This window comes from Octopus sinensis, linkage group LG14 (assembly GCF_006345805.1).
Source record: "Octopus sinensis linkage group LG14, ASM634580v1, whole genome shotgun sequence".
In the NCBI taxonomy this organism is placed as follows: domain Eukaryota; kingdom Metazoa; phylum Mollusca; class Cephalopoda; order Octopoda; family Octopodidae; genus Octopus; species Octopus sinensis.
In genome coordinates this window covers 15730071-15802159 of record NC_043010.1, presented here as the reverse complement: position 1 = coordinate 15802159, position 72089 = coordinate 15730071, and the positions used below count along the sequence as shown (strand labels likewise).

Below are 72089 nucleotides of genomic sequence, written 5' to 3'. Positions count from 1 at the left end.
CATCAACAGCTCCCTTTATGTTATAATGTGCTTTTGTGCTCGGTTAACCCATCAACACTCCCTTTATTTATAATGTGCTTTTGTGCTCGGTTAACCCATAATAGCTCCTTTATGTTATAATGTGCTTTTGTGCTCGGTTAACCCATGAATAGCTCCCTTTATGTTATAATGTGCTTTTGTGCTCGGTTAACCCATCAACAGCTCCCTTTATGTTATAATGTGCTTTTGTGCTCGGTTAACCCATCAACAGCTCCCTTTATGTTATAATGTGCTTTTGTGCTCGGTTAACCCATCAACAGCTCCCTTTATGTTATAATATGTGCCTTTACTCGGTTAACTCATCAACAGCTCCCTTTATGTTATAATGTGCTTTTGTGCTCGGTTAACCCATGAATAGCTCCCTTTATGTTATAATGTGCTTTTGTGCTCGGTTAACCCATCAACAGCTCCCTTTATGTTATAATGTGCCTTTGTACTCGGTTAACCCATCAACAGCTCCCTTTATGTTATAATGTGCTTTTGTGCTCGGTTAACCCATGAATAGCTCCCTTTATGTTATAATGTGCTTTTGTGCTCGGTTAACCCATGAATAGCTCCCTTTATGTTATAATGTGCTTTTGTGCTCGGTTAACCCATCAACAGCTCCCTTTATGTTATAATGTGCTTTTGTGCTCGGATAACCCATCAACAGCTCCCTTTATGTTATAATGTGCTTTTGTGCTCGGTTAACCCATCAACAGCTCCCTTTATGTTATAATGTGCTTTTGTGCTCGGTTAACCCATCAACAGCTCCCTTTATGTTATAATGTGCTTTTGTGCTCGGTTAACCCATCAACAGCTCCCTTTATGTTATAATGTGCTTTTGTGCTCGGTTAACCCATCAACAGCTCCCTTTATGTTATAATGTGCCTTTGTACTCGGTTAACTCATCAACAGCTCCCTTTATGTTATAATGTGCTTTTGTGCTCGGTTAACCCATGAATAGCTCCCTTTATGTTATAATGTGCTTTTGTGCTCGGTTAACCCATCAACAGCTCCCTTTATGTTATAATGTGCTTTTGTGCTCGGTTAACCCATCAACAGCTCCCTTTATGTTATAATGTGCTTTTGTGCTCGGTTAACCCATGAATAGCTCCCTTTATGTTATAATGTGCTTTTGTGCTCGGTTAACCCATCAACAGCTCCCTTTATGTATAATGTGCTTTTGTGCTCGGTTAACCCATCACAGCTCCCTTTATGTTATAATGTGCTTTTGTGCTCGGTTAACCCATCAACAGCTCCCTTTATGTTATAATGTGCTTTTGTGCTCGGTTAACCCATCAACAGCTCCCTTTATGTTATAATGTGCTTTTGTGCTCGGTTAACCCATCAACAGCTCCCTTTATGTTATAATGTGCTTTTGTGCTCGGTTAACTCATCAACAGCTCCCTTTATGTTATAATGTGCTTTTGTGCTCGGTTAACCCATCAACAGCTCCCTTTATGTTATAATGTGCTTTTGTGCTCGGTTAACCCATCAACAGCTCCCTTTATGTTATAATGTGCTTTTGTGCTCGGTTAACCCATCAACAGCTCCCTTTATGTTATAATGTGCTTTTGTGCTCGGTTAACCCATCAACAGCTCCCTTTATGTTATAATGTGCTTTTGTGCTTTACTATTCAAAGATATATATATGTATCATGTAAGTATGTATACTTATAAGTATATTTAAATGCATATGTGTTTGTGTGTGTTTATATACAGAGGAAATTAAGTGGATAAACAAATTCATCATCATCATTTAACGTCCGTTTTCCATGCTAGCATGGGTTGGATGGTTCGACTGGGGTCTGGGAAGCCATGAAGCTGCACCAGGCTCCAGTCTGATCTGGCAGTGTTTCTACAGCTGAATGCCATTCCTAATGCCAACCACTCAGTGAGTAGGGTGGGTGCTTTTTATGTGCCAACAGCACAGGGGCCAGAGGAAGCTGGCAACGGCCACAATCAGTTGGTGCTTTTTACGTCCCATCGGCACGGAAGCCAGTCAAGGTGGTGCTGGCATCAGCCACGTTCGGATGGTGCATTTTACGTGTCACTGGCATGGGTATCACAACTACAATTTCCATTTGATTTTCATTTTGATGTTGATGTACTCGACTCAATAGGTCTCCTGAAGCACAGCAGGTCACCCTACGATCCAAGGTACTTTTGAATGGGCTGGGGCTGGTTATGCGAAACTGGTGTAGGATACAGCAGTGAACACACTTTATTTGCCGCATCTTTGCAGTCACAGCATATCTCCAGAGGTCTCGGTCTTTCGTCATTGCCTCTGTGAGACCCAACGTTTGAAGGTCATGCTTGACCACCTCATCCCATGTCTTCCTGGGTCTACCTCTACTCCGGATTCCTTCAACTGTTTGGGAGTGGCACTTCTTCACACATCTCTCCTCATCCATTCGTAGTACATGACCATACCAACGCAAACGTCTCTCCTGCATGCCCCATCCAATGCTTCTTATGTCCAACATTTCTCTCAGGATCCTTACACTCTGCTAGCTTCATTTCTCTCAAGCCTACGCATGTCCTCCGCAGTCACGGCCCATGTTTCACTACTGTGAAGCGTGGCAGTTCGCACACATGCATCGTACAATCTATCTTTGACTCTGAGCGAGAGGCTCTTTGTTGCCAGTAGGGGGTAAAAGCTTTCTAAACTTTGCCCAGGCTATTCTTATTCCAGTGGTAATACTCTCTGAGTATCCATCTCCATTACTAACTTGGTTTCCTGGGTAGCGGAAGCCATCAACTACTTCTTGTTTCACTCCCTGGAGTGTGATATAAAATAATAGTTTTGGCATGAAACAGAAAATAAATATATATGTATACGTGCAAAATGAGAGAAAGCAAAAGATGGAGACTTTCAGACAATAAATATTTGAGTATAAATATATAGATATTTATATTAATAGATCCAACCTACACAGAATATAAACAACACAGAAATATGTTGATATAAATATCTGTAAGTCTGGACTTAAATATTTATCATTTGAAATTTCCATCTTCTGCTTGCTCTCATTTTGCATTTTTTTTTTTTAACTTCTTACTTGTTTCAGTCATGTGACTGTGGCCATGCTGGAGCACCGCCTTTAGTCGAGCAAATCGACCACAGGACTTATTCTTTGGAAGCCCAGTACTTATTCTATCAGTCTCTTTTGCCGAACCACTAAGTTACAGGGACGTAAACACACCAGCATCGGTTGTCAAGCGATGTTGGGGGTACAAACGCAGACACACAAACATATACACACACATACATATATATATATACGTAAAAAGCACCCACTACACTCACGGAGTGGTTGGCGTTAGGAAGGGCATCCAGCTGTAGAAACATTGCCAGATTAGACTGGAGCCTGGTGCAGCCTTCTGGCTTCCCAGAACCCCGGTCGAACCGTCCAACCCATGCTAGCATGGAGAACGGACGTTAAACGATGATGATGATGATGATGATGATATATATATACATATACGACGGGCTCCTTTCAGTTTCCGTCTACCAAATCCACTCACAAGGCTTTGGAGACAGGGACATAAACACACCAGCATCGGTTGTCAAGCGATGTTGGGGGGGACAAACACAGACATACACGCACACACACATATATATATAAATATACATATATACGATGGGCTTCTTTCAGTTTCCGTCTACCAAATCCACTCACAAGGCTTTGGTCGGCCCGAGTCTATAGTAGAAGACAATTGCCCAAGGTGCCACGCAGTGGGACTGAACCCGGAACCATGTGGTTGGTAAACAAGCTACTTACCACACAGCCACTCCTACGCCTATGCATGTATACATATTTTCTGTTTCATGCCCAAACTATTATCTTTAATATATCTAATTTGTTTATCTGCATAACTGCCTCTATATCTACTCAACTTGATCCCTATTATAACAACTCGTTGCCCTGTGGAATTGATCCCCCGTAAAGACTTTGGAGTCAAAGTTTGAATCTTTTGAGCATTAAGCACTCCAAGTGTCTTCTGTACTGAGAATCTCTAGATTTCATCTGTGGACTACAAATATATATATATATATTTCTTTACTACCCACAAGGGGCCAAACACAGAGGGGACCAACAAGGACAGACAAAGGAATTAAGTCGATTACATCGACCCCAGTGCATAACTGGTACTTAATTTATTGACCCCGAAAGGATGAAAGGCAAATTCGACCTCGGCGGAATTTGAACTCAGAATGTAACGGCAGACAAAATACGGTTACGTATTTCGCCCGGCGTGCTAACATTTCTGCCAGCTCGCCGCCCTATAAATATATATATCATCATCATCTTCGTTTAACGTCCGTTCTCCATGCTAGCATGGGTTGGACGGTTCGACCGGGGATCTGGGAAGCCAGAAGGCTGCACCAGGCTCCGGTCTTATCTGGCAAAGTTTCTACAGCTGGATGCCCTTCCTAACGCCAACCACTCCGAGAGTGTAGTGGGTGCTTTTTACGTGCCACCTGCACTGGTGCCATATATATATATATATATATATAGCCTATGTAAAGAGGAGTTACACCCTAACAGTGGAAGGAACCTGTGGAAGAGGTAGACCCAGGAAGACATGGGATGAGGTGGTGAAGCATGACCTTCAAAAGTTGGGCCTCACAGAAGCAGTGACATGAGACTGAGACCTTTGGAGATATGTTGTAATTGAGAAGACCCGGCAAATAAGGTGAGATTGTAGCCGTGGCCGATGCCAGTGTTGCATAACCAACCCATTTAAAAGTACCCTTCTATCGTCAGAAAATGTGATGTGCTTGAGAAGACCTGTTGAGTCAAGTGAAGTCGAAATTATAGTCGTGGCCAGTGCTGCCTGATTGGCACCTGTAATAAGCACCATCTGAGCGTGGGTTCGTGCCATCCCGCATGACTGGCTCCCCATGCCAATGGCACGTAAAAAGCACCACTCAAATGTGGTCGATGCCAGTGCCACCCGACAGGCTCCCATGCAGGTGGCATGTAAAAACCACCCACTACACTCATGGAGTGGTTGGCATTAAGAAGGGCATCCAGCTGTAGAAAACTTGCTCGATCAGATTGGAGCCTGGTGCAGCCTACTGGCTGGCCAGTCCTCAGTCAAACTGTCCAACCCATGCCAGCATGTAAAGTGGAAGTTAAACAATGATACTGATGATGATATATATATATATATCCATTTGATCTGTATATCATAATGTTAATACATCGCTAAAAGGAAATTTATAGTGACATTCATTTGAAGATATCTCTTATGGACATGCTGTGTTTGAAAACAATATATATTAGGAGATGAAAATCATCCCAGCAGCTGTAGCAGCTAGTGAGAACACCAGATATATTTTGACCTTTTTAGGCCTTGTGAATGAAATGCATTCACTTAGATTGTGGAGGCACATGGCCTAGTGGTTAGAGCAGCGAACTCGCAATCAAGGGATCGTGGGTTCGAATCTCAGACCGGGCGAGGTGTGTGTTTATGAGCGAAACGCCTAAGCTCCACGAAGCTCCGGCAGAAGGTAATGGCGAAACCTCTGCTGACTTTTTCACCGCAACTTTCTCTCACTCTTTCCTCCTGCATTCTGCAGCTTACCTGCAACGGACTGGCGTCCCGTCCAGGTGGGGAACCTATACGCCAAGAAACCGAGAAACTGGCCCTTATGAGCTAAGCATGGCTCGAGAAGGAACAAACAACATACTTAGATGAGATCTGTCACCTCCAATACACACACACATGTATAATATGCATGGTGCCCCAGCATGGCCACAGCCTTAAGGCTGAAATGTATAAAAGAACAAAGGAATACATATATATGCACACATACACACACACACACACATATATATAAAATGTGCTCGCGTGTGTACTGTTGGCGATTTTTTTTTCTCCTCCGTCTTCCCTTCTTTGGATGTTACCTTTTCCTATGTTTCCGACGAAGAGCTCCGCTCGAAACGTTAAACCCTCCTTCTTTCCTGAGCATTGTTGTGTTTTCTCTTTGTGTTTTCATGTTTGGATTAACTTCACACACAAATATATCCTTACTTTTACTGGTTTCTATGGCTACGCTGGGGTACAACCTTTAGTGTGATTGGTTTCTACTTAACACTCATTTCCCAGCTCGCTCCAGAACTGTTTCTGATGAAGTAACGAGTTGGCCAAAGCTACTCTTTCTTATTTTTCCTGTCGTGATGCAAGTTCATCTGGTACTTTAGAAATTTGTCCAAATATTTTTTGAATACATCCTTATCTGCTCTTCACAGATCCCTGAAGTGGTCTGGCAAAAGTGTCGAAAAGTTGCGGGCCCTTAAAAATCTAAGCTGTTACAATATTGTGTCCTAACTCAAGATGGAGAGGATAGGATCTTCGGAACTCTGCAGCGACATGAACTCCAGTGTTTGGTATAACTTCCAATTCCAAAGTTGAGAACTAGACACACACACACACTGCATATCTTTCAGGTCTTATCCCTAGAAAGTAGAGTCAGCACTTTCAGCCTCTACTAACAGCTCATCTGTTGCAATGAGTTAACCTTCCTGGTGTAGTGGCATTGGATTGCCTCTAGTTCTGCTATTAACTTGAACTTTGCGGTGACCATTGTGGGGAACAGCAATCCAGGCTACTGAGAACAAATATTCTCCATAGGTAGTAGCATACTTTCCCTTTTCCTTGTTCTACACGATCTCACAACCAGCCAGTCACTTGCCTGCAGTGTTGCCATCTCAGTAATATGCACAGTGGAATCAAAATCAAAATCGATCAACATCAATGGAAATTGTAGCTGTGATACCAGTGCCGGTGGCGCGTAAGAGAACCATCCGAACGTGGCCGTTGCCAGCGCCGCCCCGACTGGCCTCCATGCCGGTGGCACATAAAAAGCACCATCCGATCGTGGCCGTTGCCAGCCTCGCCTGGCCTCCGTGCCGGTGGCATGTAAAAAGCACCCACTACACCCACGGAGTGGTTGGCGTAAGGAAGGGCATCCAGCCGTAGAAGCATTGTCAGATCAGACTGGGCCTGGTGCAACCTTCTGGCTTCCCAGATCCCAGTTGAACCGTCCAACCCATGCTAGCATGGAAAGCGGACGCTAAACGATGATGATGATGAATGATGCATCATTACTTACGTGGGCTCCTAGGTTATGTGTCAACTTTGGTTCTGTGTATCCAGATTGCTATCTGTTCATGGGCTGATATCAGAGTGCTTGAAAATTTTTATTGAACAGCATTCAGTTCAATGTTGTAAATTTTCCACCAGCCTACTTGTATACTGCACTTAGGACATTCTTTAGTTTTATGGTGCCATTACGGTTCTTAACAGCTTGTGATAGTTTTGTTTTGTCAACAAAGCTGGTGAGAGTAGCTGACTGTGTGACTGCACACATGTCTGTAAGAACCACTGCAACAGTAGCTTGTAGTTTTGTTTTTTTGTTGTTGTTTGTTCCTTCTCGAGCCATGCTTGGCTCATAAGGGCCGGTTTCCCGGTTTCTTGGCGTATAGGTTCCCCACCTGGACGGAACGCCGGTCCATCGCAGGTGAGCTGCAAGATGCAGGAGGAAAGAGTGAGAGAAAGTTGTGGCGAAAGAGTCGGCAGAAGTTTTAGGTGTGGAGCTTAGGTGTTGCGCTCATAAACACACACATCGCCCGGTCTGCGATTCGAACCTGCGATCCCTCGACCGCGAGTCCACTGCTCTAACCACTAGGCCATGTGCCTCCACTGCAACAGTAGGAGGCAGTTCCAGTACAATTCCCTGGGGGACTCCACTGAAAATTGATGTCTCTTCACAGAGAAAGGGCACTATTGGCCGTGGCTCTCTGACTTCTACCTTTTAAAAAGTCGTGCAGTCACTCCCTTGGTTTTCCAAGGATATCAAGGTCAAGCAGTTTGTGACTTATGATCAACATCATCAAAGGTTTTGGCAAAGTCCAGATATATATGCATACACACATTTGATTGGTTGATCTGTTTTTCAGAACCCAGTAAAAATGGTGTAGTAGCTATGTGAAGCAGCCCTTCATTGAATAGAAGCCATTATTACAGGTTTGTCAGCAAGCTAGTTTCTTTTAGGAATGCCATCCTCCTCCTTCTAACAGTGTATTCCATGACTAGCATGTGAGATCAGAGACAGATCTCTCTCTTTCTCTCTGCCTGCCTACCTGCCTACCTACCAACCTACCTATATAAATTCAGGGTGAATACTTGATAAGTGTAAGCACCTGTATATGCCAGCTAGTAGCAGAGGTGAGAGGGTATAGCAATTGCATGCGGCTGAAGAGAGCTTTAAACCACCTGTTATGTCGATTATACATTGATGTAAGAATAGGTTATTGTATAAAGCTTGAAACATGTGTACCGCGACATCCTTTGTGTTCTGCTTTTTATTTCATTTGATGCATATCTATCTATCTATCTATATATATATGCATATATATATGTGTGTGTATATATATATAGATAGATATATATATCATACCTTAGTTGTCTAAGAGTCCATATGTCAAGGAAAAGATGCACTTGTATACACTCACTATATTGACACACACACACACACACACACATATATATATATATATAAATAAACATGAGTGTACAGGGATAAATTATTCAGGCAGGTGCTAGGTTGGCTCTCAAGTGGATTCCAGGTTATGGCTAACCACATCAAGTAGTAATAAGTGTCAATGATCACTTAGTATTACCACTTACATACCTACATACATATATATATATGATTGATTTCTTTCAGTTTCTGTCTACAAAACCCACTGACAAGGCTTTGGTTGGTCTGAGGCTAAAACAGAAGAGTTGTGTTTTCTGCAGGGTGGTGCATAAACTGTCAAGTAAATGAGACGCATCTTTGCCTCCACTGATTCAGTTGCAAAGAGTTGAGTAAAGTTATTTGGTTGCAGACCTCCTTTCAGTCTTTTTATTATCACTGGGTCACAGAGTCCCCAGATGGTAACATTGATTTCAAGGCCTTCCCAGGTGAGTGACTGGTTATTCAAAGACATTTATAGATTGTAAATTTATTCTGTCCAGTTACGTATCAGTATAGTAGTCATTTGCAAATTCCAGAAGTGACACTTTCATTTCTCCTTAGCCCTCACGTCACACAGTTGTTAATGTTTATTTCAGTTGGGTCACGCCCTTCCAATTGCTATAGATCTGTAATGCATCTTACAGCTGTGCCTGTCACCTGTATGGTGAGGAATCCTACATTGGGAGTGGTAACGACTAGGGTAGGGTAACTGACTGCTTATTGTGATCATTCGTCTTTCCATTTCCTGTAGCTTTGCTCCCTTTTACAAACCCAGTGAACATACATATATTTCCTATTTCAAAGACATTCAAACAATAGATTATAAGACCCAAGTTAAAAAGATTCTCAACAATTCAACTTTTCTGGGTGACATTAAGACACCCACCCCCATTTTAGAGCTCCATGACCTCCATTTTTCAGGAGCAAAATCCTTTTAACAGGTTCTATAAGACAGGAATTTTGGAATCTATGCATAAAAATCAGTAGTATGGGATATATGTGTCATGATTACAATTTTTTTAGGGTGTGTAAAGAGGGAAATAACCCTCATCTGCAATTTTGATGAAATTCGAATCATAGGTATTCCAGTTCATCAGAGAAAATATAAACAGAAAAGTCTAACTTTATAATGTCTGGTTCATACTGCTGTACTCTTTCACCACAACTTTCTCTCACTCTTTCTTCTTGATACTGTTGTACCTGTATTTCAAAGGGCCAGCCTTGTCACACTCTGTGTCACGCTGAATCTCCCCAAGAACTACATTAAGGGTACAAGTGTCTGTGAAATGCTTGGCCACTTGCACGTTGATAAATGAGCTGCGACGATATTCTTCCCTGTGTTCATGAAAGTTTTGTATCTCTGCCGTAAGGCTTCATTTCCACACATGGCAGCTGAATTCAATTCGTCCCCAGTCGAAAGACACCTGTTGTTATGTCCTGATATTATTATTCTTATTGTATTTATATTTCTGAGACCTTTGGAAGTATGCTGTGCGTGAGAAGACCCAGCAGGGCATGTGAGACCATAACCCGTAGCCTTTACCAGGGATGTAGCCAGCCCACTTATGCATACCTTTCTTTCTTTGGACACAAAACTCTGCTTGCAAAGACCTGTTGAGGCAAGTGAAATCGAAATTGAATTCAAAATCGAACCAAATTTGACGACTGGCACCCATGCCAACCTCCCTTCATTGGACACTAAACTCTGCTTTCGAAGATATGTTGGGGAAAGTGAAATCGAAATTGAACCATATTCGATGACTGGCACCTGTGCCAGTTGAGCGCTAACAGCTCCATCTGAGCACCATTTGAGCGAGGATTTGAAAGAGTGTATGAAGAGATTTCATCACAAAAGACCAGAAGAACACCTGTACCAGGACAATGCACATTTCCATCTTGGTAACCAACTGCTCAACAAAGATGGGGCATCAAAACTGTCCCTCATCATCATTACAGTCCAGACCTTGCACCTGTAAGTTTTGGTTGTTCCCTAAACTAAAGAGGAAGATAAAGGAGGTTGTGATAAGAGTCCTGGACACCTTCGTTTTGGATGACTTCCGTGGGGCCCTCAGAAGGAAGCTGGAACACTACAATAGGTTCATTGAAGCCAGAAGATCCTACTTTTGAAGGAGATTAAGAGTTTTGTACTTCTTTGAAATAGATGTCAGCCTTGAAAAAGTTTCAAAGCTTCTTGAATGCAAGTTATGGCGCAGGAGTGGCTGTGTGGTAAGTAGCTTGTTTACCAACCACATGGTTCCAGGTTCAGTCCCACTGCATGGCACCTTGGGCAAGTGTCTTCTACTATAGCCTCGGGTCAACCAAAGCCTTGTGAGTGGATTTGGTAGACGGAAACTGAAAGAAGCCCGTCGTATATATATATATTTATGTGTGTGTGTGTGTATGTGTGTGCGTGTATGTTTGTCCCATCTAATATCGCTTGACAACCGATGCTGGTGTGCATATGTCCCCGTAACTTAGCGGTTCGGCAAAAAGAGACCGATAGAATAAGTACTGGGATTACAAAGAATAAGTCCCGGGTCGAGTTGCTCGACTAAAGGCGGTGCTCCAGCATGGCCGCAGTCAAATGACTGAAACAAGTAAAGAGAGAGAGTATGTGTGTGTGTGTGTGTAAAAACTTTGTGGTTAGGTGTGTCTAGTTAGGAATGTCAGTTTCAGGTACTAGGGTTTTTTTTTTTAGGTGTCATAAAAAAACCCAACTTGGTTAAAAAGTTATTTGGTCAGCTGATGTGTAACCGAGTTAAATTTTGGTGGGTGTTTTCCGAAAGCTAATTGCATTTTTCCCAATTTATATTCCTGTATGTTATATTCTAATAATCACTGGTATCTTTATATATTAATATATTTTATATGTAAAGCATAATATGTTATACATGTATGTATATTCTTGTAATTGTCATTTTAGTAAATAAATAAGTTAACATAATATAATGTCTAAAAGTTGACGAACCACCTATTGATCCTCTCCATTTTCTTATTGCTCTCTCTCTCTATCTATATATCTATATACATATATATATATATATATAGGCGATCATTCGGTACTAGTTACATATTTATACAAGCATAATATACACATACATCAACACACACATACATACATGTATGTATATATTATATATACGTTTGTACAATTTTCTTTGTATGAAAACGTTTAATGTTTTCAACTAAATAAATACTGAGTAAAATTCTGTTAACGTTAACACACACACACGTGACTTCGAAGTCACTGTCAAAAATTTATAATAGATATTAGACATAGCCCGCACACACACACGAAATCGGTTTATTCAGTCACTGTTTCCTATATTATAAAATATTCTACACATTATCCAAAATTGTGTTAACACACAAAGAGAAGCACCAACAGTAAATATAAAAGCAGACACACCTCTAAGTCGATTGTCTACCGAAAAATACAAGAATATATTTACTACAATAACAGATATAGATGTAGGGACCTTCATATATAGCCATCGATCTAGCTGAGTGAAAAACACCGGGCAAATCACCATTGAACAATTATCAATTAGTGATGCAGATACTCAGAAAGGTGTGGAGCTAATTGGAGACGGTTTATAAACATATCAAGTCAAATACATAATCACAATTTATTATACACACACACATTACACACGTATAAAACATGAAACCAACGCATAAACACACATCTCTGTACGCATTTGCATTTATACATAGATCTGTGTCACATAATAATAACATGGGTGCGTCCTACATTGTGACGAGTGTGTGTGTGTGCGTGTGTATATATGTGACGAGTACGTGTGTGTGTGTATATATTGGGACGAGTATGTGTGTGTATATATATTGTGACGAGTGTGTGCGTGTGTATATATTGTGACGAGTATATGTGTATATATGTGACGAGTGTGTGCGTGTGTATATATATATATTGTGACGAGTGGTGTGCGTGTGTATATATTGTGACGAGTACGTGTGTGTGTGTATATATATTGTGACGAGTGTATCTGTGCGTGTGTATATATTGTGACGAGTATGTGTGTGTGCGTGTATATATAGTGACAAGTGTGTGTGCGTGTATATATATTGTGACGAGTGTGTGTGTGCGTGTGTATATATTGTGACGAGTGTGTCTGTGTGTGTTTATATATTGTGACGAGTGTGCGTGTGATATATGTGACGATTATGTGTGTGCGTGTATGTATGTATATATATATAATGTGTGTGTGTGTGTGTGTGTGTATAGGCGGAGTTTAACTCGGCAATAGACATATATGTGTGTGCGCGCGAGCGAGACACAGAGGATGTGTGCGCGTGCGCGTACCTTAGAGAGAGAGAAACTGAAAAACAGTTGATGGTATATAATTGCTGTTTTATAATTACCCAGACACATCTGCATCCATAAATCCAGTCCACATCCTTCCCCGATCAACATTTTCTACGCGTACGTGTTCACACGGATTTCACTCAATTGTCCTTTCAAACGAAATGCTAGAACATAAATCGTTAAGTGCGTATTTGAAATGTGTGTGTCACTTACCTTGGCCATGTTTAGACACCCTGATAGAGGCTGGTCTCTCGGGTACGGGTGGCACGGGACGTGCTCGGGTCTGGCTACGTTCTTCCATGGGTAACTCAGTGCTACTGACTCTCTCCTTATCCGGGTAAGGGTCTTGAGACGGGGTCGACATGATGTAGATCCATTCAGGAAATAAAAGCTAAAACAGGCAACCACCTTAGTTATAGTGTATTAACGTAGCTTATTCTTGCTCTCGGCATGTGCGCGCTGGTCGTGTGAGAGTGAAAGAGTGAGAGCGAGACAGAGTGTGTGTGTGTCAACAAGGAAAAGTGTGGGATGAGAGGCTGAGGTGGAGGCTGTTGTAATATAAGACTTCTGAACCGTCTGTGAGTGTGTGAGAGAGTGACGGAGAAAGGAGTGTGAGAGAGAGAGTGACGGAGAAAGGAGTGTGAGAGAGAGAGTGACGGAGAAAGGAGTGTGAGAGAGAGTGACGGAGAAAGGAGTGTGAGAGAGAGTGACGGAGAAAGGAGTGTGAGAGAGAGAGTGACGGAGAAAGGAGTGTGAGAGAGAGTGACGGAGAAAGGAGTGTGAGAGAGAGAGTGACGGAGAAAGGAGTGTGAGAGAGAGTGACGGAGAAAGAGAAGAGTAGGTGGAGGATTACTCTACTCAGTCAATGTGAGAGAGGGAGGGAGAGAGAAATTGGAGGGAAAAAGAGAGTGAGGATGGAGAGAGAAATTGGAGGGAAAAAGAGAGTGAGGATGGAGAGAGTGATGTTATAAAAGGAAGAGTGTTAAGTAAACAACGAGAAGAAAGTAAATAAAAAAAAAAAGAGAAGTAAGGATGGAGATAATAATGAGTACGAGATTTAAAGTAGATTAACGGGAGAGAAAAAAAAACAAATAGAAGAGGAAAGAATTAGTGAGATGGAGGGAAAAGATTTAGTGGAAGAGTTTAAAACTATGTATAGTTGTTCAGCCTCAGCTTAGGTTTGATTGAGTAAACCTATGATCAAAGTGTTCCAGCCATGACCATCCTGCCTTTTTGCGTATCGTAATCTGCATTGCTATATTAGGACGATTTAAATGCTATTTCTAGCAAGTCGAACGATCATGATTAGGTTTGATTGAGTAAACCTATGATCAAAGTGTTCCAGCCATGACCATCCTGCCTTTTTGTGTATCCTAATCTGCATTGCTATATTAGGACGATTTAAATGCTATTTCTAGCAAGTCGAACGATCATGATTAGGTTTTTCTCAGAGATTAATGAGTGAGATGGGGGTAGTTTAGATTATTTCAAAAGGAAATGAGAGAAAATAAAATATGCATTTCGAGGGTGGGGGAAAAAGAAGGACATTGCCAAATTGATGAAAAAAAAAAAAGGAAATGATAAAACAGTCGATAAGAGTAGGGAGTGGTAGAGGAAATATTTGTCCCTCACTTTTTACCATAGCAAAGAGTGAGGAAAAGATAGATTACAGAGAGGTAGTTGAGGGTGAGACAGTGAAATGGGAGAAGCGAAGACTTGTCAAAACAAGCCTCAAAATTTAACTGAAATATTAAGTGACATGTGTAGAGTATTGAAAAAATATAACGGAAACACACAGAAATGTGTGTGTGTGTTTAATAAACATAGAAGGCAAAAAGCCGACTGAAATGTCAGGTCAATTGTTGGATTACATTATGTATGTGTATTATAATGTTTGTCTGTCGTTGTTGACGATGACCAGGACATCAATTGGGAGAGGTGGTGGGGGTACCTATCAAGATGTGTGAGAGAGATAAGAGTGATGCTGAAAGAGTTAAGAGAGATGCAATTCATAGTTTAGACAGATATTTTGACAATTTTCAATCAAGAGTTACGTTTTCTTCCTTGACATTACGCCTCTGGTGACAGGAAGAGTTGTCAAAATATGATGGGGGGAGTAAAACAAAACAAACAAAGGGAGAGAGAGAGAGAGAATTTCTTTATTCACCATAAGGTTGAGAAAAGAGGGGACCATACGGGGACAGACAAAACAAACGGGATCTTTTCGGTTTGAACGGCAGTTTTTAACATAATTTCTAAGTAACTAAAAAATTTTAAACTTCGTATACTGGTAGAATGTGTTTATAAAACATCTTTGTCTCTTGGCTTTATTGAGAAAATTCTATAGTTTGTAAGATATTTGTTGTCTTTTATCTTCAATTTCAACCAATCAATGACGTCTATTGAGGTGAAAACATTCTGTGCCGTATGAATATGTCCCTAGTTTAAGAAACAGATTGGGTTTATTTACATTTGTGAAGACAAAAAGATACCCTTCCCCCCACCCCTAACCATAACCCTAAAACAGATTGAAATGCAATAGATTGAAATGCAATAGATCGATACTAGGGTCATAATTATGGGTGACAATTTCATATGACACTGCTAGAAAAAACTGCCGTTCAAACCGAAAAAGTCCAAAGAGGGGACAATATTGGAACAGACAAAACAAACGTTGGGGTCAGGGTATCGAATGAGACGAAACGTATGAATAAACAAACAATTAAAATATATATAATTAAATGAGAGTGAGTGATTAACACAAAATGAAGCGGAGGACGCGGTTGACCCCACAAACCACATACTCACACTGAAGACTTTGCTTTCTCCTTTTTTACATTCTCGATTAAACAGGTTCTTTCACTCGCAACATACTTGCTATAGACTTCCACCCAGCCTTATTTTTCGTTTCATGTGGAAAACGAAAAAGTTGATTAGCTCAAGACTGGAGATGAACATGCCTGTTGCAATTCCTTTCACTCTCGTCTTCCATACTACCTCTTTCACCACAGCAACTACCGGAACGATCTTAATTACAGATTCGCTCGACAGTTGTACTCTTCTCGAATGTGACAGCAGGTGTTCGACATAAGCCCAGAGTTCAGTCACCTTGGGGCATTGGACAATCGCGTGCAGGACAGTTTCACTGTCCCTCTCGCATCTTGCACAAACCAGCGAAGGTGCACACCCATGTCTAAAGAGCTTATCTCGAACCGGTAAAGCTCCTCTGTAACATTGCCAGGCCAGGGACTTTTGGTAATTATCCATAGGCCCCGGACCGAATGCTCTATGGAACAGGCTGGCCAGTTGATCTTCGTTGAAGCCCAGGGTTTCTCCCAGGACGTCGTCACACTTAAACTCTACTAACCCTCTATAGAAGAACGAGGTAGTACCCCCGCCACCAGCGTTGCCCGACTGGGAGAGAAGCCCGAGTGCCTAATGGCACTCTGCATGCCACACGCCCAACTTCGGTCTACACTTGATCCATGGGTTCAGTTTGGTAAACGATGTGAACTGTGGAAATAACAGCTTGCCGAATGGAGACCACACCTGCTCACCGTCCAGGTAAAGCCAGAGGTGCCTAAGCCTGAGCGCATGTCCGCGCATTTTTAGCCATGGCATCCCTAACCCACCCTTCAACAGCTTTTGGCAGCAGATAGAGCGCTTTACAAGAGGTCTGCTGCCCCTCCACAAAAAGCGAAAGAGTATGCATTCCAGCTTGTTCAGCCACAAATTGGGGCAAGGCATGACGGTCAGGCGGTAAGTGATTACAGAGGCAATAAACACCTCTGTAACCTCCACCCTCCCTTTCAAGGACAGCTTCCGCTCAGACCAGGTCTGAGTTAGGAGAGCCACCTTTCTCGCCGTCGTATGGCAAACTTTTCTTTCTTCAAATTGTTTCATGTAGAAATCAGCAAAGTTGTTTTTAGATTCATCAGGTTTTGATGGGACAGGTACATAAATTCTCTTTTTGTCCCTCTTTCTGTCTTTCTATTCCATTTTAAAGCAGTTCACTCCTTTCTATTTCTTTCTCCTTCATTACCCTTCTAAAATGCACTCGTTTGAAAAAATATATGCAAACAATCACATACATAAACATACATTTCTGCATATAAAAAAAAACAATATACTCCTTCACGGATACAGCCCTGGCCTACTTTGATCATAAGTTCGTTCAAACAAGGCTTACCTCTATATATATAAAATTCAACTTGTGTGTCTGTGTGTGTATCTGTGTGTTTAACTTCCTGGCACATCTCCTCCTAGCCAACAAATCATAGAACCACCAAAAATGGGTCACTTAAAGTTTAGGCGAATGAAAATTGAACTGCGCTATTTCTTTTCCGAAATTCATCTCACAAGTACAAAAATCGATAATGTGTTTGTTTAGGCCTTATCCCATACATTGAATAGTGAACTTTACTCAGTCAGCTGTTTGACGTGAACTGTGTTCACCACGCGTGCAAGCATGCGTAAATTGCATGAAAAATAAAAAATCAAGATATAAAAACAAATCGCCGTAAACACTGTAGAAATTCGGCAAAGAAATTATTTTTCGGGATGTAGCCTGGAGGGTTTTTTCGTATTAATCGTTTGGATTTTGTGAACACATACCAATTGTTTTCATAACATTTTTAACGCTTTGAATTAAATGTGACCATTTTGCAAAGCCAGGCAATACTGCTAGTAGAGATATAAATATATATTTTGAATCTTATATAGTTTGAATTATAATCTCTGAAAAGCACATCTGATTACAACATCCGAAGGATCCCGATTTCAACTTCATTGAATCTCATCCAGCTTCTACATGTTACCAGCCGATAGAAACAAATGACAGTGTGTCTTATCATTAAGAGCAATCTTTCAAACGATCCTAACGGATCGATTGTAAACGACTGCATTCTTTTATCTCCTTGGGGATCTTAAATGAAAAGAAGACCCTTTCGATAATGCACTCCTATGTAGTCCCTAAAAAAAGGATGGATGATCACGGCTTGAATGCTTCTCGATCATATGGTCATTTCAATTAGGGCTGATCTGGGGCGAAACAACATTGAGTCTTTCTCTTCTCAGTGACCACAAACATGTCTTTCATAGTGCTCGATATCCTCAGCACCTATCTTTCTGTTACTATGCAGCAATTGTATTTTACCATTAACAATTTCAATAAGAGCATGGCCATGTCTTTTGCAATAATAAAACTCTAAACTTTAGGCTAAAGTATTCGCCTTTTTTTTTTTAACCTCTTTCATCCTTATGATTGGAAGTTTCTTTAGAGATTGATATGTCACTGTAGTGTGATGGGGGAAAAGGACAACAGAAAACAGAAGCAATGGGAGCAAGAAATACAAAAGGCCTTATCTCAGCAAAATCAGCCGTCTCTCACGAATTCAACACGTCCTGTCGCTTTGCCGTCTATGCTGGAACTGACCACGCTTCCTCACTGACCACATGTGCTTCCTCGCTGACCACACATGCTTCTTGCCACGCATGCGCCCTTTACTCTTCCGCTAGCCCCTGCAAGCCCTACTTCTGCCCACCTCATCTGTCATCCTCTCCACATAGCTCATCATGGCCCATAACACTGACCGCCAACACTACAGTCACAAAGACAATCTCCCACTTATATTCTTTTAAACATGGTTAAGGTTGGTATTGGAGTTAAGATGTAGTATGGGGTAGATTTAGCCATTTCTAAAGATGAGTGACCAAACTCAAGTCTGCCTTCACTTATGCTTTCTTACAATGTGTTTGAATATTAAATGGAATATTCATCACTGGAATGTTTTCTATTGTAGGTGTGCTTTATCTGGATTGACATGGAGCTAATCAACATCAACCACTGTGTCATGACAATGAAGGAACCAAACCCTTTACAAATGACAGCTTGCTACCTTAGAAAGGGAGAGTCCTATTCTGCAATGTAATCCTAAATACACATGCTTGAAGAAATGATGAGATGGTCATGATTGGAATACTTCAAATCACAAGTCTGCACAATCAGGGTAAACATGGAATGAAATAACTATACCTATTTCTTTACTACCCACAAGGGGCTAAACACAGAGGGGACAAACAAGGACAGACACATGGATTAAGTCGATTATATCGACCCCAGTGCATAACTGGTACTTATTTAATCAACACTGAAAGGATGAAAGGCAAAGTCGACCTCGACGAAATACGGCTACGCATTTCGCCCGGCGTGCTAACGTTTCTGCCAGCTCGCCACCTTAATAGTTATTTCATGGAATGAAATAACTATACCATTGAAGACTAGCATGTCAGAAAAGACAAAGCTGGTTTCAATTTGATGAAGGTACAGCACATCCATCATGGGTCAATGGATCACACATAATCATTCTTCTATTTACATATGTGCCCTAGATTTGATCAATCAAGTCTAACCAACACTGAAGATGTACAGAAAACAGATTCCATCACATGCCAGGAGGAAAAGCCAGAAGTAGTTGATAGCTTCCACTACCTAGGTGACCAAGCCTGTAGTGTGGGTGGTTGCTCTGAGAGTGTAACGGCTAGAATGAGAATAGCCTGGGCAAAGTTCAGGGAACTCCTACCTCTGCTGACAACAAAGGTCCTCTCGCACAGGATGAAAGGTAGAGTGTATGATGCATGTGTGCAAACTGCCATGCTGCACAGCAGTGAAACATGGGCCATGACTGCTGAGGACATGTGTAGGCTTGAAAGAAATGAAGCTAGTATAATCCGCTGGATGTGTAATGTCAGTGTGCATACAGAACAGAGTGTGAGGGCTCTGAGTGAAAATTTGGACATAAGAAGACTCAAATGTGGGTGAAAGAGAGACGACTGCACTGGTATGGTCATGTGTTATGTATGGATGAAGGCAGCTATGTGAGTAAGTGACGCACCCTAACTGTGGAAGGAACCTGTCAATGAGGTAGCCTCCAGGAAGACAAAGGATTAGGTGATGAAGCATGACCTTTGAAAGTTGGGCCTCACAGAAGCAATGACAGGAGATCGAGAACTTTGGAGATTTGCTGTGACTGAGAAGACCCAGTAACTAAAGTGAGATCACAGCCATGGGCGATGCCAGTGTTGCAAGTCCTGCCTGTTTAATAGTACCCTTGATGCATCGGGCTATATGATGTGCTTGAGAAGACCTGTTGAGTCAAGTAAAACCAATATCGTAGCTGTGATCAGTGCTGGTGGCACATAAAATGCACCACCTGAATGTAGTTGATGCCAGTGCCCCGCCACAACTGGCTCCAATGCCAGTGGCACGTAAAAAGCACCCACTACACTCCCAGAGTTGTTGGCGTTAGGAAGAGCATCCAGCTGTAGAAACTCTGCCAGATCAGACTGGAGCCTGGTGCAGCTGCTGGCTTTCCAGACCTGAATCAAACCATCCAACCCATGCCAGCATAGAAAATGGACATTAAACGATGATGATGATGATACTAGCTTCAAAGCCATACTCTTTGCAGAGGGCTAATTGGGCCTGCAGCCGAAAACTGAAGTGAGAAATAATTATATCTACCATCTCAGATTCATATAACAGAGTATCACATTTGGAGAATTTTGTATCACTGTGACATTTGGAAATTACTGTAAAGCAGCAGGATAAACAATATTCTTGGTTTTACCATTTAGTGTGAGTATGAAGAAATTGCAGCAATTTTCAACTTGAGAACAATCAACATTGACCTGAACATGGGAAAAGCTGTGCTGCCAGAGGTGAAGTCCAACAATTTTGAGTGGTTGTTCTTGACTGTTGTTAATTGACATTGCAAAATTAACTCTTACTGGAAATTGAAGTTACTTGAATTCTAAGGACATGTCTGCTGGAATCAGTGGAATTCTTGAAATATACACATTTTCTCCCTTTCCTTGCTCAGTGAAGATTGTTGCCTCCAAACGATGTGGATGCATTTGACTGACGATCAATCTTGTTCCATGGCACAGCTTTGGGGGATCCAGATTTCTCAAAAGCATGATTGGAACTCCTTTCTTCTTCAATATCAGTTTGTGAGAAAGCATTCCAGGAAGATCCAAAAATTTAAGAAACTCAGTAGTTATTAAATTAATAAGAGAAACAATTATAGAAGATATATATATATATGTATGTATATTGTGGCTTTGTGTCTGTTTGTCCCCACCCCCCACTTGATAACTGGTATAGGCGGCGAGCTGGCAGAAACGTTAGCACGCCGGGCATAATGCCTAGCAGTATTTTGTCTGCCGTTACGTTCTGAGTTCAAATTCCGCCAAGGTCGACTTTGCCTTTCATCCTTTCGTGGTCGATAAATAAAGTACCAGTTACGCACTGGGGTCGATCTAATCGACTTAATACCTTTGTCTGTCCTTGTTTGTCCCCGCTATGTTTAGCCCCTTGTAGGTAGGAAAGAAATAGGTATTGGTGTGTTTAAGTTCATGTGACCTAGCGGTTCAGTAAAAGAGGCCTATAAAAAAAGTACCAAGCATAAAAAAGAAAGAAATGGTGTCATCTTTTTCCGATTAAAATCTTTCAAGGCAGTGCCCCAGCATGGCCACAGTCGGATGACTGAAAAAGATAAAAGAACCACTAAATTCCTTTGTATAACTTTAGTCTAAGGGAGGTAACTCTTGTTTGCCTCTCTTAATAAGACGATGACCCCGAACACGTCTTACGGTAGCTTTACCTGCTTGAAATAGCAACCCAAATGCTTTTAAATCAGATCCTAATGCTGGATGTTCCAGAACCAAATGAAGGACAGATTTTTCAATCCTGGGATTATCCTGGCTAATTCCCAAAAAGTACAATATGTCTATGATGTGGAGCAAATGTAGACTGGGATACAAGGGTCCCAGATGGACAGACAGAATTTTGCTTTTACTATTATTATTATATATATATATGTGTGTACGTGTGTGTGTGTGTGTTTGTGTGTGTGTGTGTGTGTGTGTATTTATATATATATATATATATATATATATATATATCATCCGATCGTGGCCGTTGCCAGCACCGCCTCGACTGGCCTCTGTGCGGTGGCACGTAAAAAGCACCATCCGACCGTGGCCGTTTGCCAGCCCCGTCTGGCACCTGTGCCGGTGGCACGTAAAAAGCACCCACTACACTCATGGAGTGGTTGGCGTTAGGAAGGGCATCCAGCCGTAGAAACATTGCCAGATCAGACTGGGCCTGGTGCAGCCTTCTGGCTTCCCAGGCCCCAGTTGAACTGTCCAACCCATGCTAGCATGGAAAGCGGATGTTAAATGATGATGATGATATATACACACACGTATTTGTGAGCTACAAATATTGTTGTCTGTGGAGGCATATTTTTGTAGAAAAAGGAAATAGTAGTCCTTTGGCTGCTATTTCTAAAATTTTCGTTATGTGATCAAGCAACTTGTTGCAAAACCCTTATTGTTATAATTATATAAGTTTTTACCAAATATGGTCCTTTTCCATACCGAAATACTAGTAGGTGAAATTTGTTGATTTTATTAAATTATCTTTCACCCTATATCTGTAATATATATATATATATATATATATATATATATATATATAAAAGCTGTTAGTAGCAGAAGTAGCCATTGTAATGGACATTAATTAGCATATCCAACCTAATTTGGATGTGCTGTTAACAATGCCTTAGACTAACCACAGAAATCATCTTGTGTAGATGACAAATGCTAAAAAGCACAGACAATATCGCTTGATGATATTTTGTGAACACTGATGGATGGCACCGTATCATGATTCCACTGTATTTCAGATCTTGAGTAACAGACAACCAGGCACCAAATGCCAGATTGAAAATCAGTCAAACCAATATAACAGAGCACCATTTTCTTGTATCATCATCATTTAACGTCCGCTTTCCATGCTGGCATGGGTTGGACGATTTGACTGAGGTCTGGCGAACCAGACTCCAATCTGATCTGGCAGAGTTTCTACAGCTGGATGCTCTTCCTAACACCAACCACTCCGAGAGTGTAGTGGGTGCTTTTACGTGCCACCGGCATGAGGGCCAGAGAATACCCTGATGGAGGGTATTCTCTTGGTTGCACGTCGCTGAACGGTTTCCAGACGATTAATATCCTGGGCAAGATAGGGGTTTCAGACCAGTGATGCAAATTCCGGGTGAGGTCACACCATAGCTATATAAAGAGTTTCAGAGTTTTCTGGTAGGCAACGGCCACACCCAAATGGTGCTTCATATTATATCTTATTTAAACATATATATTTGTGCCACACCACAATCCTGTGGAAATGAACTCAGTTTCATTAACAAATGGTTTAGGGTTCGATTCCTGATGTGTGACACCTTGGGCAAGTGTTTTTTTCCCCCCATGTTGACCAAGATCTTCAGAGTGGATTTGGTAAATGGAACTGTTGTGCCCACTTATCTGCAGCATGTATTCAAAATCAACACATAGAGTATGTATAATAATAATGAAATTTTTGTATACAGTGCTCAGGTGCACCACAACTTGTCAAAAGTGCATATAAAGTATATGCAGTAATGTACAAATGCCTGGGAAGTGAACAGTGTATGAGTCAGATACATGCTTGCGTGTGTATGGAGGGGAGAAAATCAGGTGTAGTGTTGGTGAATCTCAGAAAGCATGAAAGTTTTGAAGGATGCAGTGCTCCGACAACTAACAACTGATGCTGGCAGTTTGTTCCAGGCTTCAGCAACTCTCAGCATGAAAAAATGTTTCCTGAAGTCATGGGAGCTGTGCTGTTTTCTGACTTTGTAAATATGTCCACGGGTGTTAGATGGGTGTAGTTTGAAAAGGAGCTCAGGTATAATTCTGTCTTTTTCTCTATAGAGTATGGATGGAGATAGTTGAAGTATCCCCACCAGTACGTTGAGTGGAATTGCTTTGTGGTTAGGAGCTAAATACCAAAAGATGGGTTTTATTCAAAATGATGGCCGATGCCAGCACCGCCTCGACTGGCTTCCGTGCCGGTGGCACATAAAATACACCAGTCAGATCATGGCCGTTGCCAGCCTCACCTGGCACCTGTGCAGGTGGCACGTAAAAAGCACCCACTACACTCACGGAGTGGTTGGCGTTAGGAAGGGCATCCAGCTGTAGAAACATTGCCAGATTAGACTGGAGCCTGGTGCAGCCTTCTGGCTTCCCAGAACCCCGGTCGAACTGTCCAACCCATGCTAGCATGGAGAACGGACGTTAAACGATGATGATGATGATGATGATGATGATTCATCATAGCCGTCAAATATTATGAATGCCTGTTGTTTTATGGTTAAATGTCAAAAACACATTTACATTTTCAGTCCTATAAGCAATGGTCGTATATCTTAGAGAATGTTGTTGTCTCACTTTAACTTTGTTTTTCTGTGGTAAGTAGCTTGCTAACCAACCACATGGTTCCGGGTTCAGTCCCACTGCGTGACATCTTGGGCAAGTGTCTTCTGCTATAGCCCCGGGCCGACCAATGCCTTGTGAGTGGATTTGGTAGACGGAAGCTGAAAGAAGCCTATCGTATATATGTATATATATATATAAATGTATGTGTGTGTTTGTCCCCTAGCATTGCTTGACAACCGATGCTGGTGTGTTTATGTCCCCGTCACTTAGCAGTTCGGCAAAAGAGACCGATAGAATAAGCACTGGGCTTACAAAGAATAAGTCCCGGGGTCGATTTGCTCAACTAAAGGCGGTGCTCCAGCATGGCCACAGTTAAATGACTGAAACAAGTAAAAGAGTAAAGAGTAAACATGCCCAGAAATGTGCTGTCTTTATATATAACTAACAGTATAGCCTGGCATTGCCCGGAATTAACTTAGGATTATTAAATGATCAAGTGCTTTATTTCAAACCAAAATAAGTGACAGAGACATCAAATTTGAATGAAATCCGTTGAAATTGGTAAATATTTGGCTGAAAATATGTCCACGGGTGTTAGACAGTTATTGTTTGTAAGATGCAGAAATTGAAGGAAAAAAAACCAACAAATATCTTACAAACTATAGAATTTTCTCAATAAAGCCAAGAGAAAAAGATGTTTTATAAACACATTCTACCAGTATACGAAGTTTAAAATTTTTTAGTTACCTAGAAATTATGTTAAAAACTGCCGTTCAAACCGAAAAAATCCATTGTTAGTACTTTATATAGTTGTAGGGTGTAATTAAATGTAAATTATAAGATAGTTAATGTTTATTTGTTAAAGTTAACAGCGGAAAAGTTACACGTGTATGTTTGTCTGTTCCTACGCGAATGCTTGGTGCCCTTAGATGTGTATGCGTGTCTGTTTGTGCGCGAATGGTCGTGTCCCTTTCGCAAGCGGAAAACGAACAAACTTAAATTTTATACTTTGATGTCTTTTTTTATATGATGCAAGGGAAGTAACTATTTAAAGATATTTTTCAGTTATCTCCCTTAATTATGCGGCTAGGAGAATATAACACTTTTGTTGCCTTTTATTCTTTTACACTTTTTCAGTTATTTGACTGCGGCCATGCTGGAGCAGCGCCTTTATTCGAGAGCAGTTCAACCACAGGACTTATTCTTTGTAGGCATAGTACTTAATCTATCGGTCACTTTTGCAGAACCGCTAAGTTACGGGGACTACATTTAATTACACCCCCAAAACTCTATAAAGTCCTCACCATATCTAGTACTACCCTTTGGACTTGATCAGGTTTATAGTTTGTTTTAGATAGTATATATGCATATGTGGGTATATACACGTGTATATGTATGAATGCATGTATTTATGCATATAAATATATATACATGTATATATGTATGTGTGTATATATATATATATATATATATATTATATATATATATATTATATATATATATATATATATATATATATATATATATATATATATATATATATATATATAATATATATATATATATATATATATATATATTAATATATATATAGATATACATATATATAGATATACATATATATGGATATATATATATAATATATATATATATATATATATATATAGATATACATACATACATATATACATACATATATAACTTTATATATATATATATATATATATATATATATAACAATGATAAATCTCAGAGTGATAGGGCACAGAAAGTGTGTCTATAGCCAGCTGGAGGAGGTGTCTTCCTGGGGCTACACCCTTAGGGGTTAGCCATATTCAAATGACAAATATACGTCACAATATATATATATATATATGTATGTATGTATGTATGTAAGCATATATGTATATATATGTATATAGGATATATGCGTGTGTGGGTAAATACACGTATATATGTATATATATATAAATATATATACGTGTGTATATCTATGTATATATATATATATATATATATATATATATATATATATACACCCCTAAACCTAACCCTAACTAACCGTAACCCTAAAATAGATTGAAATGCAATAGATTGATTCTAGGGTCATAACTATGGGTGACAATTACATATGACACCGCTAGAAAAAAACTGCCGTTCAAACCGAAAAGATCCCTCTGCTGTGCTCAAGAAGACTTACCCATAGCAAACAGAACACCAACTCAAAACCTGGTTACTGAATCTCACCATACTGTGTGCTTTAAGCATACAACTATTTTGTAACTCCATAAGTCCTGTATTATATTTTGATGAGCTTTTGCAAGAAAACAATGAAAATCAATGCTTTTTTTTTTTTGTATTTGATCAAAAAAGTTCACACATGACTAACTTTGAAATTTTTATACTTGATTGCATTTGGGTGAATTTCTAAAAACTAGAACCCTGATAGAATAATAGACATTGCCTCTGTGAGGCCCAGCAGCTTGAATAACAGACAGTCAACAACTATTGAAAAGGTTGCAAGAGGCAATGAAAATTTCAGAAGGATAAATAAGTAAATAAGTGGAAATTTTACTGGCGAGTGTGTTAAATAATAAGGCATTAAAAGAAAATGACTCTCCCCAGATACAATATGCTTCAACACACGAACTCACATAAAGAATCTTGCAAACCAAATCCAAAAACGAAATGTTTAAATGTTTTGCACAGTTACCTCCCTTTAGCTAAATTTCATAAAAATGAAAAAAATTTTTTCGGTTACTCTTTACTCTTTTACTTGTTTCAGTCATTTGACTGTGGCCATGCTGGAGCACCGCCTTCAGTCGAGCAAGTCGACTCCGGGACTTATTCTTTGTAAGCCTAGTACTTATTATATCGGTCTCTTTTACCGATCTGCTAAGTTACAGGGACGTACACACACCAGCATCGGTTGTCAAGCAATGTTGGCGGGGGGGACAAACACAGACACATAAACACACACACACACACATATATATATATATACATATATACGACGGGCTTCTTTCAGTTTCCGCCTACCAAATCCACTCAAGGCCTTGGTCAGCCCGAGGCTATAGTAGAAGACACTTGTCCAAGGTGCCACGCAGTGGGACTGAACCCGGAACCATGTGGTTCGTAAGCAAGCTACTTATCACACAGCCACTCCTACGCCTTTTCTTTTTTCTTTTCTTTTTTTTCTATATGTTTCAGTCCAATGACTGTGGCCATGCTGGAGCACCGCCATTGTGATCATCTTTCCACTCTCCACCTTTGTCGGAGCGGCTTTTGGTGAAGGATAGAGTTCGATGCTACTGCTTTCTTTTGAGTGTCTTGCTTAGATATTGGCTCATCCAGGATCTCGGCGAGCCAGAGATCAAGTTCAGGTTTGAAAACGTCTACATCCACTCCATGGAGGCTCCTCAGATGCTTCGGCAAACAGTAAAACAGCTGTGGACCCTTGAAACTCAAGCTATTGCAGTACATCGTCCTTACCCAAGATAAAGCAGTCGGCACAATGGGGACAGCACCGTGACGTCCTGTTCGTGGTCTGGTATAGCTCTTTATTCCAAAGTTTGGTACCAGTCCTTCCAATATCTTCCATATATATATCACTGCATGCCTCTCACGCCTTCATTCCAGGGAATAGAGTTGTAGCTCTGTCAATCTGTCCCAGTTGCTCAGTCGTTCCATTGATGCAATTTTCTTTGTGTAATGTTGTTGGACTGCTTCAAGCTCTGCTATTGTCCTTGTAGTATAAGGTGACCATAGCTGAGAGCAGTAGTCCAGTCAGCTGAGGATAAATGACTTCCATAGTGTCATCATAGTTTCTTGGTCCCTCGTCTAGAAGATTCTCAGAATCCAACCGGCCAGTCTTCTGGATACTGCTACCATTTTGTTGATATGCGTGTGAAATGAGGCATTGTTGCTCATTTCTATTCCAAGATCATGCACCATATTTGATTCTGGGATCGTTGCTCTGCTAGGTCCAGTGTACTGATGTCGTGATTCCTGAGCAGTGCTTAAATGGTAGAGGAGAGCCTGGAAGTTACTTGCATTAACCCTTTAGCATTTAAACTGGCCATATCCGGCCAAAAGTATTCTGCCTGTTTTATGTTCAAAATGGCCAAATCTGGTCTCTCACACCAACCCTACAATATCATTTTAAAAATTAACAGCTACCTCATCAGAATCTCAAAGCTACAAGATAATGCCTGATTAGTTCAAGGCAATGTGGATGAAAAAGCATTAATTTTGGTAGAATAATGCGCACACTAAAGGGTTAAATTGCATGTTGTTATCCTCAGCCCATGTATAGATGGCATCTAGATCTTTGTGTAAGAGCGTAGCATCAGCGGTTTCCTTGCTGACTGACTTTTGTGTCGTCGGTACAGCTGGTAAGCATGGCTGCCTCTGTCACTGATGGCAGATCCGATAGGGCTACCATGAAAAGCAGTGGCCCCAGCATAGTGCCCTGGGGCACTCCACTCACTATTGGTGTCTCTGTGGAGAGAGCTCCGCTGGCTGCTACAGTTTGGCTTATGTCCTTCAGGAAATCATGCAGCCATTCTCCGACTTTACCTGTGATGCCGAGTCCCCGTATTTTGTGGCATATCATTCCATAGTCGGCCTTGTCAAATGCCTTCACAAAGTCGAGGTATACCACATCCACCTTTGCGCAGTTCATTAATTGCTTCAGTACCCAGTCATAATGTCACAGAAGCTGTGTAAGACAGCTCCTTCCCGGGTGAAAGCCATGTTGGGTGTCAGAGAGCAGGTCGTTGTCCTCAAGGAACTCAATCAGTCTTTTCTTGACAATGCGCTCCATGACTTTACTGATGTGGGAGGTCAGGGAGACAGGTCTATAATTCCTAGCCTCTGTCCTGCTTCCTCCCTTATGGATAGGGCATATTATTCCCTCTTTTAGTTTTTTTTTGGTAGTTTCCCCATCCTGAGGGACTCCTGGAAAAGGATTTGAAGCGGTCTAGCTAGAGCTCTTTTATATTTCTTTAGGAGGATTAGGAAAACAAATATTAATCTCCCTCGCTGAAACTACTCTCTCCTTACTCTCCTCGACTATCCACATTCCAACATAGACTCCTCTCTCACCTTCTCTCCTCTCTTTTCTCTTTCTTCTTTTTTCTTTCCTCCCTTTTTTTTCTCTCTCTCTTTCTGTCTCTCTGTTCTCCCCTACTCTCTCTTTCCATCTCCTCGCTTATCCATGCCCCAACAGCATTCTCGCCTATTCCCCCTTCCTATCCCCCCCCCCAACCATTTCTCTCTGTCTCCTTTCTCCCTGTTTTTTTTTCAATCTCTCCTGCTCACTCCTCTTTCTTTTCCGTTCCTCTCCCCTACTCTCTCCCCCGCCCTCTCTCACTGCCTATCTGCTTCTTTCTCCCTCTATCTTCTCCCCCTTCTTCCCCTCCTCACCTCTCTTCTGGACATGGATCTTCGTACAGCGAGCTACGTTAATGTTAGTGACCGTTTCAAATTCCAGAGATGCTGGCAGCAGGATGAGGTCAGAGTATATATAGAAATATGTACTTATTAATATATATATATATTTCTTAGGAGTGGCTGTGTGGTAAGTAGCTTGTTTACCAACCACATGGTTCCGGGTTCAGTCCCACTGCGTGGCACCTTGGGCAAGTGTCTTCCACTATAGCCTCGGGCCGACCAAAGCCTTGTGAGTGGATTTGGTAGACAGAAACTGAAAGAAGCCCATCGTATATATGTATATATATATATATATATGTGTGTGTGTGTGTTTGTGTGTCTGTTTGTCCCCCTAGCATTGCTTGACAACTGATGCTGGTGTGTTTATGTCCCCGTTACTTAGCAGTTCGGCAAAAGAGACCGATAGAATAAGTACTGGGCTTACAAAAGAATAAGTCCCGGGGTCGAGTTGCTCGATTAAAGGCGGTGCTCCAGCATGGCCGCAGTCAAATGACTGAAACAAGTAAAAGAGTAAAAGAGTAAAGAGTATACATATATATTTCTACAGAAATTAGAGCCAGCACTTAAAGCTACAATGTTTTGTATATGAATATGTCTATGTAAACAACGTGATTGAAGATAGAAGAGTAGGCAATGGGTGTATATACATATTTCAGGAGTAATTGCTCCTTTTTCAGTACCACTCACCATTCACAAACGCATTACTTAATAGCCACTAAATACAGTGATGTAATATTATTGGATATACCACTTTTTAAACATTAAACACATTACTGATTGAAGATAGAAGAGTAGGTGTATATACATATTTCAGGAGTAATTGCTCCTTTTTCAGTACCACTAACCATTCACAAGCACATTATTTAATAGCCACTAAATACAGTGATGTAATATTATTGGATATACCACTTTTTAAACATTAAACACATTACTGACAACTGGTATGGACGTATTAATTGCTGGTAGGGATACCCTATTTCATTATGTGACAACAATACAGTAACAAATACACTGAAGGTTTTATAAGTCAGTATTGTGTCTTACAGTGTTAGCAGTGCAATTTAATCATGGGTACTTTTTTCATGCCACCAGCAGTAGTGAGGTCATCATGTAGCTTGTAAGACTATGAGCCCCAAAGGAGGCAACTTTATGCTTGGAGATGAGGTGTAGAGGGAGTGAATTATGAGAAAAAAAAGGCCCAGAACAGAATGGGTTTCTTGCTGTGGAGGAGCTATGTAACTTCTCACAGTTTTGAAAAGAGAGAAGGAGTTATCAGGTGAAGCTGGAAAGTGATAAGAAATAGGGAAAGTGATAAGGTATCAGTATGGACCTTGAAGGCACAAGATGAGTAGGAATGAATAGGGTAGTGGGGATTAGGATATGTTTGATAGTGTGGAAAATCAGAATATTAATGATACTGTAAACAGGATGAATGTGTGTGTGTGTGACAAAGAGGAGAGAGAGAGAGAGAGAGAGAGAGAGAGAGAGAGAGAGAGAGAGAGAGAGAGAGAGAGAAGAGAGAGAGAGAGAGAGAGAGAGAGAGAGAGAGAGAGAGAGAATGAGAGATAATCTGGTGGTAAAGTATGGATGTGGGATCAATGAAAGTGTTGGTTTATATATAAGTGTCTTCTACTATAGCCTTAGTTCAAGCAAAGCCCTGTGAGTAGATTTGGTAGATGGAAACTGAAAGAAGCCTGTTGTATATATATATATATATATATGTGAAGGCGCATGGCTCAGTGGTTAGAGCGTCAAGCTTACGATTGTGAGGTTGTGAGCTCGAATCTCGGACCAGGCGGCATGTTGTGTTCTTGAGCAAGACACTTTAGTTCACGTTGTTCCAGTGTAGAAATGTGTTGCGATATCACAGGTGCCAAGCTGTATTGGCCCCTTTGCCTTTCCCTTGGATACACTGGTGGTGTGGAGAGGGGAGGCCGGTATGCATGGGCAACTGCTGGTCTTCCACAAACAACCTTGCCCGGACTTGTGCCTGGAAGGGTAACTTTCGAGGTGCAGTCCCATGGTCAGTCATGACCGAAGGGGGTCTCAGAATATATATATATATATATATATAAATAAGTACAAAGTAAGATAGGGGTTATGAGTGTAACCCACTATGGGATATCATTTATCCAGAATTGGTATTATCTGGAAGTTGATGATTGAAAGAAATCTATTCCTCCATTTTCTTATTTTATATATATATATATATATATATATATATTACTCAAAGGAATTCCAACTCTGTTTTTTATGTTTTATTTATATTCTTATAATATTAATATATGATATAGAACATAGAATATATAGTAAGAAAGAAATGAAATGAAGTATTGATTGTCTTATTGAACAAATGAAATATTGAAAATTAAATATTAAATATTAAATGTCTATTCTCATTGAACTAGTATACTTTCTTGCTTTTAAGCATTCATCAGGTTCAGATTGTGACAGGAAGACAATCAATATTTCATTTCATATATTCTATATCCTATATTAATATTATAAGGATATAAATAAAACATAATAAACAGACTGAATTGGAATTCCTTTGAGTAATATATTCTTCTATACACAATCATACAAACCCCTTTGTATAAGTGTGTATATATATATGTATATGTATGTGTATATGTATGTATATACTCTTTACTCTCTTTTACTTGTTTCAGTCATTTGACTACAGCCATGCCGGAGCACCGCCTTTAGTCAAGGAAATCCCCCCCCCGGACTTATTCTTTGTAAGCCTAGTACTTATTCTATCGGTCTCTTTTGCCAAACCGCTAAGTTACAGGGACGTAAACACACCAGCATCGGTTGTCAAGCGATGTTGGGGGGACAAACACAGACATACAAACATATACACACACATATATATATACATATATTCGACAGGCTTCTTTCAGTTTCCATCTACCAAATCCACTCACAAGGCTTTGTATATATATATATATATAAATATAAGATCCAAGGATCAAGGTGTAGGAAGTAAGTGAGCTTCAAGAAAGAGAGCTTTCAGGAACAATAGAAATTTGTTGGGGGTGGAATGTTGTGAATTTTTTCTGTATTGATGCTGTGAATAAGTCGAAAAAAATTATTTTATATTTCACGGTAGGCAGCTGGGGTTGCCAGGAATGTGAATAAAAATACAAGAGTTAAGGAATGGAGTAGATAAGATCTAGGTCGCATATGCTTCATAGTGAGTGGGACCTCAGAAGTGGTAAATATCCAAGCGAGGTGTATATTGCAGGCTATTCTTCACGCCAAGGATCATCATCATCATCATCATCCTCGTTTAGCGTCCACTTTCCGTGCTAGCATGGGTTGGACGGTTCAACTGGGGCCTGGGAAGCCAGAAGGCTGCACCAGGCCCAGTCTGATCTGGCAATGTTTCTACGGCTGGATGCCCTTCCTAATGCCAACCACTCTGTGAGTGTAGTGGGTGCTTTTACGTGCCAGACGAGGCTGGCAAACGGCCACGATCGGATGGTACTTTTTACGTGCCACCGGCACGAAGTCAGTCAGGGTGGCACTGGCAACGGCCATGTTCGGAGGGTTTTCTTACATACCACCGGCACTAGTATCACAGCTGCAATTTCCATTGATGTTGATCGATTTTGATTTTGATTTTCACTTGCCTTTTGATTGTCAAGGATATCTTGATTAAATGAAAATTACATTGTCATTAGGAGGCCCCTATTAACACATGGAGGATTTTATCAGAATGCGTACAGAGCACAGTTTTGAGTGGAGATATATATACGCATTCTGATTGAATCCTCCATGTGTTAACATGAGCCTCCTAATGACAATGTAATCTTCATTTAACCAAGATACCCTTGGCCTGATGAGTAACCTCTGGTGTAAACCTCGCTTGGATATTTACCACTTCTGAGGGTCCACTTGCTATGAAACATATGCAGCCTAGATTTTATCTATTCCATTCCTTAACTCATGGATATATATATAAGACAGGTTGCCCCTTGGAGCTCCTCTATGCTGATGACCTGGCTGTCATAGCAGAATCACTACCAGAACTAGAAAAGAAATTTCAGGTGTGGAAGCAAGGTTTAGAATCGAAGAGTCTTAGAGTCAATGTCGCAAAAACCAAAGTCCTAGTAAGTAGCAAGGCAAACACATCACAAATCCTTTTAGGTAGATGGCCCTGCTCAATCTGTAGAAAAGGTATAGGTAGAAACTCCATAAGCTGTACCCAGTGTAAGCTATGGATGCATAAGAGATGCTGCAACATCAAAGGAAGGTTAATCGGGAAGATAGCTTTTGTGTGCGGCAGATGCACAGGGACAATAAACACCACAGATGCTCAGAAAACAGATTCCATCACATGCCAGATGGGAGAAACTAGAAGTAGTTGATAGCTTCCGCTACCTAGGTGACCGAGTCTGTAATGGGGGGGGGGATGCTCATAGAGCATTATTACTAGAATAAGAATAGTCTGGGCAAAGTTCAGAAATCTCCTACCTCTACTGGTGACAAAAGCCTCTCACTCAGAGTGAAAGGTAGATTGTACAACATATGTGTGCGAACTACCATGCTTCATGACAGTAAAACATGGGCCATGACTGCTGAAGACATGCGTAGGCTTGAAAGAAATGAAGCTAACATGATCTGCTGGATATGTAATGTCAGTGTGTACACACGACAGTGTAAGCGCCCTGAGAAAAATGTTGGACATAAGAAGCATCAGATGTGACGTGCAAGAGAGATGATTGTGCTGGTATGGTCATGTACTATGGATGGATGAGGAGAGGAGAGCTGTGTGAAGAAGTGCCACTTTCAAACAGTAGAAGGAACCCGTGGTAGAGGGAAACCCAGGAAGACATGGGATGACCTTTGAATGTTGGGCCTCACAGAGGCAATGACGAAAGACTGAGACCTCTGGAGATATGCTGTGACTGAGGAGACCTGGCAAGTATAGTGAGATCACAGCTGTACCCTACACCAGTGTCGCATAAGCAGCCCACTTAAAAAAGTACCTTTGGATTGTAGGGTGACATGCTGTGCTTGAGGAGACCTATTGAGTCAAGTACATCAAAATCAAAGTCAAATGAAACTGCAATCAAATGGAAATTGTAGTTGTGGCCGATGCCAGTTCTGCTTGACTAGCTCCCATGCTGGTAGCACACAATAAGCATTATTCATGCGTGGGTCATTACCAGTGCTGCCTGACTGGCTTCCATGCTGGTGGCATGCAATAAGCACTATTCATGTGTGGGTCATTGCCAGATCCACCTGACTGGCTCCCCATGCTGGTGGCATGTAAAAGCACCATCTGAACTGGTTGATGCCAGCTCCCTTGCCCCGACTGGCTCCTGTGCTGGTGGTGGCATGTCAAAAGCAGCATCTGAATGTGGCTGATGCTAGCGATGCCGGACTGGATCCTGGGCTGGTGGCATGTAAAAAGCACCATCTGAACGTGGTCGTTGCCAGCCACCTCGCACCGACTGGCTCCTGTGCTGGTGGCATGTCAAAAGCACCCACTACACACTCGGAGTGGTTGGCGTTAGGAAGGGCGTCAAGCTGTAGAAACATTGCCAGATTAGATTGGACCTTGGTGCAGCCTCCTGGCTTGCCAGACCCCAGTCAAACTGCCCAACCCATGCCAGCATGAAAAACGGACGTTAAACGATGATGGTGATATGTGTGTGTGTGTGTTACTGTCTCCTTGCCTTGACATCACATCTTGCAATAGTTGTAAACGAGTGTCACCGTTATGCAAGCGGCGGCCTTTATTTCCACTCTTCTATGAAAGAATATCGTCTGTTCATGAGAAATATGACTGTACTTGGAAATAAGTAAGGTTCGGCGACGGGAAGGGCATCCGGCTGTAGAAAATCCGCTTCAGCAAATTCCGTCCAACCCATGGGGGCATGGAAAAGGGGATTTTAAAATGAATATGATATATGTAATATATATATATATATATATGTATGTATATATATATATATAATAGTAATATATATATATATATATAACGGGAAGCTTTATGAAAATAGACAAACGACGAAGGCAGGTGGAAAACAAACAAACAATTGTATAAGTAATCAAACAAGAAAGCAACAAAAAAAATACAACGCGAGGACGTGGAACAAATATAGTATTATCGGACTCACGACAAGAAAGAAGGAATAGAAGGAGGGATTAACGTTTCGAGCGGAGCTCTCGTCGGAAACATAGAAGGGAAGACAGAGAAAAAAAAAAATCGCCAACGGTACACACGAGGTCACATTTTATATATATATATATTACATACATATATATATTACATATACATATAATATATACACACATATAATAGATATATTAACATACATATATATATATATATATGTAATATATATATATATATATTATATATACATATACAGATATATATATATACATATATATATAACATATATATATACATATATTATATATGTATATATATACATATATATACATATATGTATATACACGTATATATACATATATATATATATACACATACATATATATATATATATATATATATATATATATATTATATATATATATATACACATACATATATATATACATATATATATATATATATTTTTTTATTAGTGGTTATTTGACCATAAAGGTTTTAGACACTATAAAAATACCAAAAGCATAAAAAACAGGAAAAGAATGAAAAAAAGCTAAAAAGAAGTTGTCCAAGAAAAAAAAGTTTCTACCAACTTCGAGAAAGTTTCTTTTCAGAAATATAATAAAAAAAAAAGAAGACAAACAAAAGAGGGGAGGGGAGGGATAGTGTCTGTTTTTCCTCGCAAGTGTAAAAGAGCGGCAATCAGGGGAAGTAACTAATGTAAAGCAACTGAAGTTAGCAATTAGATATAGAGAGAGAAACGGAGAGAGAGAAACAAAGAGAGGAATAAAGAGAGAGAGAACAGAGAGGCCAATAGAGTGAGAGAGAGAGAAAGAGAGAGAGAAGGAGAGAGAGAGAGAATAATATATACTTTATTTGGGAAATCCCTTCTTCTTCGTTATCATTTCTCTCGTTTTTATTTAGAAACATTCTTTTTTTATTTGTTTTTTTTTAAATTAGTGTTTTCTTAACACAGTTCTTGCGACATCTGGAAACCGTATCGCTCTGACCAGTAAATATATGTATGTATGTATACAAATATATATATGTAAATAAATACATATATATTTGTATACACACATATAATAACTAAACAGTACACACATACACACACACACACACACGCACGCACGCACACACACACGCGCGCACACATACACACACACACACACACACACAAATATATATATATATATATGGTTACTGTGGTGTATATATTGGCTATGTATTACAGGTTCTTCGGTGGTACCGTGTACCGGAGATTGACAGTGTGAGAAAAAAAAAAAAATCTCAAAAAAAAAGAGAAAAAAATCTGAAAAAAAAAAGAAAAAAGGAGAAAGCCAGAAAGAGACGGAAGCGTGGTTCGCGCGACGCTGACGACAGCAAATGGCATTTTTTCAAAAGATCTACACTGATTACTTCTCTCGTACTCCCTGGACCTAGATTCGATCCTGCCATGACGCTTTAACACATTCGATTGTCTGTTTACTTCTGTATGATCAGCATCTCGCCTCTGCCATCGACGAATATCTACATGTAGCTATCTTTTTTATCAACTTCCATCTTTCCCTGTCTCTCACTCTCTAATATAGATTGTGTGTGTGTATATATATATCTATCTATCTATATATGTATATATATATGTATGTATATGTATATCGCACCTGCTGAGTGAAAAGAAAACGTTTTGATCTCAAGTTATTTCACTGGAAAACAGAAAGAAAACGGAGTAAGTCTCACAAATTTTTACTTTACTTTGCATATTTTGGTAAAATTCCTTTAAAAAAAAAAGTTTCCTGTGCATATGTGTGCACGTGGAAAGGTGTTAATTACAAAAAATAAGAAATACAGGTTGTTTAAATTGTGGTATTTTTTTCTCTCAACAATAATCTTTAATTTGTGTAAATGATGGTTTTAAGTTTTGGTCCAAAACCAACAACAACCAAACTTAAAGACAGCCAAATCGCGTCTAAAAGTACATCTTTGGGTCTTTGATCTAAAGATTCTTCAGAAAATGTATCCCGATTAATTAATTAATTAATTTTTTTGGTTCCAATAATTCCTAATTTAATTTAGTTTTTCCCTAAAACAAACACCCGTAAAAAAAATAATAAAAGAAAAGAAAAAGAAACGAACAGTATGTTTTGTGGTTGTTTAATACCCGAGAAGTCTTTTAGAAGTCTTTTACCGTTTTTTTGTTATTAGACAAAACTTGAGAGGCAGCAGCATTGCTGTTTTGTTGTTTACTTCTAGGGAGAAGAAGAAGTATTGGTGTGTTTTGTAAATATGGGGGTTCTGTACTTTATTTTAGTCACGACGGCTAAAGCCATGCTGTGACACCACCACCTCCACTTTCTTCATTGTATATATATATATGAAACTTCGCCTATATATATATATATTATACAGTGTGTACGAGAATGTATATGTATGTATGGGTATATAGCCCTTGTTTTTTAATAAGGTGTATACGTATGCGTTTATCTTTTATTTTTGTGTTTTGTGAAAACTGTAGGTGTACGTTTGTGAATGGCTGTTATTTAGCACCAGGTCAGGCCCGATCGTGCAAATCTGTGATGAAAGGTCTTCCAAACTGTGATCATTTTGTCATTTTCTTCTGTCTATCTGTCTGTCTGTCTATCTATCAATCTATCTCTATCTATCTATCTATCTATCATATCTATCTATCTATCTATCTATCTATCTATCTATCTATCTATCTATCTCTATCTATCTATCTATCTATCTATCTATCTATCTCTATCTATCTATCTATCTATCTATATATCTCTATCTATATCTATCTATCTATCTATATATCTATCTATCTATATATCTCTATCTATATCTATCTATCTATCTATATATCTCTATCTATCTATCTATCTATCTATCTATATATCTCTATCTATATCTATCTATCTATCTATATATCTCTATCTATCTATCTATCTATCTATCTATCTATATATCTCTATCTATATCTATCTATCTATCTATCTATCTCTATCTATCTATCTATATCTATCTATCTATCTACCTCTCTCTATCTATTTCAGGGACTACAGTGTCCAATGTATCCTTTTATTATTTTTTTACTTAAGTCTATACAGCGTCATTTCGAGGGACAGCTGGTTACTACTTCTAGCAGAATTATCGACCAAATATAGTCGCCTTCATTAACTCGTGGCTTGTGTATGATGTGGGTGTCTGTGAATACAACTGGCTGTTTCTGTTTGTATGTAAATATATGCACATGTAAGCATGCACCAGTATATATTTTAGATGTCTGGTAACTGTATATGACTGAATCTGTTTTCTGTTTATACAGACACAGACACACGTTTTTTTTCCCCCACTTCTCTTTTCGAAATATATTTGTATTCTGTATGTAAATATGTTTTTTGTTTTGTTTTCATATCCACCTCCTAACAGCCCCTGTCATCATAAATCCAGCCACGAGCCAACGAGGCCATTCTCTACATAGTCATTTAAACCTACTAGAAATAGCAGCCAAATCTTTCGTAAATCGCATCCCTTTCGTTCTAAAAATAACATCTGAGGCTGTGTTATGTATTGTTAGTATTAAATACATTATACCTGACAAAATAAAAGGGAGTGGTGCTCATAGTTTTGGTCACAGGTCTGTTATAACGAAGGCCGACCTCCCGGGCTAAACAACGATACGAGCCTACATAAGAATTTCGACGTAGTCTCGTACTGCTAGAAATAGCAGCCAAATCACGTCCTAGCATCTTAAGACAAAAAAAGGGAAGCGATATTTAATTATGTATTCCGAAAAGCCAGGATAGTCATGGCTCGAAAGTCATTGATCGCAGATCAGCTCGGTCAGGGCTGACCTGGGGTTAAACAACAGCAGTTGTAATGTCGATCCATCAAAATAACCTCCATGTTGTCATTCGGCCTCTTAGAAATGACAGTTAAATCTCGCTTGAATCGCACCCTTTCGTCTTAAATAAAGAAAGACACCGTAGTCCCTTATCAATAAAAATAGACGAGATGGTCATGGCTGGAACGCCCTTGACCGCTGGTCTGTTTTGATAAATCAGATCAGACTGGGGGTTAAACAACATCGGGAAAAAATATAATTAAAAGGAATGTTACATTTGTAATGATAGTCCTAGATACACAATGCTTGTGGTAATGGGGGGGGGGTAATAGTTACAATGTCTTTGCTCGTGGGTTTGTTGAGTTAAAACTTTGGACCAAGCGCAGCAGTTATGTCGAGCCATGGAGGGTCTATGTCTAATCATTCAATTTATTAAAAATAACTGCCAAATCACCCTCAAAATTGTGTCCGACAATCTTGAGAAAACAAGGACCCCTTATGTTATGTAGCTTTAGATCAGCTTTTTTCACCATTTTGTTACTTGGTGCCCTTTTTTACTGAATGGCTTTTTACAAAGACCCCTTTGTAAAAATAAAAATAAAAATGATAAAAAGGAACCCCCTCAAAAGCAGTAGATCATTTTCAGTAATGGAAATGCTAGGGTACACAGCTGGATGGGTATTCCCCTAGTTTACACCTCACAAGTAGTGTGGGTGTTTGTGTTTATAGCATCTAACCCCTTTTTCTGAACCCAGCTTTGTGGACCTTAACCTACTCGTGGGTTTCCTCATTTCCACCACAGATTACTTTAAATCAAACAAGAGCTGATTTTACCATCTATATGTCCCAAATGCCATTGCTTCCAGCATGTACTTCTTATATATCTGCATGGCCTAGTGGCCCCTGTATTAAATATTTATGGAAATAACTAAACATGCTGGGTACTTATATAATGGTTTCAAATTTTGGCACAAGGCCAGGAATTTTAGGGTATGGGATACATCAATTACATCAACCCCCATTGCTCAACTGGGACTTGTTTTATCAATCTCAAAAGGAAGAATGGTAAAGTTGACTTCAACGGAATTTGAATGCAGAACATAAAGAGTAGGCGTAGGAGTGGCTGTGTGGTAAGTAGCTTGCTTACGAACCACATGGTTCCGGGTTCAGTCCCACTGCGTGGCACCTTGGGTAAGTGTCTTCTATTATAGCCTCGGGCCGACCAAAGCCTTGTGAGTGGATTTGGTAGACGGAAACTGAAAGAAGCCCGTCGTATATATGTATATATATATATGTATGTATGTGCGTGTTTGTGTGTCTGTGTTTGTCCCCCCCCCAACATCGCCTGACAACCGATGCTGGTGTGTTTACGTCCCCGTAACTTAGCGGTTCGGCAAAAAAGAGACCGATGAAATAGGTACTAGGCTTCCAAAGAATAAGTCCTGGGGTCGATATGATCGACTAAAGGCGGTGCTCCATAATGGCCACAGTCACATGACTGAAACAAGTAAAAGAGTAAAGAGAGAGACAGTCCAAAGAAATGCCACACAGCAATTTGTCCAACGTGTTAACTATTCTGTCCGTTTGCCGCCTTATTTATATAATGAAATTATATTGGATTTTGGTTCATCGTCTGTTATGATTCTGCTAACTGATAACATAATGTTCTGTTCCTGTTCTTATCCTGATTAAGATTATTTTGAAAATGTGTTTAACTCTTTTGCATTTAAACTGGCCATATCTGACCAAAATTATCTGCCAGTTTTATCTACAAACCAACCAGATCTGTCCTCTCACACTTACCCTACAATATTACTTTAAAAATTAGCTATCATGTCATTGAAATATCAAAGCTACAAGGCAATGCATGAATGCTTCTTGTTTGTTGTTGTTGTTTGTTCCTTCTCGAGCCATGCCTGGCTCATAAGGGCCGGTTTCCCAGTTTCTTGGCGTATGTGTTCACCACCTGGATGGGACGCCGGTCTGTCGGAGGTGAGCTGCAAGATGCAGGAGGAAAGAGTGAGAGAAAGTTGTGGCGAAAGAGTCAGCAGAAGTTTCACCATGACCTTCTGCCGGAGCCGCGTGGAGCTTAGGTGTTTTTGCTCATAAACACACACATTGCCTGGTCTGAGATTTGAACCCGCGATCCCTCGACTGCAAGTCCGCTGCTCTAACCACCAGGCCATGTGCCTCCACATGAATGCTTCTAGTGTGGAACTGGCACAAGTGCTTTTTACCTGTGCTGGCTTGGGTGCTTCTTTCACGACACCTGCACAGGTGCTTCTTTCATGACACCTGCACAGGTGCTTCTTACCTGACATTAGCATAAGTGCTTTTTAAAAGACAGTGGCGTGGGTGCCTTTTTATGTGGCACCATCACTGGTGCTTTTTATCTCCATGACTTTGTTGTCATTGCAAATAGCTGACAAGTGGAGATGAAAGTTTGTTTGCATTCCATTCATTTTCCTAGGTAAACTTTTCTTTCAGATAATTAAGAAATGCTTCTTAAATGTAATCTATAGGCGCATGAGTGGCTGTGAGGTAAGAAGCTTGCTTCCCAACCACATGGTTCCAAGTTCAGTTCCACTGTGTGGTATCTTGGGCAAGTGTCTTCTACTATAGCCTCAGGCTAACCAAAGTGGATTTGGTAGACGTGAATTGAAAGAAGCCCATCGTATATATATATATATATATATGTATATATCATCATCATCATCATCGTTTAACGTTCGTTTTCCGCGCTAGCACGGGTTGGATAGTTCGACTGAGGTCTGGGAAGCCAGGGGCTGCACCAGGATCCAGTCTGATCTGGCAGAGTTTCTACAGCTGGATGCCCTTCCTAATGCCAACCACTCCGCGAGTGTAGTGGGTGCTTTTTACGTGCCACCTGCACGTAATTAAATATAACATATACCAATGATTAAGTAATGTACAAAATAATAAATAAAAAGTATATAATTGGTATATATATATATGTATATATGTATGTATGTATTTGTGTGTGTATACCCCTCCCCCCCACCATCACTTGACAACTGACGTTGGTTTTGTTTACGTCCCAATAACTTAGCGGTTTGGCAAAAGAGACTGATAGAATAAGTACTAGGCTTACAAAGGATAAGTCCTGGGGTTGACTTGTTCGACTAAAGGCGGTGCTTCAGCATGGCCACAGTCAAATGACAAGCAAGTAAAAGAATAAGGGTATATCAGGTGTGGGTTATGTACACTGGGGAAGGAGGTTTAACAAGACAATGTAATCTTCTCACTTAATTGCTGATGAGCTTTGACCCTTTAGTATTTAAACCGGCCATATCCGGTCAAAATAGTTAATCTGTTTTATGTTCAAACTGACCTGATCCAGGCTCTCACACCTACCCTACAATATTATTCTACATTAGGTAATTACACCATCAAGATCTTGAAGATATGGGATAATGCATGATTAATTCAAATCAATGGGAATCAATAAGCATTGTGTTTGATAGAATAATCAGAACACTAAAGGGCTAAGCGTATCAAGTTTCGGGCATTTTGATTGGGTTTTGGATAGAAAATTCACAAAAAAGTCACTTCTATTGATTTTTTTAATGGCTTTGCAGGGTGACTGGGAAAATGTAAAGATGTGCACAACCACCCTTGGATGGTCTTGAATGACCATAGAAAGTGTGAGCCCTCTAACTGAAAAATTGTGGATTTGTGTAAAGGACACACACGCAGAAATTTTGCCATTTATATTCAGAGAGATACAATGGTTTCCGCTTCAATAGATTCATTCCTCCTGCTTTCTTTTCTCTTGCTTCTCTGACAAAAGTTCTCTCTTGTTGATTTGTCAAAAAACCAAAACAGTGATAAGAAACAACACATCCAGCTTTTTCTAGACTTTTAGCCCCATCTCCTGAGATTCATAAATTGATCAACATCAATGGAAATTATAGCTGTGGTACCAGTGCCGGTGGCATGTAAGAGAACCATTCGAATGTGGCCGTTGCCTGCGCCACCCCGATTGGCCTCCATGCCGGTGGCACGTAAAAAGTACCATTTGATCGTGGTTGTTTGCCAGCCTCATCTGGCCCCCATGCTGGTGGCACATAAAAAGCACCCACTACACTCACAGAGTGGTTGGCGTCAGGAAGGGCATCCAGCTGTAGAAACACTGCCAGATCAGACTGGGCCTGGTGCAGCCTTCTGGCCTCCCAGACCCCAGTTGAACCATCCAACCCATGCTAGCATGGAAAGCGGACGTTAAACAATGATGATGATGATGATGATGTGCTTAGCTGCTAGATAGCATGGTTGTAAATATGCATGGCTCAGTGGTTAGAGCATTGGGCTTACAATCACGGGGTAGTGAGTTTGATTCCCGGACTGGGCTGTGTGTTGTGTTCTTGAGCAAGACACTTTATTTCATGTTGGTTCAGTTCACTCAGCTGTAGAAATATGTTGTGACATCACCGGTACCAAATTGTATTGGTCTTTGCCTTTCCCTTGGGTAATGTCACTGACATGGAGAGGGGGTGGCTGGCATGCACGAGTAACTGCTGGTTTTCCATAAACAATGTTTCCTGGATTTATGCCTCAGACGGTAACGGGTAACTTTCTAGGTGCAATTTCATGGTCATATACGACGCACACACACACAAATATTAAATGAAATAGAGAAATACAATTGACAAACTAGGGTAGGGGGCCTTCGACAGGGGTCTCAGGGAGTAGCGTCCCTGCCTTCTTGAGCTAGTTTTCTATCACATTTCTTAAAAATCATCATAGAAGCCTTGGTCTCAGGACCACTCATGTCTAGAAACTGAGGTTGGGGATAAACAAGGGCCTGCTCCCCATAGAAAATCCAGCTCCAAAAAAGCCTCATGATAGCAAAGGAGAATGGGCACCAGCCACCCCAAGGGTTGTGGTGGGCTGCACCTGCCTACTTCTGTTGTTATGGCATTGAGGTAGATCTGGCCACCCCCATTAACGGGGACAAAAGCCCAGATTTAAAAAACTGGAGTATGATGATGATGATGAAACTAACAATTTATTTACATCCCTTTGAAGGAATAGTTTTTTCTTTGTTTTATGATATATATATATATATATCAAATCAAAACAAATCAAAATAGATGAACATCAATGGAATTTGTATCTTTGTGGTACCAGTGCCGGTGGCACACAAGAAAACCATCCGAACGTGGCGGTAGCCAGTACCGCATCGACTGGCCTCCGTGCTGTGGGCACGTAACAAACACCATCCGATCGTGGCCGTTCGCCAGCCTCATCTGGCACCTGTGTCGGTGGCACATAAAAACACCATCCGAGCGTGGCTGTCTGCCAGCCTCGTCTGGCACCTGTGTCGGTGGCACATAAAAAACACCATCCGAGTGTGGCCGTTCGCCAGCCTCGTCTGGCACCTGTGTCGGTGGCACATAAAATCACCCACTACACTCTCGGAGTGGTTGGCGTTAGGAAGGGCATCCAGCTGTAGAAACACTGCCAGATCTGACTGGCCTGGTGCAGCCTTCGGGCTCCCCAGACCCCAGTTGGACCGTCCAACCCATGCTAGCATGGAAAGCAGACGTTAAATGATGATGATGATGATATATATATATACATACATACATACAAATATTAAATGAATTAAATACAATTGACAATTTATTTACATCCCTTTGAAGGAATTTTTTTCTTTTGTTTTATTTTATATATATATATATATATATATATATATATATGTAATGGTTAAACAATAATAGATAAACAATAGGATGGAATGTCGGAGTCGTCACCAATTGTAGTGGTTTGTTGTTAAGGTGTTGGTTGCCAGTATGCAAGATGGAAGAAGAACAGTGGTTGAAGTTGTAAAGAGATATTTTCATTTACCATTACTTTGTATGTATCCAAAACTGCGACAGGTTGGTATGTATAATTAGTAAATGGAAAAGCATGTGAGGTAAAAAGAGTTAATTTCGGCCAGGGTGTGTATTTGTTCTCATAGTAGTGTATAGAGAGAGATATGGTAATGTTACAGAGAACAGAATGTGAGTTACAGAAAGTTATAGAGTCAAGGGAAGTTGTCTCATAGTTGGCTGGTTGTAACCTTCTTTCTCCCTCTGGCCATTTGTCTTTAGTGGCAGCCTGCTTGTGACTATGACTCTCGTCTGTTCACTAACTAGTTTTGGATAGTTATAAATACTAGAATTTGTTCTAGTATTTATAACTATCCAAAACTAGTTAGAAAGACGGACATGTTGTTGAGAATGGATTTTGTTGGTGGTCTATTATCTCTATTCTAGCTTTTAGTGGCCTAGAAGAAGTTTTGTTGTTTGTTCCTTCTCGAGCCATTCCGGGCTCATAAGGGCCGGTTTCCCGGTTTCCTTGGCGTATAGATTCTCCACCTGGACGGGACGCTGGTCCATCGCAGGTAAGCTGCAAGATGCAGGAGGAAAGAGTGAGAGAAAGTTGTGGCGAAAGAGTCAGCAGAAGTTCGCCATTACCTTCTGCTGGAGCTGCGTGGAGCTTAGGTGTTTCGCTTATAAACACACACATCGCCCGGTCTGAGATTTGAACCTGCGATCCCACTAGTCTGCTGCTCTAACCACTAGGCTATGTGCCTCCACTAGATGAGGTTAGAAAGGTCAAGTGACAAAGACATTATTCTACTTAGCGAAGGCATTTGGCACATGTAACTGCTGTCACTTACAGAAGAACTATTGTTTTACCATGAGAAAAGAGCTGTTGAACTATTAATTGAAATTTGGTGATCAAGGATCGAATCCATGCTATGCCTGTATGAAGCCACTACATATGTATACATACATATAGGCGCAGGAGTAGCTGTGTGGTAAGTAGCTTGCTTACCAACCACATGGTTCCGGGTTCAGTCCCACCACGTGGCACTTTGGGCAAGTGTCTTCTACTACAGCCTCGGGCTGACCAAAGCCTTGTGAGTGGATTTGGTAGGCGGAAACTGAAAAAGGCCCGTCGTATATATATGTATATATATGTATGTGTTTGTCCCCCCAACATTGCTTGACAACTGATGCTGATGTGTTTACATCCCCATAACTTAGCGGTTCGGCAAAAAGTGACCTATAGAATAAGTACTAGGCTTACAAAGTGTCTGTATTTGTTCCCCACCACCAATTGACAACTGGTGTTGGTGTGTTTACATCCTTGTAACTTAGCAGTTTGGTAAAAGAGACTGATAGAATAAGTACAAGGCTTAAGATAGTAAGACCGGGATTCGATTCGACTAAAAATTTTCCAAGGTAGGGCCCCAACATAGCTGCCATCTAATGACTCAAACAAGTAAAAAATAAAAGTTAAATAATTATGTATCTATGTGTGTTACACTCATGGAGTGGTTGGCGTTAGGAAGGGCATCCAGCTGTAGAAACCATGCCAAATCAGATTGGAACCTGATGTAGCCTCCATGGCTTACCAGTTTCAGTCAAACCATTTAAACCATTCCAGCATAGAAAGCAGATGCTAAATGATGATGATGATGAGGAAGATGTGTGTGTGTGTCTATTTCCCCCCCCCCCCACTGCTTGACAACTGGTGTTGGTGGGTTTTATGTCTCTGTAACTTAGTGGTTTGGCAAAAGAGATTGACAGAATAAGTATCAGACTTGAAAAAAAGTAAGTCCTGGGGTTGATTCATTTGACTAAAAATTCTTCACGATGGTGCCCCAGCATGGCCTAAGTCTTATGAATGAAACAAAGTAAAAGATAAAAGATACCATTGAACTCACCTTTGCCTTTCATCCTTAAAGAGTTGATAAAAATAAAGTACCAGTTATATACTGGGGGTTGATGGGGGAAGATAAAAGAAATCATTATACTATTATTATTATTGTTTGTGTATCTTTACGTTCTGAGTTCAAATTCTGCCGAGGTCGGTTTTGCCTTTCTCTCTCAGACAGCGAGGCGGAGTGCTGCGAAAGACCGATATCTGCCTGAGAAGTGGAGGAAGCAATGAAGAACTGCACGAGAGGCAGATCGCCGGGTTTACACTTCAATGCCAGACTTGTTTGCGGGCCTCTTGGCAAACGTCTACTGCAACTGGCAACAAAACGGGAGAATTCCTGCTTTTGTTTGTCGAGGAGAGGTGGCTTTGCTGAGAAAGGACCCAAACAAAGGGGACATTATAGGGAACTTTAGGCCCATCACTCTGCTCAATGCAGAGTTGAAGATTTTGGCCAAGATGCTAGCCAAGAGATTGGCGCTTGTTGTGGACAAGCTGATTGGCAAGGTGCAGACATGCGCCGTGCCGACCAGGTCGATACACGATAATCTCCATCTCATGCGCTACATCATAGAGAGGGTGGGTAATGAAGCTGGCACGGGTGGGGCTTTGATCAATTTAGATCAAAGTAAAGTCTTCGATAGTGTCGACCATCGATACCTAGCAGCTGTTCTCAAGGCAGCCGGTTTTGGTCCAGTCTTCCACGGGTGGATCGCTTCTTCGTACAGCAACATCTGCTCGGTGATACGGGTGAACGGTCACCTTTTGGAGCTGTTTGACATTTTGCATTCGGTTCGCCAAGGATGCCCTCTCTCCTTCCTCCTTCACATATTGACTCTCGAGCCATTACTGCGCAAGTAGGAGGCTTTGAGGGGTATCCTGCGTGATCTAGGAGGTGGAAACAGCATGTCTGCCTATGCCGACGACGTCACCGTGATGGTGTTGAGCCATGGGCACATTGACCTGATTGGCGAGACGCTAAACGAGTACGAAGCGGTGACAGGTGCAAAGATTAATGCAGAAAAGTCTGTGGGCACCTGGAGAGGCAAGTCCATGCCGTCCAACAGTGTTGTAGGGCGCTGGACAGACGGACCCGTTAAACTGCTCAGGGTCTGGTTTTGTCCGGATCTCCAGGTGGATAAAAACTGGGAAGAAGTGATGAACAGGGTGGCCAATCTCACCCAGAAATGGGCCGAGAGGAAGCTGTCCCTGAAAGGTCGAGCAGAGGTGGCGAATGCGTACATCGCATCCGTCATCTATTACCGATTGACTGTCGTCCCTTGTCTCGACCACTGGTTGGCCAAGCTGGTGCGCTTGCTCTTTGACTTTTTGTGGAAGGGTCAGGTACCACTGGTCAGGCGCTCCATCTGCTGTCAACGGCCGCTGAACGGGGGCCTTGGCATACCGTGGTTACTGATGTGCAGACATGCATCTCAAGCGTGTGGTTGTGTTTTGTCAGACACGACTTTCCACAGCTCGTCTCTTTGACAGAGCTGCAAGAGGGAAGTGCTGTCTCATAGCAAGTTTATTGAGAGATGGGTGAATGTCGCAAGAATGGCCAGTATGAACGGACCAATTCTGAAGTTACACCTGTGATACAAAAAGGTAAATATAAAAGGAGAAAAGGGCTCTCTGGCCCCTTTTTGACCAGGCTCCCGTGGCTTTTATGGGTTTTTCCATGAGTAACCTTTCGAAGCGCATCCCCCTATTGGTAGTTTTAATTGTTACATATTTTCGTTGTTATTTCATATTTTTACAATGACTTTTTTTTTAAACGGACAAAACCCTTTTGTAACTTTCGTCCTGTATTTTGTCCCTACATGTTTTAATTGATTTTTGTTAGCCCTTTTGGCCAATAAACGAATTAATTATTATTATTATTAGGCAGTGAGCTGGCAGAAATGTTAGCACACCAGCAAAATGCTTAACGGTATTTCGTGTGTCTTTACATTCTGTGTTCAAATTCTGCTGAGGTCGACTTTGCCTTTCATCCTTTTGGGGTTGATAAATTAAGTACCAGTTGCATACTGGGGTCAATCTAATTGACTGGCCCCCTCATCCCAAAATTTCAGGCCTTGTGCCTAGAGTAGAAAAGATTATATTATTATATTATTATTATTATTATTATTATTATTATTATTATTATTATTATATCTTTATAGTAGCCCTTGTGGCCAATAAAAGAATTACTTTATTATTATTATTATTATTATCATCATTGTTAATGTTGTTATTGTTTGTTTTGGATTTTCAGGTTTGGCATTTAATTTTAGAGAATATGCTTAGAAGACACAACTGAAGAAAATGGATGGCATATGTAAGTATCTTTCAAATCTCTTTTAGGCTTATTAGTTAATCTGAGGATTAGAAGCAATACCCATTGAACCTCTTTATCTATGACAAGTGTGTGACTGTTGTGTAGCCCTAGGTCAACCCTGATAGAGCAGAATGACAACTTGTGATCAAAGGCCATTCAAATCATAACTACCTCATCTTTCCTAGTGTAATTTGGACATTATCTAAGATGGAAGGGTGTGGTTTGATGAAGATTTGATTTACTATTTCTAACAAGTCAACCAACCACATACAGGCTTGTATAATATACAGAGGTTTACAAGGTAAGTGTCTGCTTGAGTAGACTTATGTCATCTGAGTGGACCCATGGAGGGAGGTGAGGAATATTTAAAGGATCACCTCCCTCCGACAAGTCATCCTAACGAGACGTCTGCGTTGGCTGGGTCATGCCCTCCGTCGTCAACCAGGAGAATTCATTTACGAAGCAATTGCCCCAGCTCCCCTTCAGGGTTGGTGAAAGCGATGTAGTAGACAACGAAAAACCTGGCTGATGACAGTCAAGGCTGATCTGGAACCCAACCTACAAAGCAATTGGCCGAGCTCCCCTTCAGGGTTGGTGAAAGCGATGTGGTGGACAACGAAAAACCTGGCTGATGACAGTCAAGGCTGATCTGGAACCCAACCTCGGCCCCCATATCTACGACATTCGCCGCTGGAATAAGGAGTGGTTGGGGATTACGCGGTCGTTAGCTTCAAATTGCCAGGCCTGGTCGGCGTTTGTGAGAGATGCAGCATTGAGGATGAATGAAGCCCGCTCAACCCGCCCCGGGTGAATGCCGTAAGAAGAAGAAGAAGTGGACCCATGGCACAGAAATTTGTGGATATTGGGATATGTTTTGGAGCATTGTCTTTTGGCTCTGCCTTCCAGAAATGCCATGATTCGTGGGTTAGAATTCAGCCTGGTTTGCCAGCATTGGTTTCTTGTGTGAGATTTATTGTGACTGTTCAGGTGGTAGGGTTAGGCTCCACCCTTAGGAAATCCACTTCAACAAATTCCATTTGGCCTATGCAAGCTTGGAAAAGTGGACATTTAAAATGTTGATGATGATGACGATGATGATGATAATGATTGTGATTTGGTCTCAGGGATTTTTGGGTTTTTCAACATCAGGTCCCCTTGCCCAGTTGACTCAGCTGTTTTGTTTGTTTGTTCCTTCTCGAGCCATCCCTGGCTCATAAGGGCTGGTTTCTCGGTTTCTTGAAGTATAGGTTCCCCACCTGGACGGGATGCCGGTCTGTTGCAGGTGAGCTGCAAGATGCAGGAGGAAAGAGTGAGAGAAAGTTGTGGCGAAAGAGTCAGCAGAAGTTCGCCATTACCTTCTGCTGGAGCCGCGTGGAGCTTAGATGTTTTCACTCATAAACACACACATTGCCCGGTCTGAGATTCAAACCCGTGAACTCTTGACCGCGAGTCCGCTGCTCTAACCACTAGGCTATGTGCCTCCACGTCGACCCAGCTGGGTTGATCACGACTCAGTCTGCATTCCAATAATGTTAAACCTCTAATCTGCCCTCTTTATTCAAAGCCACCTAGTGGCCTTCAGTTGAGTTAATCAGCAAAGTAGAGTGAGAGAGAGAGAGAGGGGTGGGGAGCCCATTGCTTTTGCAAACCTCCCCACATTAGTGAGTTTGAGATGATTATTGTTAAGTTTGGACATCAGTAACTTGGTCCAAAGTACATCCTATAAACTAAAGCTACACTTCAGGGGCAAAAAAAGAAAAATGACTTTCTGACAACTCCACAATGTTCCACTAACTGGTTAGCAGTCGATAGTGTAGAACTTGCTGTCAGCCAGTAGAGAGGGAAAGAGTAAGGAATGCATGGTGCTGACTAGAAAGGAAGAAAGGATAAAGGCGGCATCATCTTTTTTGTGACTGAAAGTCTCTTATTTTGGGTGAAGGGAAGTGTTACTCCTTGGTCTGGCTGACACAAAATGCTCTCTGTTATATAGACAATGGTCAGTAATGTAGGTCAAACCCTAAACAAAGGACTGATGTTTCCTTGACCAGCACAGGTCCTTAGGGGGGTCAAGTGTTTTCCCATCAATCATTTGGTGCGGAGATGATTCCCCCCCCCCACTGCTTGTTTTGACAAGCAACAAGTGGGTAGATTTGGTTTCAAATCTCAGGCAGGGCCAACACTACTCTTTCTCGTGGCCAGGTGAAGGGAAGCGCTGCTTTTGGTCATGGCTGGCGCAAAAGAGGCTGTTGCCCCTTGGGCTGGCTGACACAAAAGAGGAAGAGATATAGACTATGGTCAGTAATTTAGTTGGAACCTTAAACAAAGGACTGATGTTTCCTTGACCAGCACAGATCCTTGGGGGGTCAAGTGTTTCTCCATGAATCATCTGGAGTGGAGAGCATCCCCTCCCACCTGCTTGTTTTGATAAGCAACAAGTGGGCAGATTTGGTTTCAAATCTCAGGCAGGGCCAACAAACTAAACCTTTGAACCCTCTTCCAGCTGTTGCTGTTGAGGAAATGAGCAAATAGAAGGGATCTGGTCAGATTGTGGCATTTGTCTTTACTGATATTGTTTGTTTAATCTCAGGTCAGCTATGATCAAAGGTATTCCAGTCATGGCCATTCCATTTTGTATTCAGACAGAGCGTATCGAGGAATACATTACATAAGAAGGTAGGCTATAATTAAGAGAGATTAGGTTACTATGTCTAGCAAGCCAAGTGACCACGTAGAAGCCTTCTTGTTGGCGTATGATATTGCTGCTGGAGATGGTGTTGATGGTAGATGTTGGATGGTTGGTGGTGTTGTGGTATGTTGTGGTTGCACTGGTGAGTGGGTGGGTGGTTTTGTGATTTCACTGGTGAAGTGCTTACAGCAGTTGGTGGTGGTTGTGGCAGTGAGTGGGTGGGGTGGTAGTGGTGGTGGTTGTGGCAGTGAGTGGGTGGTAGTGGTGGTGGTTGTGGGATGTAATGGAGGCAGTAGAAGCAAATTTATTTTTGGCACAAGATAAAGAAAAACATCAAAAATAAACTATTGTCCAAGATGAACAATGCTGACCACCAAAATAGATGGCCTGTACTGACCAATAAAAACCAAATACACAACAACAACACCACCACCACCAACAACAACAACAACAACAACAATAATAATAATCAGACCATTAATTATTGAACACACACACAGTCCAATGAACTAAAGATTATGCTTTGAAACCAACGAAAACCAGTTTGAAACTTGTTCCTATCAAACTTGATTGAATTGAAAATTATCTTCTAATTACGAAAAGTATTTTAATTAATTAATTTTTTTATTTTCTTAGTGTTTTTTTTTCTTTCTATTTTTGTTGTCTTCCACGTTTCCATGACAACATGAGTGTTGTTGGCTGCTATTGTTGTTTAGTACCAGGTCAGCCCTGGTCAAGTAGCTCTGTCATAAAAGACTTTCCACCCACGAGCATCATGTCTTTTTATACATATATACATATAGGTGCGGAAGTGGCAGTGTGATAAGTAGCTTGATTACCAACCACATGGTTCCGGGTTCGGTCCCACTGCGTGGCACCTTGGTCAAGTATCTTCTACTATAACCTCGGGCTGACCAAAGCCCTTGTGAGTGGATTTGGAAGACAGAAACTGAAGGAAGCCCGTTGTGTATATCATCATCATCATCATTTAACGTCCAGTTTCCATGCTAGCATGGGTTGGACGGTTCGACCGGAGTCTGATAAGTCATGGAGGCTGCACCAGGCTCTAGTCTGATTTGGCAGTGTTTCTACAGCTAGATGCCCTTCCTAATGCCAACCACTCCGTGAGTGTTTTTTACGTGCCAGCGGCACAGGAGCCAGAGTAGGCTGGGAAATGGCCACGATCGGTTGGTGCTTTTACGTGTCACCGACACGGATGCCAGTCAGGCGATGCTAGTATCTGCCACGTTCAGACAGTGCTTTTATATATATATATATATATATCAGAAGGTTTGGAGATGATGTACATGTATTTTATATTAGAAGAAATGAGGTACTCAGAAATTCGGATGATTTTATATTTACAGATATTTATTTGTATATTACATGTTTTTATACATCATATAACTTATATCATATATTAGCCCTTTCGTCCATTCTGGTGGAGTTTTCAAATTGAGCTAAGTTCTTGTGGCAAGATTTTGACCATTTTATAGTGTTATTGAGTATGTAGTGGTGGGGAGGGATATAAGATAGTACAAGAGGGTGATGAATGGGGAGAAAGTGAAAGAGAGCATGTGTGTGTGTGTTTTTGTCTCTGAAAGAGGTGTTAAAGAAAAAGAAGGAAAGGAAGAAAAGGGGGATAGGGAAGAAGAAAAAATTGTTTTGCTGGTTTCTTTTGTAGTTAGTCAGAATGTTTACTCCAAGCGGGGTCTAAGATCTTGGGGAAAAAATTTTACCATTTTATAGTGTTATTGAGTGTGTAGTGGTAGGGAGGGATATAAGATAGTACAAGAGGGTGATGAATGGGGAGAAAGTGAGAGAGAGCATGTATGTGTGTGTGTGTATATGTTTGTGTGTCTGTGGTTGTCCCCCCAACATCGCTTGACATCCGATGCTGGTGTGTTTATGTCCCCGTCACTTAGTGGTTCGGCAAGAGAGACCGATAGAATAAGTACTAGGCTTACAAAGAATAAGTCCTGGGATTGATTTGCTTGACTAAAGGCGGTGCTCCAGCATGACCGAAGTCAAATGACTGAAACAAGTAAAAGAATAAAAGAATATCAAAATTTGTACTGTCTAATGTATCCTTCTTTATGTAAGATAGCTGGTGTAGACATGGTTAAGAAGTTTGCTTCCTAATTTCAGGGTTTCGGGTTCAATTCCACTGCATGGCACCTCGGGCAGGCATCTTCTGCTGTAGCCTTTGGTCAACCTAAGCCTTGTTAGTAGATTTGGCAGATGGGAACTGAAAGAAGCCCATTGTGTACACACACACACATACACTTGCATACACATATGATGGAATCCCTTATCAAAGTCAATGTACGAGTGTTCAGTTTTTGCTGAATCAGCTGCTCAAGATATTTGTTTATAGGGGTCAAATGTCCATGCTGTACATCAGCTCCCTCTCTCCATCAAATCGACATTCCCTGAACAGGTGCTCAGTGTATCACATCAGATGTTGAAGTGGTTGCGGAGCAACATGTGCATCAGCCAGTCCAGGGATTGAAACCATGATCTCGCAATCATGAGCGCAACACCTTAACCCCTAGGCTGTATACCTCATGTGTGTGTGTTTGTGTTCCCTTGTCTTGATATCATTTGACAGTTTTAAAATGATAATCACTCTCATACAAGCAGTGTCGTTCATTTCCAGTATTCTGCAAAAACATGTCTGGCCTTGGGGAAAGATTAACTTGTTAGGAAACAAGTAAGGGTTGGTGACAGGAAGGGCATCTGGCCATAGAAAATCTGTCTAAATAAACTCTTGTTTGACCCTTACATCATCATCATCATCATCGTTTAACATCCGTTTTCCATGCTAGCATGGGTTGGACGATTTTGACTGAGGGCTGGTGAACCAGATGGCTGCACCAGGCTCCAATCTTGATTTGGCAGAGTTTCTACAGTTGGGTGCCTTTCCTAACACCAACCACTCCGAGAGTGTAGTGGGTGCTTTTTATGTGCCACCGACACGGGGGCCAGTCAGGTGATACTGGCAACGACCTCGCTCGAATCCTTTTACACATGTCCCCAGCACAGGTGCCAGTAAGGCGACTTTGGCAACGATCACACTCGAATGGTGCCCTTTTACGTGCCACGGGTATGGAAGCCAGTTGGCTGCTCTGGCAACGATCATGCTCGGATGGTGCTCTTGGCACCCTACTAGCATGGGCACAAGTGCCAGTAAGGCGACGCTAGTAACGATCACGCTTGAATGGTGCCCTTTAAGTGCCACTGGCACGAAAGCCGGTTAGCCGCATCAATGATCATGCTCGTATGGTGCTCTCTGCACCCTATCATGGTAAAAGTGGACGTTAAAGTGATGATGATGATGGTAGGATGTAGTGTGGTCTGAGGGTGATTTGGTTATTATTTCTAATAGGTCTAACAGGCTGTCATTGTTGTTGTTGAACCCCAGATCAGCTCTGAGTGGGTTTATGATCAGGCGAGATGATTTATATTGGCCCCTAATGACTGCAGGCTTAGCTGAGTACTTAAGAACCTCACTTCATAGTCATGTTCTGGTTTCAATCCTATGGTATGGCACCTTTGGCTACCTTTTTTTTTATATAACCTTAGGTTAAACCAAGCCTTGTGAATAAAATTGGCTAGATGGAAACCTGTTGGATGGATAGTGCATGTGACTGAAAGGTCCAACCATATTACAATTGTTTTGTGTTTGTGTTGTATTGATAGTGGGGGTTGTTTTTTATCCATCTTGTAATTTTGTGGGGTCGCATGGGGTTGGTGTTTGTATGGTTTGGATTTCCTCGATGTTTGTTGTAGGTTATGTTTTGATTTCTATCCACTTGTTTATTGTTCCATGTGTGTGTCCATTTAGGATGTCCAGTGTTATGTGTTGGTGGTTGTTCATATTCTGTTTGTTCTCTCCAAGTGTTATAGGTTGTTGGTTGTATGTATCGTGCTCGTCTTGCTGCTTGTGTGTTTGTCTTTGTGGGGTTTTGGGTTGATGGTCGTCTTTCATATTTTGTGTGTCTGTTTATTGGGGGGTTCGACAGCCTGAGGATTATGTTGGAGGGTGCATATGTCGGTGGAGTACTCAGCTGTCTATATGATAATTGAAAGAGGCGGTAGTTGAGGTGATTGGACAACTCTCTTTTACTCTTTTACTTGTTTCAGTCATTTGACTGCGGCCATGCTGGAGCACCACCTTTAATCGAGCAACTCGACCCCGGGACTTATTCTTTTGTAAGCCCAGTACTTATTCTATCGGTCTCTTTTTGCCGAACTGCTAAGTAACGGGGACATAAACACACAAGCATCGGTTGTCAAGCAATGCTAGGGGGACAAACACAGACACACAAACACACACACGCATATACATATATATACATATGTACGACAGGCTTCTTTCAGTTTCCGTCTACCAAATCCACTCACAAGGCTTTGGTCGGCCCGAGGCTATAGTAGAAGACACTTGCCCAAGGTGCCACGCAGTGGGACTGAACCCGGAACCATGTGGTTGGATGACAAGCTACTTACCACACAGCCACTCCTGTGCCTGAATGCTTATCATTGAAACTGTTGATGGATGATCTACTACCATCACCACCACCACTATCATCATCATCATCATTATCATCATCATCATAACCATATTGATTAATATTTGATTGTCTTCTAAAGCAGTGAGCTCCATAATTGTTAGAACGTTGGTTAAAAGTGCTTTTCGTTATTTCTTCTGACTCATTATGTTCTGAGTTCAAATTCTGCCTAAATTGATTTTGCGTTTCGTTCTTTCTTGGTCAATGAAATAAGTACCAGACGAGTACTGGGGGTGGTCGATGTGATTGACTGTCTCCTCCCGACTAAAACTGATGGTCTTGTGCCCAGATTTGAAACAAATATTTGATTCTTTTCTTTTTTTTTTCCCTTTAAGGGTGCCATGAATGTGGACGCAGCAATAATCGGGACTGCCCTGAACATGGACCCCTTCAAGACATTCCGGACAGGGTCATTCCTCCTATGGCCCACCTCACACTGCCAAAAGGACTAGTTATTCGACCAAATCTCAAGACTCATCCCCTAAAAGGTAAGGAAAGAAATGGTCAGACTATATTACCCTGTAAGGGGCATAGGGGCCAGTTTCCCAGTTTCTCTGGTATATATATATTCCTCCCTGGATGGGACGCTAGTCCTTCACAAGATTTACTCATTTTTACCAGCTGAGTGGACTGAAGCAATGTAAAAGAAGTGTTTTGCTCAAGAACACAAGACATTGCTTAGTCCAGGAATCAAAATCACAATCTTATGCTCGTAATTTCAATATCTTAATCGCCAAATCATGCACCTCCACTAGACAAAGAGATGGTTATACATTTTCCTGCTGGAGCCGGGAAAGGTGCTGTTGTTTAACCCTAGGTAAGCCCTAACCAAGCAGTCCTATGGTCAAAAGCATATCGGCTCTGAACATTCTGTCTTTTTAGGTATTATGTAAGACTATATTATCTAATATGGCCATTCCTGTTTCCAAGAATGATATTGTACGATTTGAGAGGAGATCTGGCAAAGGACTAAGGTATATGGTGCATTCATCATCATCATCATCGTTTAACGTCCGTTTTCCATGCTAGCATGGGTTGGATGGTTCGACCGGGGATCTGGGAAGCCAGAAGGCTGCGCCAGGCTCCAGTCTGATCTGGCAGCGTTTCTACAGCTGGATGCCCTTCCTAACGCCAACCACTCTGTGAGCATTACAATAGAATTAATATCCTGAAACCACAGTGCCATGTAAAGAGTGCTGGTGCCACGTACAAAGCACTGGTGCTGGTGCCACGTACAAAGCACTGGTGATGGCATCCTGTAAAAAAGTATCCTGTACACTCTATAAAGTGGTTGGCATTAGGAAGGGCATCCAGCTGTAGAAACCAAACCAAAACAGTCTATGGAACATTGTGTGGCTCCTGGCCTTGCCAGCTCCTGTCATTCCATCCAACCCATGCCTGTATAGAAAAATGGACACTAAATGATGATTTGACTACTATGTCTAACAGGTCCAGCGACCACGGTGAAACTCAATATGTGCCTATATCTAAGATTTTTTTAATGTAATGTGTCCTTCCCATTTTTTTGTTAAGATTGTGAAAGTGGGAGTGTGATTTGAAGGACATTTATTTGCCTCTTAGGTTCTTTTCGGTTTGAACGGCAGTTTTTTCTAGCGGTGTCATATGAAATTGTCACCCATAATTACGACCCTAGTATCGATCTATTGCATTTCAATCTGTTTTAGGGTTAGGGGTGGGGGGGAAGGTATCTTTTTTCTTCACAAATGTAAATAAACCCAATCTGTTTCTTAAACGAGGGGCATATTCATATGGCACAGATTGGTTTTTTACCTCAATAGACGTCATTGATTGGTTGAAATTGCAGAAATTGAAGAAAAAACAACAACAAATATCTTACAAACTATAGAATTTTCTCAATAAAGCCAAGAGAAAAAGATGTTTTATAAACACATTCTACCAGTATACGAAGTTTAAAATTTTTTAGTTACCTAGAAATTATGTTAAAAACTGCCGTTCAAACCGAAAAGATCCGACTCTTATTTCTAACCGGTTGAGTGGCTACTATCAAACTCCTTCATTGGCTCAAATGCTCATTTATTTGATGGAAATGCTGTCTCTGATGTGAAAGAGGTTCTTGAGCGGAAAGGAAAACTTATTTCTTTTAGTAATTTTGTTTTAAGTCCCACTTCATCATCAACTTCATGTTCCCTCATTCACTCTTCAGTTTCAGAAAGAGGAGTTTTTGCCAAACGTGTGATACCAGCACGTTCCAAATTCGGACCTGTTGTAGCCCCTCCTTTTCCAGCAGATGCCAATTACACACCTGTACAGACAAATTCACTTATTCTAAAGGTAAATTCAGTTATTTAAAAAAAAAAAATTTTGGATTGCTTGTTTTATTGTTGTTGTCTTTAATTAGTTTTATAAGTTACCAAAAATGAGGACGGTGCTTTGAACGATGAGATTGACAAAATTTTGGTCAGTTTGAAATCTCTCGGTCAATGTCCATAGAAATACATCATCATCGTTTAACGTCCGCTTTCCATGCTAGCATGGGTTGGACAGTTCAACTGGGGTCTGGGAAGCTAGAAAGCTGCAACAGGCCCAGTCTGATCTGGCAGTGTTTCTACAGCTGGATGCCCTTCCTAACGCCAACCACTCTGTGAATGTAGTAGGTGCTTTTTACGTGCCACCGGCGCTGGCAAACGGCCATGATCAGATGGTGCTTTTTACGTGCCACCGGCACGGGGGCCAGGCGAGGCTGGCAAACGGCCACGATCGGATGGTGCTTTTTACATGCGACAGAATATTCCTTACACTCTGTTTGTTTGCTTATGTATGTGTGTGTGTGTGTGTGTGTGTGTGTGTGTGGTATTTGGCTGCTATTTCTAGCAGATTGAACAACTATGTAGAGCAGTCGTGGGTAAACTGCAGCCTGCAGTGCTTTCTGAATGACGCAGCAATGAAAAATTACCTCAAATTCTTTTAGTAGTGTGGCCGCTATGAAATAGTTGCCCATGCTTGATGTAGCACTTCCCTTAATTGGCTCTAGAAACTCCCTTTCTTGTCTGATTAGACAAAGTGTACCCTGCGTGATATACACCAATGGATTGTGGAACTGTCCTGTCTCACTGTCTCTTTGCCATTGTCCATTTCTAGGTATTTAATGGTGGAGAATCTATTCAGTCGGTGGTCACACTGGACATGACTGATAACGGTCAGTGCAACTGGATGATGTTTGTACGGTCTGCCTGTCTAGCTGACACGCAACAGAATCTAGAAGCTTACCAGTGTGATGGAAAAATATATTTTGTAGCAATTCGGGTAAGTATGTTTTAGAATTTTTGTGTGTGTTTATATATGGATATTTGTGTTATGTATGCATGTATTTGAGCGTTTGAGGAGTGGATGTCTATGTGTGCATCTGCATGAATGCAGTGTGTGTATGTGTACCAACATACTTATGTGACAGATGTGGGGGTATATATATATATGTGTGTGTGTGTGTGTGTGGAGGCACAATGGCCCAGTGGTTAGGGCAGCGAACTCGCGGTCGTAGGATCGCAGTTTTGATTCCCAGGCCGGGCGTTGTGAGTGTTTATTGAGCAAAAACACCTAAAGCTCCATGAGGCTCCAGCAGGGGGTGGTGGCGATCCCTGCTGTACTCTTTCGCCACAACTTTCTCTCACTCTTTCTTCTGTTGGCCTGCTCGCTTAGCCAGCGGGGTGGCGTCATTTGAAGGCTAAAAACAATGCGCTTCGCATTATGACCAGGAATGTGTAGCAACATCTGATAGCCTGGTCGGTCACGGTGATATATATGTATATATATATATATATATATATATATATATATATACATACAGGGGTAGGACAAAATTATGGAAACACCTTAAAATTTCAAACAAATTTATTTTAATATTGGGTAGGACTGCCTTTGGCAGTAATTACAGCTTGAATTCCACAGAGTATGGACTCATACAAAGTTTGAATTGTTTCCAAAGGAATTTTTCTCCATTCTTCAGCTAAAACAGTCTCCAGTTCTTGTAGTGATGATGGTAGAGGATACCGACTCCTTACTTGTTTTTCTAAAATATTGAGATCTTTGTGCCATTCAGTAATGATTTTAGCCGTGTGAATTGGTGCATTATCATCCTGAAAGATTGCATTTCCCCTGGAATGCTTAAATAGTCTTGTCTATTAATTTTATCATGAAGGGAAACCATTGGGCCAGCGGATTTCCAAGATAGAGCCCCTCAGATCATCACAGATCCTCCTCCATGTTTAACAGTTGGAAGAAGGCAGTCTGGGTCAAATGCTTCTCTTGGCTGTCTCCACATATATACTTGAGCATGGTTGGAAATAAGGTAAAGGATGACTCATCCAAGAAAATAACATTCTTCCACACTCTAAAGACCAATTTTGTAGGTTTTTTACTCCACTCTAAACGCTTTGCAACGTTTGTTTTTGAAAGTAGTGGTTTTCTGATTGCAGCTCTCCCATGAAATCCAGCTTTGTGCAGCTCCTGGCAAACAGTTTTTGTGGAAACTGGGTCCTCAAGGTGTTCATTAAGCACTGCAGTAATTTTGAAAGCTGTAGAGTCTGACGGTTACTATCTGAAAGTTTTGGTTTTCCTCCGTGGTTTTGTTTTGATGAGGAGGTTTTTCCCTCTTTCTCAAAGGCTGTCGTTACTTTCGAGACAGTACTTCTTGATACAGCAAACATTTCGGCTGTTTTCGTTATGCCAGTTCCTGCCATATGAGCACCAACAATTTGACCTCTTTGAAAGTCTGATAGATCTGTCGTTTTAATGGATTTTAATTACCTTTTTCTGATGATATCTGAAAAGAAACAGCAAATTTAGCAAAACATATTGAGCAACACTGATAATAAATCAAAAAACATTAAAATAAATGAGATTTTGACGGTTTTACAGATATTTCAAAATTATGATGCTAGGTGTTTCCATTATTTTTTCTAACCCCTGTATATATATATATATATATATATATATACACACACACACACAGGGTTGACCAAAAGTCACCTGACATTAAATCAAAATTTCATAAATTCTATCTAATTCTATATTGACTCGAATGGAAAAATGTGTTGCTCAGGAAGGACTTCAGTTTGAACAATTTTCATGATGTTTCATATTTAGATATCATCATCATCATCATCATCGTTTAACATCCGCTTTCCATGCTAGCATGGGTTGGACGGTTCAATTGGGGTCTGGGAAGCCCGAAGGCTGCATCAGGTCAGTCAGATCTGGCAGTGTTTCTATTAAATTCATTCAGTTGTTAAACATAAATAAATCTTGGAATTAAATAGTTTTGATTTACTGTCAGATGACTTTTGGCCAACCCTGTATATACAAGAGTTATGGAAAGGAGTATGGGAAATCCAGGCTACTTATGTTTCATAACGAGTGAAACCGCAGAGGTGGTAAAGTCCAAGTGAGGTGTATACTGCTGGCTACTCTTCAGGCCAAGAATATCTTGATTAGATTAAAGGCTACATTGTTGCAAGGAGGTACATGTTGATGGTGGAGACACATGGCCTAATGGTTGGAGCAGTGGACTCGCGGTCGAGGGATCGCAGGTTCGAATCTCAGACCGGACGATGTGTGTGTTTATGAGCGAAACACCTAAGCTCCACACGGTTCCGGCAGAAGGTAATGGCGAACTTCTGCTGACACTTTCGCCACAACTTTCTCTCACTCTTTCCTCCTGCATCTTGCAGCTCACCTGCGACGGACCGGCGTCCCGTCCAGGTGGGGAACCTATACGCCAAGGAAACCGGGAAACCGGCCCTTATGAGCCAGGCGAGGCTCAAGAAGGAACAAACAACAAAGAAGAAGAAGAAGGAAGCCAGAGGGTTGCATCAGGTTCCTGTCGTCTGTTTTAGCACGATTTCTATGGCTGGATGCACTTCCTAACAACAACCACTTTACATAGTGTACTGAGAGATTTTAATGTGTCACCAGGGTGGGTGCTTTTTATGTATATGTAATGTTGAGGTACTACAACAAAACAGCTCAATTTATCTTTGGAGCACTAAGAGTACCATACGAGTGCGATCGTTGCCTGGCCAACAAACTGACCTTCATGCCGGTGGCACATTAAGCGCACAATTCGAGCGTGATCGTTACCACGTCGCCTCACTAGCACTTGTGCTGGTGGCATGTGAAACATTCGAGCGAGGACCTCGCCAGTGCTGCTGGACTGGCTCCTGTGCAGGTGGCACGTAAAAAGCACCATTTGGACGTGGCCGTTGCCAGTACCACCAAACTGGCCCTCGTGCTGGCAGCACGTAAAAGCACCCACTACACTATCAGAGTGGTTGGCGTTAGGAAGGGCATCCAGCTGTAGAAACTCTGCCAGATTAACACTGGAGCCTGGTGCAGCCAGTCCTCAGTCAAATCGTCCAACCCATGCTAGCATGGAAAGCAGACGTTAAATGATGATGATGATGATTGAAAGTGTAATGTGTGCATGTTCTGTTTGAGTATCCATAGTAACTTAATCCTTGTTTCTCCCTGTTCCTTTCTCACAGACAATACACATTGGAGACGAACTGAGGGTGGGCTATGCTGCCAACTATGCTCGGCTGATGCTGGAGAAGAGTTGTCTAACCGTCTCTGATTCGGTCCTCTCCGATATCAACACAGGTAATCAATTTAAACTAATTTAGCAAAGTAGCTAAACTAATTAACGACAACAATTACCACCACCACCACCACCACCACCACTACTACTACTACTGGAGGGACTGTGACTTTTGGCACTATTAATACTGCTGCAGTTACTACTACTACTACAAGTTGCTTCCACTACCACTACTACTACTACTGTTGCTGCTGCTGCTGTTTTATCCATTAGTTCCATAGCTGCAATGTTTTTGATGTTTTGGTTTGTTTTACACCTGTCCCTTTGTTGCAGCTAATCACTGAACTGTGGGGGATAGAGAGGAACCTGTTTTGTCAGCCAAGCAGACTGTTGTAAGCAGAGTTATGTGCCTTACACTATTTTATTGCAAAACAGGTGCAAGAATATTTTGTTGCTCTTTTAGGCTGATGCAAGTAGTGTTGCATATCCTAAATTGGACAATGAGACAAAACTCTCAACAGGATGTGTGTCGAAAAAGTTACAGTAAGGTTTGAACTCATGAACAAAGAGTAGTGGTCTGGATCTTTAACCTCTCAGTTATTGTTGTTGTTGTTGTTTAGCTTCAGGTTGTCCCTGATTGAGCAAGCTCTGATGATCAAAGGAACTTCATCCATGGCCTTCAGCCTCTCATCCATCTATCCATCCTCTCATTTATTCATTTGTTTGTTATTTCATTTACCTCTGTCTGTCTGTCTATCTATCTACCTACTTATCCATCCATCCACCTGTTTATCCACCTGTCTGTCTACTTGTCTATCCACCTGTCTGTCTACTTGTCTATCCACCTGTCTATCTACCTGTCTATCCACCTGTCTATCTACCTGTCTGTCTACCTGTCTATCTACCTGTCTGTCTACCTGTCATCCACCTGTCTGTCTATCTGTCTATCTACCTGTCTGTCTACCTGTCCATCCATCTATCCACCTGTCTGTCCACCTGTCTCTCTACCTGTCTATCCACCTGTCTGTCTACCTGTCTATCAACCTGTCTATCCATCCATCCATCCATCCATCTACGTACCTATGTGCCTGCTTGTCTTTCATAGTTTCTTTCTTTCTTTCTAATATGATTCCTGCACTGTGTACCTCCAGGTTCCGGCATCAGCGAGGACTCCAGTGTTGAGTCTCACACCGTACAACAGGACAACTCATATGATGAAGGAATGGAGACTGTTTCCACAGAGTCCGATGTCAAAGGAGAACTGCCTCAGCTACCATTTCCTTCTGATGTTGTTAGAGTCTTGGAGAGAAGTCGACCACGACGGCATTTCAGTTTCACTTCGTCACGCGCCACCGGTCAGTCTTCAACTCTTTTCCTTTTATCACTATCATCATCATCATCGCCACCTTCATCACCATCGTCATTATCATCACCATCACCTTCATCACCACCACCACCACCACCACCATCATCATCATCATTACCTCTATTTTAATTCCTCCTTTCATGCTGGTATGGATTGGACAGTTTGACAGGATCTGCCAAGCCAGAGGAATATGTCGTCCTCCAATGATTCAGTTTCGGCATGATTTCTACTGCTGGATACCCTTCCTTACAGCAAGTACTAATATCGATCTATTGCATTTCAATCTGTTTTAGGGTTAGGGGTGGGGAAAGGGTATCTTTTTTCTTCACAAATGTAAATAAACCCAATCTGTTTCTTAAACGAGGGACATATTCATACGGCACAGAATGTTTTTTACCTCAGTAGACGTCACTGATTGAAATTGCAGAAATTGAAGGAAAAAAAACAACAAATATCTTACAAACCATAGAATTTTCTCAATAAAGCCAAGAGAAAAAGATGTTTTATAAACACATTCTACCAGTATACGAAGTTTAAAATTTTTTAGTTACCTAGAAATTATGTTAAAAACTGCCGTTCAAACCGAAAAGATCCCTCGTTTGACCTGGTGCAATGAACCAGATGACTGTGTTGAGTTCCAGTTAGTGTGTGCATTAGTGTGGCTTCTGTGGCTGGATGCCCTTCCTAACACTGACCCCTTTATGGAGTATACTGGCTGCTTTCTTTTCATGGCACCAAAACAATTTAGATCACCAAGTAACCCACAATACAAGACGACCCGGGGGCTGTTACAGGAGACACTTGCTCAAGGTACCACAAAGATATGCTTATGCATTTGTTTACAATTCAAAATCAAAATCAAAATCGAAATCGATCAACATCAATGGAATTTGTAGCTGTGATACCAGTGGCACGTAAGAGAACCACCTGAATGTGGCCGTAGCCAGCGCTGCCCTGACCGGCCTCTGTGCCAGTGGCACGTAAAAAGCACCATCCGATCGTGGCCGTTGCCAGCCTCGTCTGGCGTCCGTGCCGGTGGCATGCAAAAAGCACCCACTATACTCACGGAGTGGTTTGCGTTAGGAAGGGCATCCAGCTGTAGAAACACTGCCAGATCTATAACATAGACATATGTGGGTACATACATACATAGTTATGCGACTCTGTGTGTGTGTGTGTGTGTGTGTGTGTGTGTATATATACAGTGATGGATTTGAGGGCTTCATTTATTTATGAATTGATTTCTTAATTGCACAGTGAATAGGTCGCGGCCTCAAAGCAACGAAAATATTTTGACAAATTAAATTTAAATGTTGAAGTGAATCTAACGGATTTTGTGTGTTTCTTAAAAGGCTTACAAACACCTTCCACGCTGCATTGTATTTTTAAATACATCTTCTCTAAAAAAGTCTACATGAGTTACTTCCCTTCATAATGTGAGTTACCAAAGCGAGAATATAAGCTCACTCCAAAACTTCTTTCGATAATGACTTAATTAATTATACACATAATATGGCAAACACTGTAACTTCAATTAATCAGAACTATATCTGTGGAACTATTATTGTATTCAGACTAACTAATCACCATTCCACGAAAGAACAAAGGCAAGGTTGACAACTCGGATCTTTTCGGTTTGAACGGCAGTTTTTTCTAGCGGTGTCATATATGAAATTGTCACCCAAAATTATGACCCTAGTATCGATCTATTGCATTTCAATCTGTTTTAGAGTTAGGGTTAGGGGTGGGGGAAGGGTATCGTTTTTTCTTCACAAATGTAAATAAACCCAATCTGTTTCTTAAACGAGGGACATATTCATACAGCACAGAATGTTTTTTTTTACCTCAATGTTTTTGCTCAATAAACACTCACAACGCCCGGTCTGGGAATCGAAACTGCGATCCTACGACCGCGAGTCCGCTGCCCTAACCACTGAGCCATTGTGCCTCCACACACACACACACACACACACACATCTACTGGTGACTGCTTGTTGAGTTCAGATTGTGAGGATTTCTATGTCTATCACAGGATGCATAAGTTAGCCTGGTGTATGTTCATCTACAGACAGCTTATGAAGTATTTCGCCTGGAATGTTAATCCCTTTTTATTTTGATATTTGATGACACACATACACACAAACAAAAGAGAGAGAGAGAGAAAGAAAGAGAGAAACAGTGAGAAGAAGAGAAAGAGAGAGAGGTGATATGTGGTAGGTAAGCTGTGGTAATGTTTTTTAAAAGAATGTGCTGATAATTTGTATTTTTTGGCGTTGCTTGCAGGTTCAAAGAGTTCAGTTGCTGCAAAAGTTTGCAAAGAAAACATCTCTATCGACAACGTCATCCATGGTACCAAAAGCAAAGATTTGAAAATTGAGAGAAACGTTGACGTTCGTTCAAGTGCAACTCCACTGGAAGCCGGCGGCATCGGTAACCAAAATCTGAAACGCGTCACCCGGTCTTCTAAAGCAACGTTTGGTCAGATGTTACTTGGCACTAGTGACACAGATGACGTAGGTTCGAAAATTACCAAGCTAGCCTTGATCTCCCCTCCTTCAGTGATGCGGAAACGTAGCCGGAAGAATGAGTGTGTCTCGTGTAAGCTGGAAAGGAGGGGAGGCCATGGTGGAGGTAACAACAATAACTGTAGTAGTGGCGGTAGTGGAAGAATGTGTGCACATGGGCGGAAAGTGTTGCATCGATGCACAACAGAAAACTGCAGTAAAGTGTTCGTGTCGAAGTTCCTTCTTGATCGACATATGCTCATTCACAGTGCACCACGAAACCACAAATGTTTTTTCTGCGAGAAGTCTTTTGGCCGGCGTGATCACCTGACATCACACCTGAACACTCACAAGCCGGACAAGCCAACATGGGTGTGTAAACAGTGCGGCAAGCAATACATATCCCGCTTTATGCACAAGACACACATGGCAATGCATGCAGCAGAGAAGGGTAAGATTAACAACTGTCCGATCTGCAATAAGAAATACGACAACAAGGATGATCTCTTACTACATCTGAAGATCCACGGTGGGATTGTTTACCCGAAGGGCCTTGACAAAACCCATAAGTGCTTGGAGTGCAGCAAGGTTTTTGCAAAGAGGAAAGACATGAAACGCCATCTGGTGGTACATTCTCGCAAGAAGGAATATAAGTGCATTTACTGTTCGCAGCTTTTTAGTCGTCGGGGTCATTTGAACCTGCATTTCCAGCGGTTCCACAGCCACCCGGCAGACTGCGGAGAAATCTGTAGCAGCAGCAGCAGTAGTGTCAGCACGAATGCTGTTTCTTTGCCAGCTGAGTTGTTAGAGTCGTGTCACCATGACGCCAACCGAGATGAGCCTCACCTTGCCAATGTGTTGATTCCCGATGCCAGTAGTGACAGCTTGGTTGCCGAGACAACAAACACCAATCCAGTCAGTACAAGTGATGTTGCTATGGCTGCAACATTGCCCGACTCAAATTCAACAAAATGTGACGATGATGAAGATGATGATGAGGATGACGACGACGATGACGATGACGATGTAGTAGGTGATGACGAAAGTAAGATGTCACCCCCTCCACAGACTGCCCTCTCTCGGTTGTCCATTTCTGACAAAGACTTTTCTCCTGAAGAAGTTGAATCAATGAAATTGTACAAGTCCAGTTTCAATCCCACCCTTTTCTCCAAGAATCCATTTGAAAAAGCAAGTTGCAGTGAAGTCCCAGGGTTGTCATCAGACGTCATTCAGTATGTCAGCACTGATTCTAGTCAATCAACTGCTTCCAGAGGGGTTCCTCGTCCAGCATCAGGCACTGTCCCACCATCATCCCCTGTCAGTAGCCATCAACATCAACAGGGGTGTAGTACTACCTATCCCTGCACACCTGAGAAATCTGGTTTGGCATCATCAACTGCAACTGTTTCTCCCCCACTGTTGTCCTTGTCGAACATTGAAACCACTGAGCAGCATTTGTATAATGTACAGAAAAAACAGTTATACACCCCTGGTACGGTCCCAGCAGCCACATCTCTATCGGATACCCAGTTGAACAAGGACAGCCTACTGACCCCGTCTTCTGCCCCTGATTTTGACACCACCACTGCCACTGGAGCAAAGTCACAGCACAGAGAAGGAGACAGACGCTTGGCAGCGTGCCAGAAGTACCTAGAGCAGTTGCAGCTGTATCGTGAAGGACTGGCACCTCAACCCAACCAAGATAAAACCCTCTCAGCTCCAGACGTCACGTGTGAATCTTCGTCCTCGATGTGGCCCGCCGATGCCACAGACAGCAAGCAATTGTCCATTGTCGACCATACGAACACCAAATCATTTTAAACCGATGAATCAACACTCAAATAGCAACAACAGCAACAACGACAACAACAATGTCGATGATTGATGATAATGACAACAACAAATTGTTATAATAAAAACAACTAATCATTACCAAAAATAACATTAATAATAATAATAGTAATAACTTTAATAACAAAGACTTATAACTTAATCATGAGAACCACAAAGGCTTTTGTGGAAAGAACAAAAACTTAAGTCACGCCTGCATTTGACCAGCATTTATTTTCTTGATGACTTTGCTGGTAGTATGTATGGGCTATATATATATATATATATATATAGGGAGAGTTTACGAAAAAACAAAAGATGAAGACAGGTGGTGTACAAAACAAACAGATGTATTAGTATAACGCTCAGGAATAGAAAAAGTCTTTTACATTTCGAGCCTACGCTCTTTTACAGAAAGGGACACAGAAAAAACAAGGAGAGAAAAAAAATGTGTGTAGTGGCTATCATGGCGAGCTGCTGTCACCATGATAGATCGTGATAGATCATGATAGATCATCATCACCAGCTGTTGTTGCTATATATATATATATATATATATATATATATAATATATATATATATATATATATACACACACACACATACATACATAAATATATATATGTAGATGGAACTGTAAGATATTTTTAACTTGGTTTGGATGGGGTCATGTCAATTCTCTCACTCCGCTATTTTTATCATTGTAATAATCATTTCTTATTTTAGAACAGGGCCAGTAATTTTGAGGGGACAGGGGAAGTCGATTGCATTGACTCCTAGCGCTCAGTTGGTATTTATTTTATTGACCCTGAAAGGGTGGAAAGGCAAAGTCAACCTCAGCGGCAGTTTTGAACTTAGAATATCAAAGAACTGGAAGAAATGCTGCCAAACATTTTGTCCGGCACGGTTATGATTCTGCCAGCTCGACAACTCATTTTATTAATATAATAAATAACAATAATTGTAATTAAGAAAACAAAGATAAATCTACCTTGTCAGCAAACCATTTTGGAAAAGTGATATCTTCTATGATCAGGAAATGTCTAACTGTTTTATAGGGAAAAAATTATATGATATACAATAAAGGCAGACGAGGGAAGGCTCTTACTTGTGTTGCTAGGCTTGCTTGAAATAGCAACCAAATCTCTGATAAATCACATAGTCTAAAGGACACATTGCACAATGCCTTGTCTTGGCTCCTCAGTTCCTTGTTTGAGTTGTAGGGGTGCCATTGTGACGTAGTGTATTCTTGGGTATATTTTTGACCTGGTGGAGCCCATCACTCTTCAGATGTGATCTTAGTTGATTTCTTCCAAAAGAGAGCAAGTCAGTCAGACAGAAACAGAAAATGACAAAAAAAAAAAAGAATTGATCCAGTATATGACTGGTACTTTATTTATCAATCAAAATAATAATAATAATAATAATAAAAGGCAAATTGAGTCTGGTGGGATTTGAACTTGAGCTGGAATGATTACCACAAGCAATCTATCTGACACTCTAATGACACTATCAATCGGCTGCTCAGATTACATAATGTAGTCCAAGATACACTGTGCCTAGAGAAAAGAAGTTTCAGACAAGCAAAGGATGGGGTAGCCAAGGCTGGAACACTAGACCATGGATTTGCAACAGCAGCAGCAGCAGCGACAGCTTCACAAGTTAACAAGGGAGCTTATATATCTGGTTGTTTACCTGGCTAGAAAGAGGAACCAAATCTCATTTGAAATCACACATTAGTCTCCAAAAAAAAAAAAAAAAAAAAAACAAGTATGGGATGGTCATGGCTGGAACACTTTTGACCAAATGTCTGTTGGATGAAGACTGATTTGGGCCTAATCAAAAACAATAACAGGAGCTAGACAGTATTGTGCAATCAGTAATTGACATTCACCATAAGCATGTGTAGACACACACACACACACACACACCTATTTCTTTACTACCCACAAGAGGCTAAACACAGAGGGGATTAAGTCGATTATTTCGACCCCAGTGCGTAACTGGTACTTATGTAATCGACCCCGAAAGGATGACAGGCAAAGTTGACCTCAGCGGAATTTGAACTCAGAATGTAACGGCAGACGAAATACCGCTCAGCATTTCGCCCGGCGTGCTAATGATTCTGCCAGCTCGCCGCCTTTTACAAACACACACACACACACCACCACCACTACCACCACCATCATCATCATCATCATCATTATTTAATGTTCACTTTCCCATGCTTGCATGGGTCTGATGCAATTTGCTAGGGCAGATTTCCTCTGGCTGGATGGATGCTCTTCCTGTTACCAGCCCTTAACTATTTCCAAGCAAGGCAATATTTCCCCAAGGTTAGACGTTTTTTTTTTTCACAGAAAACTGGTAATGAACATCAACTTTTATGATGGTGATGCTCATTTATAGCCATGGTGTCAAGACAAGTCTACACACACACATACACACACACATATAGGGTGACCCAGAAGTAACCGAACTCTAATTATTGTTAAAGGTTACAAATAAATGGAACAGAAATTTTTATTACATGAGTTAGGATCTTTTCAGTTTGAACGGCAGTTTTTTCTAGCGGTGTCATATGAAATTGTCACCCATAATTATGACCCTAGTATCGATCTATTGCATTTCAATCTGTTAGGGTTAGTTAGGAGTGGGGGAGGGTATCTTTTTTTTCTTCAAAAATGTAAATAAACCCAATCTGTTTCTTAAACAAGGGACATATTCATACGACACAGAATGTTTTTTTACCTCAATGGACGTTAGTGATTGGTTGAAATTGCAGAAATTGAAGAAAAAACAACAACAAATATCTTACAAACTATAGAATTTTCTCAATAAAGCCAAGAGAAAAATATGTTTTATAA

General features: G+C 41.1%; 2 protein-coding genes and 1 long non-coding RNA gene across 12 annotated transcripts in view; 1 reads left to right on the top strand and 2 right to left on the bottom strand.

Moving 5' to 3' along the window:
* LOC118765896 overlaps positions 1 to 9218 on the bottom strand; it is an 18299-nt gene extending 9081 nt beyond the window's left edge. Inside the window, exon 1 of the long non-coding RNA XR_005001810.1 lies at positions 8817 to 9218. This is a non-coding gene — a long non-coding RNA (uncharacterized LOC118765896). The remainder of the gene's footprint in view (positions 1 to 8816) is intronic.
* The window catches only part of LOC115219269 (probable serine/threonine-protein kinase nek3), a 102035-nt gene extending 88554 nt beyond the window's left edge, over positions 1 to 13481 (bottom strand). For 4 of the 9 annotated variants that reach the window (XR_005001808.1, XM_036508667.1, XM_036508666.1 and 1 more), the window contains exon 1: positions 13098 to 13481. Coding sequence is in view for 8 of the 9 variants with exons in the window: in XM_036508667.1 (XP_036364560.1) it covers positions 13098 to 13248 (151 nt within the window). In the remaining variant the exon portion in view is untranslated. The remainder of the gene's footprint in view (positions 1 to 13097) is intronic. The other 5 variants (XM_036508662.1, XM_036508663.1, XM_029789428.2 and 2 more) reach the window with 2 other exon arrangements.
* A 23462-nt stretch (positions 13482 to 36943) lies between these two features.
* On the top strand, positions 36944 to 69570 carry LOC115219490 (PR domain zinc finger protein 10-like). 2 transcript variants are annotated; one of them, XM_029789664.2, is made up of 8 exons: positions 36944 to 37516; positions 49629 to 49691; positions 57284 to 57436; positions 59134 to 59261; positions 60069 to 60233; positions 63470 to 63584; positions 64674 to 64877; positions 67172 to 69570. In XM_029789664.2, exons 2-8 carry the CDS (start codon positions 49679 to 49681, stop codon positions 69211 to 69213), a joined length of 2820 nt encoding a protein of 939 aa, XP_029645524.1. In that variant the 5' UTR covers positions 36944 to 37516; positions 49629 to 49678; the 3' UTR covers positions 69214 to 69570. The 2 variants fall into 2 exon arrangements, with proteins under 2 accessions (XP_029645524.1, XP_036364554.1); XM_036508661.1 differs by having other exon boundaries at positions 36944 to 37520.
* The last annotated feature ends 2519 nt before the right edge of the window (positions 69571 to 72089 follow it).

Coding starts and splice junctions, on each gene's coding strand:
- LOC115219490 (XM_029789664.2), top strand. Junction 63,585..64,673: donor CCTCTCCGATATCAACACAG/GTAATCAATTTA, acceptor GTGTACCTCCAG/GTTCCGGCATCAGCGAGGAC. Junction 64,878..67,171: donor CACTTCGTCACGCGCCACCG/GTCAGTCTTCAA, acceptor CGTTGCTTGCAG/GTTCAAAGAGTTCAGTTGCT.